Genomic DNA, 60,948 nt, shown 5'->3' with positions numbered 1-60,948 from the left:
TGGAAGTGTGCTCCTTTTCAAGGTCTCGGTTCGATTATTTCAGCGACAATTTGAGTGTGCTAATTCATGGTCTTAAGTTCTTTTATTTCCGGTATCAATTTAGATAGACTAATTTAAATTTTTAAAAAAAAATTATTAAAACCCTATCTATATGGATTGTACCACAACTTTGAGGGCAAGCAAAGCAATGAGGTTGTTCAAGTCCATAAGCAATTAAGGCTGTATTATTGTGAGAAATCAATTATGATGTTTCATATATCATTGAGAAAACATGACATACAACAATGTGACAAGTAGGTCATTGTAGTTTGGCAGTTACCAATACATAAATATGCCTACTCACTCTATGGATAGCTACCATGTCACTCATGTTAATTGTTACTAGTTTGATGAAAAATGATATATGCCCATTAAAGAAAGGGACCCCCTTATTGCATGGAAATTGAATTGTCCTTCTTGCTTTTTTCAGAACAGACAATTTAGTTCTGCATATCATGCCCCATTTTGTAGCCCATGATCAAATTATTGTCAGGAGAGGGAGAAATTAAAGATGAATATTAGACATTGTTTTCCCGCCATCACAACTGAAAAACAAAAATACTAGATTTTCAAACATCTGAATCAAATTATCGGAAATTTTATGAATGACTGAATGAACTATAGATATACAATCAAATTTTATGAATACCATTGCGTTCACCTTTACATGATTAAGAGAACAATAAGATGTATCATTTTACTAACATTAAGAGAATGTCGGAGTTTAGGTTGTGACGTGTGACTGTTGATCCTTTCAATCGTTTTTTAATAATTTTTTATATGACTCTTTTAAAGTTTTCAATTATATTGATTATTTCTTTACGGACACGTATAATTAAGATACATTTTTTTCTTCTAAAACCAACAATAAATATTATCATAAGAACATAAACTAATTTACTCAATTGAAGGATAAGTACAAAAAAAGTATCAATTGTAGCATACTTTTTTAATACTATAAACTTTTCTAACTCTAGTGATTAAAACAACAAGATCATATATTTATGGAAGAAAGTATTAATAATTTGATAAAGAGACCAACGATAAATTGATTTAAATTGTAAGTAAATCGGATTTTTGATCTATGCGTATGGAGAAAGTTTAGTCGAGAGTGGAGAACTCAGTCCCCACACGTTTTTCGAAGAATAACTATTATTTTTAACAGTAATGAAAAATTTACCAATGGTAAAAAAAAATTGCAAAGAGGATAAGGGAAGGAGATGTGATTGGCTGCATCAAAAGAAACCAAAGAAGAAATGCTTTGACTTGAGGAAGCAAAGCAATGAAGGGCCATGTTTCTAACATGTGAGGATTGTCCCTCTTCCATGTGCATTTATTGTGTTCTTTTTCATTGAGGGTTACTCTAACGGATCATATCATGATATATCATGTCTTTATTTTTCTAATATATATAAAGTACTTTTGATGTATTGTACCAAAAAAATATATACTTTTAATATGTGAAGACTAATTATTTCTCCAGTATTGTGCATTATTGTAGGTACAGTTTCTGAACATGATTGCAATTCTGTTGATGTAGATGAAATAGGAAATATGTATAAGTTCTTGACAAAAAAGGAAATATGTATAAGTTAATATGTTAGTTAAAAAATGTAACCAAACAATTGAATTCAAGCGGTAAATGAGTTTCATCAAAGATGAGGCATTCAAAGAACTCGAGTTTGATTTATGGGTAAAATAATTTTTGGTCAGACTATCCTTACATCACAGTCGAACTCCGAATTATTATAGGCTCTTTTCCCTGGACCTATTATGAATCCTAACTCAAAGGTAAAATCATTTGTAAAAAAATAAATAAAATCAAATCAAAGGTAAATTACATCATATATCAAATAAGATAGTTTTATCTTTGTTGCAAATTAGAGTAGTATTATCTATTTTAATTTTGCTTTGAATTCATAACATTGTTGAGAATTGTTTCATACTACTCTGATCCAATTGGTTTCCATTATTTACTAAATTTTAGAGATAGGATTTTGCTTTGAGAATAGTGTTGGAGATTTGGAGCTTGTTTGTTGGTCTTGTTCTTCATTCAATGTATCCATGATGCAAGTGGGAAAATAAAATATTACTCCCTCTATCCAAAGCTACATACTAAGTCATTCTAACAAAAATAATGTGTGTTTACATTATGCTATATCATTTGACAATACCAAGGAATTATTGATTTATTTTTGCTATTACTACATAGAAAAAATAATGTGTTTTACTATTACTCCATTGAATCATTGATTTATTTTGCTTTTAAACTCATTGATTTGTTTTATTTAAGTAAGATCAATTTTTGCAAGAGATTCCACCAGTAGTTAACTGCCCCTACTATTCAAGTAAAATCTCTTGCAACAGTAGTGGTATTTCATCAATTTATGATGCGTGAGAGCAAATAGTGGACTAAAGAGCAAAGATAAATTGATCATTCTAGAGTTTTAGCGGAGGCAGAATGGCAGATAATTCAAGAAAAGTGGAGGGGTATTGATAATAAGATAAGGGAGGCATAGATAGCACTCCCATAATATTTTAGTATTTTATATGTAATGTAAGTGAGTTGTGTAATGATTTTCTTTTTGGGTCATGTGGGTTGTGTCAAATAAAAACTCACCCCATCCTACATAATTGTACCCCTTTTTGACCAAATAAGAGAGCTGTTTTTATCCCTCAATAATTTTAGAAAAAACTGGTCCGAATGCACCGTCTTGGATTGAAAAAGTATATTGTTTTCTTCAGATGCACCATTGCTGTGGTGAAAAATGATGTTTATTTTTCAATTCCGCACACGGAAACACACGATTCTAGAAATATATCTTTCGAGGAATTTTGTCTAGAGGTGTACTTCTGGACAAAAAATCCTCCCATATAGAGATAATTTAAGTGAACCTTGCCTATTCCCTCAAGACAATTTCTATACAAACGACTGGAATTGAACCGAGGAAAACATACCTCGGACCAACCAATTGTGTCGAATCTTGTTAGTACTAATTTTGCATTTTCGTACATTTTTTGTTGCTAATAAATAGCACGACTCTTAATAATATCTTTCTCGAAATATGGAATACAAACAAGATACCAAATAAGTTGGCAAACCAACAGATAATAAAGTCTCATCCTTGGCCAGTTATCAGAAATCGTCGAATTTGTCCTGCTTAGATCTTACAATGGCCTAAAGCTATGACTTGGATTTAGAAGGATACACTTTGTTCCAAATCCAATCTCTTTTTAACAAATCCTAACCAGTACTAAGGACCATTTCATTTGCGGAGAAATAATTTGAACCACAATGCAGACCTTTTACGGTATCTTCGGAGTCCATTCTTGTAATCGACATACACAAGTCCAAAGCGGAGTGTGTAGCCAGCATTCCATTCAAAATTGTCCAACAGTGACCACGCAAAGTATCCCTTCACCCTCACTCCATTCCTGCCGAATTCAAAGATTTAATTAGTATTCTCATTGTTGAGTCCAAAACACAGAGATTGTTCAAATTATCCTACGCTACAATGCTATAGCATCTGCTACGCTTTAGTGTCATTATATCTGCTATTTGACAACACTGGCTAAGTGCAAAAACTTTACACTTAAAAAAATTGTTCATTTTAAACTCACATTATGGCCCTTTGAAGATACAATAGGTGGTGACTAATATAGTCTATCCTTGGTTTGTCATCAAGTGACCTTTTGCCATCATCAACCTCATCGACTCCTACATATATTTGAATGATTAGATTCAAACAAACTAAGTATTGTAACAAGGTAAAGATATAGGAGATCATTATAAATATTCTTACCATTTTCTGTTATGTAAATGATTGGATTGCTAAATTTTTCCTTGGTGTATTCTAGTAGGCCTTGAATTCCTGGTGGATAGATATAGAGCCAGTCCGAAGCAGCCTGCAAACATCACTAACTTCTTAACTCCTATTAAAAAAAAAATTATTGAGGATGGAAGTATGGTGAGAAATGATTCAGCTCCTCTAAAGAGAGTTGATCACTTTGAACTTTGAAGAGTAAAGTATTGGTCTCAATTGCCGATAAAAAAAAATTAATGAATAAAATATTAACATTTGTTTTTTCTCATCAGAAACTGAGATATCTTACTTTGCTCTTTAATTCTCAGAAGCGATAAATAATTTTAGAGGAGCCAAATCAAATCGGAGAGGAATGACATCAGTCATTCGTAGGTAAGAGTGAATCCCTAGTCAACTTAGTTTTAGTGATAACTTTTCATTGTCATGCACTAAAAGAATCTAAACCAAGGGCCTATTCGAATTCACTTATTTGAACTTACCTACTGACACAAGCACTTGTAAGACTGTTTAGGAGTTATGGAAACAACTTATGAAAACAGTTTAACTTTATTTAGTCTTTTATTATAGAAATAGCTTATACACAAACACTTATTCAAACAAGGCCCAAGTAAAATGTAATAACTTATCTCCATATGCACATACCTTTGGACCAATGAGAACTCCATTTCTTAGAGCTGATGCAAGTGAAACAAAACGCATCATGAGTATCAAAAGTATGATGAAAAATCAATAAGAAGTTAAACAAGGTTTATGCATAGACTTACTAGTAAATCTAACACAATTGTCTGTAAAAACATTTGGCTTTCCACGCGAGCAAGGAATATTGGCTGCATAAGTTGAAGTGTAATAGTTTAAACCAACAAAATCGTAGGACCCTTTGACCATCACGGACTGACTTCTTGAAAACCTTGGCAAACGTTCCTTGACTTTGTCAACTATTACTGCGGGATATGTACCCGAGTGCAGGGGTTCCATGAACCTTGACAAACACAAAATGATTAGTTAGACATGACTGTGTACCGGAAATTACTAGAAACCAATGAATTATTCATTTTTCGGGAGTGAGAATTTGTTAGCAGCAATGATCAAACCCTGGACCTCTTTCACAATATTCCTTTTGAATCCAAACTCATATCATGTTTCACTAGGTAATCTTTTTAAAAACCTACACTCTCCTATGTATTCCACATTAATATAATTTACATTAAACCAACCTTCTAATTTTTTAATCAATTTCTACGAACTGGAAGATTTTAAAAATTAAAATGAAGTTATAAATACACATTTCATTGAAGCTTCTAGCTTAATCTCAAAATAAAACCACACATAAATTTTATGAAAACTAACAGAACGATAAACAAGAGCATTTTGAGCGGAAAAGAAAAAGACACTTACCAGTCATACATAAAAGCAAGACCCCGAGACGTTGCTTCTCTGTCCTCTTTTGATTGGGATAGTGGCACAAGCCATGCAGAATTTAGTGTTACCCCAATTTGACCCTTTTGAGTATTCTGTCAGACACACTCACAGTTAGTTACTGCTTGTTTGGATCGACTTATTTGAGCTATCTAATGACATAAACACGCGTGAGACTATTTTGGAGAGCTTAAGGAAACAACTTATGACATGTCCATAAGCTCTCCAGGATAGCTTATGAAAACAATTTCTAGTTAATATAAAAACACTTTTGCTTTATTTTATCTTATTTTAAAAAAATTATAAAAATAACTTGTAGATAAACATTTATATAATAAGTGCTTAATTAAGTTGTTTATCCAAATAGAGCCTTAGTCTTTTACTAACAACATATTCCATGATTTGAGTCCTAAATTGTAATTAATTTGTATTTCTATATTGTTGGATTTGACGAAAATGATAATAATTATACAGCAACCTGAAACTTCTGCCTGTAGACTTTTACTGCTGCAGCGTGAGAAAGAATCAGGTGGTGTGTAACTACATAGGGCTCAGTACTAGAATCACCAGCATTGCAGTTAGCTACCGACTTAGAGCATCTCATGGGTGGAGATGATCCACTTCCATAACCTTGAGTGCTATAAAGCAATGGCTCATTCAATGTAATCCAATGCTTAACTCTGTCACCAAATTCTCTGAAGCATACTTCTGCATAATCAGCAAAATCTTGCCTGTTTGCATAATCAAAATGTCAATTTTCAATTATTAGCACGGAAGAACGGTGCTAGCAACATTCTTTGTTGTATTTTCCTAACATTCTATCTATTATTGATCGAAATTCATGCGGGTCCAACTAATTTATGTCGGTTTCATTTCCTTTCAGTGGGACCCATATGAGTTCCAACTAATTACCGAGAAACTGTTGAAAAGATTGTTAGAGTGTGTTGCTGACAAGAACAAGTCTGTCTCTTTGTTAGACAACGTTGTAAAGTTTTACAATTACTTACTCAATTTTAGGACTCAAAAAACCACCATATTCATCTTCAAGAGCTTGAGGGAGATCAGAGTGAAATAGAGTTATAAATGGTGTTTGTCCTGTAGACAAAAATGTGCATCAAAATCAAATATACTAGTTATTTTAAGGTATCATTAGGAAAAAATAAAAAGAGAAAGTGAGAGTGAAGTTATACTTACCATTTGAAATCAATTCATTTATGAGATTGTTGTAATATATAACGCCTTCTTGATTAATTCCACCCTTTAGGTTTCCACCTAAATAACAATTTAGTTCAAGTTTAATTTCATATGAAACACCAATATCTAAGTTCAATTCAATGAAGTGTTAATACTTAATAGTTGATCCAAATTAGCAACTTATGATACCTAAAACTATAAATAGCTACTTATCAAACAGTTAATCTGAGGATAAGTAAAGGATGATTAGAGAGTTACTCACGAGGTAGTAATCTGGACCAAGAGATCGAAAACCTATAAGCATTAAATCCAATATCCTTCATCATGGCCACATCTTCCTGAGGAGTGAACAATATCATCCATTTTGATGTAATCAAATCTCGACAGTAGTGAAATTTATCAAAAGCTATAAACTTGAATTAAGAAAATGAAAGTACCTTGTAGCGGTGGTATGAATCAATGGCAACATCCCCATTACTGCGGCCAACTATTCTATCTGAAGAACCAAGAAAATGTCACAATATTTATAAGTTTGTTTTATTAAACTATAAGCACAGTTGTACAGAGACTTTGTGCAAAATGTGAAAGAACAAAGAAACTCGCTTTTAGTTGGTAGTGAATTATCAGGAAGCTGATACACAGCTTTTCTTTTCTATTAGTTATTAACTGACTTAATTCAAATCCTGTATTCTTTGCCTAGTAGCAGCATGTCTTATATTGTTGACATATATAATATTTGTATTACCTTCCCACATATTAGTCCCCCAAATTGACAAAACGGGGAATCATTGAAGTTAATCCGAATTTGGATTCCATGCATTCGCACAATCGTGCAATAGCCAATATAGACCATCATATAAAAATTGGACTATACACATCCCAACCCGATTTAAAGTCAGAATATAGATCGTTTAGATCATGTAATTGTGTTAAATACTTGATTCCCTCGGTGCAGGGAATTCAGATTCAGTCTCTTCAAGGCCAACCCAATAAAAATCTTATCAGTATCCTTATTTTTTAAAGGAAGGTTCCTAACCCCAAAAGGAAGAAAACTACACAGAAATAAGTCTGAGAGTCGTAACTCCTATTACATCAAAGAGTAGATCCTGGGCCAAAGAAGGCGGAGGCTGCTCATAAACAATCAAGTGATTTCCTTGATGACAATCCATATTAGCAAGTCTGCACAAGAATTGGATTCCAAGTGTAACTAACTTTAATATTCCAATTCAGGGACATTAACCATCGAATCTAACGTAGTAAACCCCTACCAGCAACCGACTCCATCTAATCGGAACAAATTGTCTCAACAACCACCACAGAGTCCACATTGATCTCAACCACATGATCACCTTATTATTTTAATATACCCATTATAGCCCTATTCTAAATTTGTAGGTGTTGTAAGAAGGTTCAATAGTAGTAACTAGTAACAATTAGCAAAACATATCCTCTAAAACATGAATCTCACTTAAAACTATTACTTCAATAGAAGCTAAGTAAGAACCGCTATGTAGCATCAACACTTCAGATTAAAGGTGTGCACGGTGTTCAATCAGACACCCGACACACGTAGTTACAAACTATTTTTCATTTATTAAATTATTATCGATGTCAATGTTGTCCAATATCTACGTAACACAGACATGGACACCGGACACGACACAGACACCGATAATAAGTTGAGAAAATGACATGATTCAGTATAATTATAGGTGTCGGTGTTATGTCACTATCGAACACCAACGCGTGTCCGTGCTTCATAGAGAAGCATGCTAAATGACTACTTAAACATAAACACAAAAAACATTAAAAAAAAAAGGTATAGTTAGAAGCAAAAAAAGAAATTAGAAAAAAAAGAAAAGATTCAAACCTGGGTGGTTATGAGTGAAGGTATCCCATATACTTGGCCCTTTGCCACCTTCATGTGCTGCACCTTCATACTTCATATAACAAAAAAACAAGTAAGATCCAACCAAACACTTTACATAAGTAGATGCAAAAAAAATATAAACAACATAAGACAGAACAAAAACCTGGTAAGCTGAAGAAGCTGTTCCAAACAGGAAATCATGTGGAAAACTGCTACGGTTAAGAGAAACTGCCGAGTTAAAAAGAGCAAAGAAAATTGTTGCAAGTAGAAGAAGAGAAACCTTAACCGACATTGTTCAAAGTTTTGATTTTGATTCTTAAACTTTTCACCCCATTAAAGGAACTTGTTAAAAGAAGGTTTTTTCTTTGTCTTTTAGTAAAAGTGAACCCAAAGAAATTATAAAAAATACAAAGGAAAAAGGACTAGTTTTTATTATTTTATTGCTTTTCTTGAAAATTGAAAAGATGCTATGATTATTGATGAGGGTTAAATAAAGGTTCCATGCTTAAATTAGTCAAGTTTCACACTTGCTTCTTTGCTTCATTCGAGTTGTGTATGAGAAAGTTCAAAAAATGGGATAACTTTATGGGAAGTTAGTGCAACTTTTGAAGGGAGAAATTAACTTAAGGAAATTGCTTATGTTTGCCTTAGAAATTGGTCAATAATCTAATCCCTTAAGCAAATATTTACTTCAAATATTCTATTTAATGTCATTATTTTAATTTTATTCGAAAATGAATTATGATTTATTTTCTAAATTTAATATTAAATGTAGTATTTTACTTTTTTTAAGAAGTAGTTTGTAACTCGACACACGTTGGAGTATATAATTGGAATTGATATGTTTTTTTTCATCAATTAATGCACTTAACCCATTTTCTTTATTTTTTTTTACATACAAGACCAAAGAAAATATAAAAATGTTGTTGATAGATGGTGTATTCAATTTTTTAATAACTAAAACAAATCTATTAATTTTTTATTGGTTTAATTGCGTTCTTGACCTTTTATTTTGTCAATTTTTGGATTTGAATACTCACATTTTTTATTTGTGAAATTAGTAGACACACATCAATAATTATTATTTAATTAAAATGTTGATGTTATGTCCACATCAACAATTAATATTCGACTAAAAAAATGTCACATCACTCTTAAATTAAGGGTTTGGCCTAATTTCATATATTTTAAAATAAACTTTGTACCAAAAAAAAAAATAATAAACTATCAAAATTACGAAATTAGAAATGTGTGGATCAAAATCTTTAAAGTGAAAAAAAAAAAGATTAAAACTACAATGAAGTCATTTTTATTATTATTTTCCTTAACTAGTGTCCTAAATACATATGTTAGCTTAAAAATACATATGTACTTCTGTAACCGTCATTTCTTGCATTTGGTGTTCTATCTCGAAGGCAGTGAATATCTTGGGATCGGGTTTCATTTGAAGAGTTAGAAGAGGCCAAGTATCCTTTTGGCATGATAAATGGATATATAATGTTTATCTTTGCAATGTTGTGCCTTATGTTCATATAAGTGATACAAATATTCGTCTCCGTGATTCGCATGAAAATGGAGATTGAAACTTCAAAAAACTCTACACTCATCTTCCATCCTTTTGCCAAGATTGTATTTGTAGCATCACTATTAATCATGACACTAATGATAAACTCATTTGGAGTGGTTCACCTAATGGTATATACTCGGCTAGACATGGGTACAGGTGGTTGGATAGGGATCCAACTCAACATTTGGCAACCACTGGTTGGAGTTGGATTTGGCGTTTATTAATTTCAGAAAATCTAAGGCATTTTTGTTGGTTGGTGATGCACGGTAGTCTTCCTACTAATGCCTTCGGAAATTTACACCATCTTACCACCAATACCTCATGTCATAGATGTGCTGCTACTGTTGAGAATTATATGCATACTCTTTGTGATTGCCCAAGCGCAATGGCAATATGGAGATACTTTCATCATACTTATCCTAGCGATTTTTACATGCAAAACTGTCAAATTTGGTTTAAACACCATGCTACTAGTGAAGCGTGCACTCTTTTCATTGTAACATGCTTTGAAATTTGACAAAATAGAAATGAATACATATTTCAAAATATGAATAAAGATACTTGAGTATCAGTTAACACAATACTCCTTTATCATTATTCCACGGTTCATGCGCTCGGTCCCACTAACAAGCATCATGTTACTCGTCAAGTTCGCTTGAATCCCCTTCATGAAGGGTATATTAGAGTAAATGTAGACGAATATTCTTTTGGTAATCCTGCGTTTTGAGAAACGATATAGGAATTTAGGTTCACAGTTTTTCTGGATCTTGCGGTAGAGCTTCAAATTTATTGGTTGAACTTTCAACTGTTTGGAGAGGCCTTCAATTGGCATGAGATCTTGGGTACCGATCTATCACCATGGAATCTGATTCCCAGTCAGCTTTGGATCTGATTGCTGATACTAAGGAGAATGATTTTCATCCTCATGAAAACTTACTTTCCCTTATTAGGAAGCTCTCTTCTCTCCCATGGATAGTCTCTTTTACTCACACTTTGAGAGAATGCAACAAATGTGCAAATTGGTTGATTCAATTTGGTGCTACTAATGTCGATTCTTTGAAGTTGTGGATATCTCCTCCCCTCTCAACTAGAATTTATTCTGTTTGCAGATACCTCCGGGTTGTTTAGACAAAGGATTTCTTAGTTTGCTTTTCTTTTCCCTTATTTCCTTTTAATAAAAAAAAAGTAGTGATGTCGCAACTTTGTTGTCATTTGATAAGTTCAACGATCTCACCCAAAATTCATTACCAAATAGAGAAAATATATGGATCATCAACCAACATGACACTAATTAAGAGAGTTAACAACATTATTCTCCCCAAGAAAAGAACTAAGGTTTAATTTGTGGAATCACCCATGTGGGAGGTAGCCAACTCTGGTAAAAAAATCATATGTTTCATTATCGACTTGAGGATAGTCTCAAAGCAGGCCGAAACGACTTAAGTTGTGGGGATAACTTGGGATACCTATCTGGGATCAAAGATCCTAATTATGTTATGTTGGAAAGAAAGACAAAAAAAAGCTGATTCATTATCAGGATTTTGTTGTTGAAGATGAATGGGAGCAGCTAACAGAGTAAAGATTCTATAAGCATTGGACCAAATGATTACACCTTTCCTAAGCATTGTGATTCAGATCCTGAAGATCAAGAACATGAATACTGTCACTGATGAAATCTAATTTGCTATTCGTTCCCAAACCACGCTGCATAGATCTATTCCATTGAGCTTAGGAGTAGCCGTAACAGCATAGAAACCATCATTGGGATGAACAAAGAAAGTTGATTCATTATTAGGATTTTGTTGTTGAAGATGAACGGGAGCAGCTCTTGGAAGCTTAGTGATGAAGATTCAGAAAAATATTTGAATAATCTGGAAGTAAAAGTGAAGAATTAATTCAAAACAAAGAAACAGTGAAGATAAAGAAACGAACGAATTATCAATAATCAAAACTGAATTCGAACCAACAATGAGAAAAAGCAACGATACAAACAAAATTGCAACGAACAATGAGAAAAATCAACAATTTGAAACAAACCTTATTTTCAAAGAGTTTTCTCAATTTCTGGTGGATTCCGGAACCCTATTTTCAGTTTGTCGCTCGCAAACTTGCTTCTTTTCAATATAGGTTTAGCACTTGCTAGCATACGTTTCTGTACTGTGTCAGTTGATATAGCAAGTTTCTCCTGTTCTTTTTCTAACGTGATTCAACCATGGTTGATCAACCAGTTACGAGGGCAGATTTTGACGGTTTAGATGCGACTATCAAAGCTCTGTGAGATCAAATGGCGGCTCAGATGGCGGCTGGCGGCGTTAACCACAACAACGGCGTTGACAGCTAAGATTGACGACATCATCATCAATAGAAACAATCAAAACATGAGATGTGGATCAATTAGAGTTCCACGTGGTGGAGTGTGACAAAATTCTTATGCCGTTGCAAGAGGAGATCGACGTTGCTCAGACGACCGAAGCGTTTCCGACGTCTGTGGAACCCTATTTTCACAAGTTTGTAGCTTGCAAACTTGTTCTTTTCAATCTAGTTTAGCGCTTGCTAGCCTACGCTTCTGTACTGCGTCGTTAAGGATCGTAACAACCTTCCCCCGAGGGAGAAGGTGATTAAATAGTTTGTGGTAAGAGGTTTGGAATGCTTGGTTGCTTGACATTGAATTGGAACGAAATTAAAATTATGGATATTTACCTTGCCTAGAGTGGATAGCATCAACCTTTTCTGAATCACTCAAAGACATAGATCTGATTGAGTTACATAATCTTAAAGGATAGTGTAGCAAAGAAGAAATTTCAAAGGGTTGTTGTAATCAGTTTAACAGTCTTGAAAACTTAAGGATTCAAGATTGTTATAATCTAATTTCAATTGATGGTTATTTGCTAAGCATTATTCTAATTCCAATTAACAGTATATGCTTTTTGCATAGGGTCTCACATCTTTTGTTAGCTCACTTTTGTATTGAATTTGTGACCTCATGACTCAGTACTTTTTTTTAGGGATGTCATATTCTGCACATACATTATCTATCCATTATTGCTATTGCTTTTGATAGTGCTTGCTAGTACGTTGTTTCTTTTTGGGCATCAATTATTGCTCCTTTAAATTTTGCTATGGTTATTATTTATCAAAAAAAAAATAAAAAATACACAAAGTATGATTGATTTCTTGAATATCACTTTTGCTTCAAAAAAATCAGAAGCTTTGTAAACTATATCATATCTCTTTAACTTTTGCAACGACACCCTCACAAATTGTACTGTGTGAATTCAATCTATCAAAAGCCATTGCTCCTTATCCACTTGAGAGAAAAATGGCTGAAGGACTTCTGTTTAACATGATTGATAAGCTGATCGGGAAGCTGGGCTCCACGGTTGTTGAAGGGTGGAACATGAGAGATGATCTTCAAAAGCTGGTGGAGAATATGTCTGAGATCAAGGCTGTGGTTTTGGATGCAGAGGAGCAGCAGGGAACCAACAACCATCAAGTTCAACTCTGGCTTGAAAATCTCAAAGATGCTCTTGATGATGCCGATGACGTGCTTGATGACTTTAACACTGAAGACTTGAGGCGACAAGTGATGACCAGTAACAAGAAGGCTAAAAAGTTTTGCATCTTCTTCTCATCATCCAACCAACTTCTCTTTTCATACAAAATGGTTCAGAAAATTAAGGAACTTAGTAAGAGAATTGAGGCCCTTAATATTGATAAGAGAAGTTTTAATTTTACAAATCGCACACCTGAGCAACGAGTTTTGAGACAAAGAGAAACTCATTCTTTTATTCGCGAGGAAGAAGTTATTGGAAGAGATAAGGAGAAGAAAGAGCTGATAGAGTTGTTGTTTAACACCGGCAACAATTTGAAAGAGAATGTTTCAGTTATTTCTATAATTGGAATTGGAGGACTCGGAAAGACTGCGCTTGCTCAACTTGTATACGGCGACAAAGAAGTGCAACAACATTTTGAGTTGAAAAAATGGGTTTGTGTTTCTGATGATTTTGATGTAAAAGGTATTGCTTCAAAGATCATAGAATCTAAAACTAGTGTTGAGATCGATAAAGTGCAATCTATACTCCGTGAAAAAGTTGAAGGGATAAGATATTTGCTTGTCTTGGATGACAATTGGAATGAGGATCGTGATCTTTGGCTTCAATTGATGACACTGCTGAAAGACGGCACGGAAGGAAGTAAAATAATTATCACCGCAAGAAGTGAGAAGGTTGCCAAGGCAAGTGGTCCATCTTCTATCTTCAATTTAAAGGGACTCGATGAAAAAGAATCTTGGAGATTATATAGTCAGTTAACTTTTGAGAATTTCAGAGAACTAGAGAATGAGGAATTGGTGTCAATTGGCAAGGAAATTGTGAAAAAATGTTCAGGGGTTCCGCTCGCCATTAGAAGCATTGGAAGCTTGATGTATTCCATGCCGAAGAAGGATTGGTCAACATTCAAGAACAAAGATCTTATGAAAATTGATGAACAAGGTGATAATAAAATTTTACAGCTTATCAAACTAAGTTATGATCATCTACCATTTCATTTGAAAAAGTGCTTTGCTTTTTGTTCTTTGTTTCCAAAAGACTATTTAATTCCAAAACAACATTGATTCGACTTTGGATTGCACAAGGGTTTGTTCAGTCATCAGATGAAAGTACAAGTTTAGAAGATATTGGTGATAAGTACTTCATGGATTTAGTTCATAAATCTTTCTTTCAAAATATCACCGAATATTCTTTCATTCACGACTTCGTGACTTTCCAAATGCATGATATTGTGCATGATCTGGCAAGTTTTATTTCAAGAAATGACTATCTTTTAGTTAATAAAAAGGGGCAGCATATTGATAAACAACCCCGTCATGTCTCTTTTGGCTTTGAATTGGATTCTTCCTGGCAAGTTCCAACTTCTCTTCTCAATGCTTACAATTTAAGGACATTTCTATTACCACTACATTGGAGTAGTCCAATATTATATAGTGAAAGTCTATTGGAATTGTCTGCTTGTAATTCCATTCTGTCAAGTTCTAGGCGATTTCGTGTGATGAATCTTACCAACACAAAGTCAACGAAGATTCCATCTAGTATTGGAAGGATGAAACATCTAAGATATCTTGACCTTTCTTGTTGTGATATGGTTGAGGAGCTCCCAAGGTCTATAACTGAATTAATTAACTTGGAGACTCTTTTACTCAATTTTTGTTCTAAATTGAGAGAGTTGCCCAAAGATCTTTAGAAGTTGGTAAGTCTTCGACATCTTGAGTTGGATTATTGCCATGACTTAACTTCTATGCCAATTGGAATAGGAAAGATGACTAATCTTCAAACACTGACACAGTTTGTGTTAGATACGACTTCTAGAGACAAATCTAAAACAAGTGAGCTAGGAGGATTAAATAATTTGAGGGGACAACTCGAGATAAATGGCTTGGAACATCTGAGGCATTGTCCAACAGAAGCTAAGCATATGAATTTAATAGGGAAGTCACATCTTCGTCGATTGACATTGAATTGGAAACAACACATTGTTAGTGATGACAATGAGTTTGAAAAAGATGATATAATTCTAAATCACATAGTTCTGCACTCCAATATCAAGGCCTTAGAAATAAGTGGATTCGGTGGTGTGACATTGTCTAGTTCGGCCAATTTATATACAAATTTGGTTGAATTGGAGTTATCCGGTTGCACAAGATTACAATATTTCAAACTCTCAATGTTGCATGTTAGACACCTCTACATGTTTGATTTGCCATGCCTAGAGTACATTGTTAATGATAACAATAGTGATAACTCATCATCATTTTGTGCGTCACTTAAAGATATATTTCTTTTTGGGTTAACAAATCTAAAAGGATGGTGTAACTGTAGCGAAGAAGAAATCTCAAGGGGTTGTTGTCATCAGTTTAACAGTCTTGAAAGCTTATGTATTTCTGTTTGTTGTAATCTAGTTTCAATTCCACAACACACATATATCAGGGAAGTAATTCTTAGAGAGGTCAGAGAGACGATGTTACCGCCAGCAGTCAATCATTCCAAACTAGAGTCTCTTGAGATAGAATCCATACTCAATTTGAAATCTCTTAGTGGAGTCTTTCAACATCTAGGTACACTCTGTGAATTGCGTATCCTCAATTGCGAGGAGTTTGATCCGTGCAATGATGAAGACGGTTGTTACAGCATGAAATGGAAAGAACTCACGAACCTCAAAGTGTTGCAATTCATAGGAATCCCAAAAATGAAATATTTGCCTGAGGGGCTTCAGCACATTACCACTTTACAAACTCTAAGAATCAGAAATTTTGAGAATCTTACATCTATACCTGAATGGGTAAAATCACTGCAAGTATTTGATATCAAAGATTGCCCGAAGGTGGAAGATCAATAAGGTAAATAATATGTTTTGAAGTACTATCATATCAAGACTTGATTTTTAGCTTTTGACACTTGTTTTTTCATGTCTTTCTTAGGCTGTTGAGATGTCCTTTGAATCAAGAATGATAGAAGGATTATAACTACTCAAGTCAAAGCCCCTACACAAGCATAATAAGTGTCAGATCTCTTAAATTTCTCCTATTTGTTTTATTAATTATAAAGAATTTTATGTTGTTGTTTATCATCCATAATAATCTACTATGTTCTTTTTTGTTGGCAGATTGAAACTTATGTTGATTCCAAGTCTCATTTCAAGTGTCTTTCTCAGGAACCAGAAAGTGTCTTTACATTTTAATTTGATTATAGTTTGTTAAAATAGTTTGGTATTTTTAAGATGATAATTTGTGATATTGTATTGTTCTGAAACTGCTTATAGTAAATGTAATAAAGTCTTCTTTCTTTTGTCCGTCATTTACAATTATAAAACTTCTTTGCCCACGAGTTATAGCTCAATCGACAAATATGCTGAAATTGTAATTAGGGTTCAAACCCTAAACATCCACCTGTGTGTATGAGTTTCCAATGACTATTGTCATTTCGTTTATAAAAAAAAAAAGGTTAATTTTATTTTTCCTTTCCAAAAGACTAAATTTAGTTCCACAGTTTGTGTAAGAGATAAAAAAAACGAGACTTCACGAACCAAACAATTGGAATCAAGTGCTTAATAATCTCCACCAAAGCATGAATTGTTTAGGAGAACCTGAGTTTTATTTTCAGTATTTTTGGGGTAATTAGCTGCCTAAGTAATTGAGTATATTGTGATCAATCAAAAACCATTTTGTTTTGAAAAAACCCAATGACTATAGCAACTATTTGATATTTCTTTTGCTACATAGCATATTACAGAACAATGGCTTGTATTTTCTGTATGTTCACTCATCCTCTTGTGCGTCTAATCTCATCAACTGCCCCACATTCTCCAAACCAAATCCTATTCTTTATGTATGCAAGTATTGGATGACCTGAATTGATGAAATGCTTAGCAACTACTTGAATTGATAAGGTTCTGTTTGGTTTTAGTTTTCAATTTTTGCTGTCACTCTTCTAATACCTAAAAGAATGAATGACAGTTCCTTCCAGAAATATGAAGGGCTGTTAAACCATTTCCATCAAAGTTGGGAAGTTGATCAGGTTTCTAAAACTCCTCAAACTCCATCAAAATGTCCTTGATCACGCGTTTGATTATTTCTAATATGGTTCGAACTTCCTGCAAGGCAGCCTCCATTAAACAAATCTTTTTGCAAAAAGAAATCCTTCTACAATCATTTGTCAAAACTATCAACTTTCTCTCTCATTTGTCCAAATTATTTCTAATATTGTTGGAACCTTGTCAAGTAATCTTAACATTCATGTCTTTAATGTATCTCCAATCCTTCCATTTGAGTCCAGTCCAACCTTGTCAAGTAAGAGCAACTGGTGGTTCAAACAAAATTGTTTGACTCTAGAACTAAAAACATATGTTTCTTGATTTATTACTAATAGAATCTGTGTATTGGTCAGATTTTTATAACAAAACTAACAAAGAGGGTTTCCCCCTAACAAGGAGTCTTCTCCTTCCACTAAGTTGACGAAAAACCCAGATGATAAAGTATACAGCTTATGCAGCAACTATTAGATCAGCCCTTTATTTTAGTTACCTCTATTATAAACAATGAATATAAGAAAAAACTCTACAGAAGTTGTACTTTCAATATATCCGAGCACTCTATATTATAAAAAACAGAACTTGTATTTTCTTTTGAACTCACACTACAAGAAATTTGCTTATTGGCGGAAATAAACCCTCAATAATGCACAAAATCTGTCAGTAATGGATATATGGATATTACTGAGGGATTGGTGTCCCTCAGTAATACTGGCGTCTATAATATTACCGGCGGAATATTCCCTCAATAGTGTTGGTGATGATTTGAGGAAGCGATACTGAGGGATTTTTCCTTCAGTAATTACTGGCGGAATAATCTGCCAATAACGTAATATAGGAAATGTAATTAAATAATACTGACCGTTTTATTCCACCAGTAATGTTACGACCAATAATACTATCCAATAAAATCCGCCAGTAATTTTGCTTCGAATTAATATTAAATGTAAAATCCACCAGTAATACTCTTTTATTTTATTTTATTTTATTTTAAAAACGATTTAATTAATTAATTAAAAAGATAAATTAAATTTCCACTGGCATGTTTTATTTCAAGAAATGACTATCTTTTAGTTAATAAAAAGGGGCAGCATATTGACAAACAACCTCATCATGTCTCTTTTGGCTTTCAATTGAATCATTCCTGGCAAGTTCCAACTTCTCTTCTCAATGCTTACAAATTAAGGACATTTCTATTACCACAACATAGGGATTTAATACCTTGTGATGTTATCTCTTCAGTGGAACTGTCTGCGTGTAATTCCATCCTGTCAAGTTCGAGACGATTTCGTTGATGAATCTTACCAACACAAAGTCAACGAAGATTCCATCTAGTATTGGAAGGATGAAACATCTAAGATATTGTGATCTTTCTCATTGTTATAAGGTTGAAGAGCTCCAAGGTCTATAACTCAATTATTTAACTTGGAGACTCTTTTGCTCAATTCGTGTAGTCACTTGAGAGAGTTGCCCAAAGATATTTGGAAGTTGGTAAGTCTTAGACATCTTGAGTTGGATGATTGTAATAACTTAACTTCTATGCCACTTGGAATAGGAAAGATGACTAAGCTTCAAACACTGACACAGTTTGTGTTCGATACGACCTCCAGAGACAGTGCTAAAACTAGTGAACTAGGAGGATTACATAACTTGAGGGGACGACTCGTGATAAATGGCTTGGAAAATTTGAGGCATTGTCCAACAGAAGCTAAGCACATGAATTTAATAGGGAAGTCACATCTTCGTGAATTGACATTGAATTGGAATGTACACACTGTTGGTGATGCCAGTGACTTGGAAAAAGATGATATAATTCTACTTGACATGGTTCTGCACTCCAATATAAAGGGCTTACAAATAAATGGATTTGGTGGTGTGAAATTTTCTAGTTCAGCCAATTTATTAACAAATTTGGTTCAATTGAACTTATTGATTGGTTCAAGATTGCAATTTTTTGAACTCTCACTGTTGCATGTCAAGTGCCTCCGGATGGATAATTTGGCTCGCCTAGAGTTCATAGTCAATGATAACAATAGTGATAACTCATCATCATTTTGTACGTCACTTACAGATATATTTCTTTCCGAGTTAAATAATCTTAAAGGATGGTGTAACTGTAGCGAAGAAGAAATCTCAAGGGGCTGTTGTCATCAGTTTGAAAGACTTGAAAACTTATGTATTCAAGATTGTTATAATCTAGTTTCAATTCCACAACACAAACATGTCAGGAAAGTAATGCTTGAAAATGTCACAGAGAAGATATTACAGCTAGCAGTCAATCATTCCAAAGTAGAGTATCTTCAGATAGGTTTCATACTCAATTATAAATCTCTCTGTGGAGTCTTTCAACATCTAAGTACACTGTCTGAATTGTGTATCGATAATTGCGAGGAGTTTGATCCGTGCGATGATGAAGATGGTTGTTACAGCGTGAAATGGAAAGAACTTACGAACCTCAAATTGTTGCAGTTCTATGAAATCCCAAAAATGAAATATTTACCTGAGGGGCTTCAGCACATTACCACTTTACAGATTCTAAGAATCACAGACTGTGTGAATCTTACATCTATACCTGAATGGGCAACATCACTGCAAGTATTTGATATCAAAGGTTGCCCGAATGTGACATCTCGGCATGTAGGGGTGGAAGATCAATAGGTTCTCGGTAGTGGACAAGGTTAGCCTTGGTCGTCAACTGAGGTAAGGTTGAAACTATCCATTTCTATTAATCTAAATTAATGACACTTACCTTCTTAAATAATTTTAAAAATGTTATCTTCAATATGAATTAATTGGTTTGTATTTGATGGTTATTCCATTCCTAATCTTAATTATGGGTTATTGTTTTGCCATAAGAAGTTATATTGGAAGCTTGCTACGGGAGGAATAGAAAGACAACATGTATCAGCAATTTGTGTGACCAAATAGTATTGTTTGCATTGTGCACTGCAGATTTACTCTTTTAGAAGGTGATAATTTAGATAAATAGTTACAGTGAAAACTTTTATTGTATAGTCTTGGTGATAGGAAAAGTGAACTAATAGGAAGGGAGAACATACAATTAATAAACATCCATTGTTTTAAGCTATGATTGTAATTGTAACTAGTAAAAGACTCGTGCATTCGCACATATCCATAATTTGCCATGGCGTGTCTTTCTTTGGCTTCTGCGTTGTCCATTTTCAAGAATGATGGCAGCTTTTCAAGTTAAAGCCCTTACACAAGCATAAGAAGGCAGGCTCTCTTAAACTTCTTCGCTTATTTTTACAATGATAAAGTATTTTCTGCTATTTTTCATCATTATAACATGTACTATGGTTAATTATGGTAGTTTTTTTTTTTTTTTTTTACCAATTACATTTAAGTTTAACATTTGTATGGGATTAGTCATTTTAAATTATACAGTGCAGTAGGTAATCACACAATGTGAACTGAGTTGGTTTATGCGCGGTTGATAATTTTTCTTGTACAACTTTAGATAGTGCCGTGAAACGTCTTAAAGAGAGTGACATGATCGTGACTCAACCCGGCAATCACTTCGGTGGTAAAATTTCATTTTCAAAGTTTTTTTCGAATTTCAAAACCAACAAGTTCTCGTGAAAAATAATATCAAAATTCAAGTACGGCTAACTTAGACATAAATCCAAATAAAATTTGTGTGAGAATACACATAAATCAAAAAAGTTAAAAGAGAAATAATTTAATCACATCATTTTTTTTTTGTACAAGAATTTAATCACATCACTTAATCATTTTTTTTCTTTTAATTATTTTTATTTGTGAGTTTATGCCCAAATGAATTCTATTGCTTTAATAAGATGCTTTTGATTATTGTTCCTTGCTTTTGTTAGGAAGATGCTTTCAACTATTGTTCCTTGCTGACATCTTTACAAACCATCAACTATTGTTCCTTGATGCCATCTTTATAAACCATATCATATATCTTTTAAGGACACAATCCCCTCTGAAAACTTGCACTGTGTAAATTCAATCTCTCAATAGCTTGTGCACCCTATCAACTTGTGAGAAAAATGGCTGAAAGTCTTTTGTTCAACATGATTGAGAAGCTGATCGGGAGGCTGGGTTCAATGGGTGTTGAATGCTGGAACATGAGAGATGATCTTGACAAGATGGTGGATAATATGTATGAGATCAAGGCTGTGATTTTGGATAGCAGCAGGGAGCCAACAACCATGAAGTTCAACTATGGCTGGAAAATCTCAAAGATGCTCTTTATGATGCCGATGACTTTCTCAATTACTTCAACACGGAAGACCTGAGGTGACAAGTGATGACCAATCACAAGAAAGCTAAAAAGGTTTGCATCTTCTTCTCATCATCCAACCAACTTCTCTTTTCTTTCAAAATGGTTCAGAAAATTAAGGAACTAAGTAAGAGAATTGAGGACCTTAATGCTAATAAGAGAAGTTTTAATTTTACAAATCGCACTCCTGAGCAACGAGTTTTGAAACAAAGAGAAACTCACTCCTTTATTCTTGAGGAAGAAGTTATTGGAAGAGATGAGGAGAAGAAAGAGTTGATAGAGTTGTTGTTTAACACCGGCAACGATGTGAAGGAGAATGTTTCAGTTATTTCTATAATTGGAATCGGAGGACTTGGAAAGACGTGCACTTGCTCAACTTTTATATGGTGACAAAGAAGTGAAACAACATTTTGAGTTGAAAAAATGGGTTTGTGTTTCTGATGATTTTGATGTAAAAGATATTGCTGCAAAGATCATTGAGCAGGAACCCCCCTAATATTTTTGTTTTAATTAATTTTCTCTCTGCATTAATTAAATTCTCATGAGTAGGAACCTTGTCATGCATCAATCTCCACAGAAACATGGATTTTGATGGGGGAATGTCTAAGCTCCAGATCATTTTGGACCAATGGAGGTCTTGATATTGCTTCAGTTTGAAAGAGTAAGCTGTCTTGAGCTGCAAGTCACCATCAGGAGAATGCTTTCAATGTTTGGAAACATATAAAGAAGCTGAGAAGGGATTTTCCATTGATTGTTGAAGATGTAATCCTTAAATGTTGAAGATAGTAAACTGATAATGTTGAAGAATCATTCCAGAAGTTAATTCTTTGACCATCTCCAAATAGCATTGAATTCATCCCTTGTACTCCCTTGTGTCTACGTGTCAAGTAGTTTTAACCCACATTGCTCTATGTAGTCTTGACTTGTGTGAGCTATTATGCTTTGCTAAACAAATATCCATTTGATTCTCCACTAATATCATTACAGAATGTAGCATTGTTCAACATAGCTTCAAGTTACTGGCCTGATTAAGACTGCTTAAAGACCTAATATTTAATCCTCCTTCATCAACTAGACTGTGACATATCAGAGTCCAAGAGTAAATATAATAGTATTATGCCACACTAACGAAAAGATAGGCGTTAATGTGTCCGTCTTTTCGCTTTTTTATTGCATTAACGTGTGTAGATTATAAATGATATTTTATAGAAATTTGTGTGCAAATTACAAACGATATTTTATATATAAAAAAAATTATATAGGTTAAAATTATAAGTATAGATATTCTTTTTTTTTTTTTAAATAAGTACAGATATTCATGAATTTCAAACTCAACAAATCATGTTTATATTTTTCAACGACGACAACAATAATATAACAAATATAATAAAAATCATTATCTTTTTTAATAACATCAACAATATAGCATTATTATAAAAAAATTAGTTTAAGGATATAATTGAAACAACAAAAAAGTCAGCTCAAAATTCTCCCAAAATCCCTTATTCTCATTATATATCTGCTAGCGAAAAGACGGGCACTCAAGTGCCCGTCTTTCTTCCTTCAAAACTAAAAATATGTTTTTTTATGAAAATTATGAACGGTGTTTTTTTATGAAATTTTGATTTTGATTAAAACTAAAAATATAAATGTTTGTAGCTTTCAAGTTATAACAAACCAAACTAATCATGATTATCTATTTCAATGACACCAACAATATAACAAAAAAAAATATCATGTCACTTTTCTGTAATAAAAAAATTACCACATACATTAAAAATATCATGTCACATAATTCAAATTTTAAATACATAATTCAATCAAATATGATTTAATATATTACGGAAAAAGTTTTTTTTAAAAAGATGAAAAAGGTTTTTTTTTTTAAGGTTAGGAGCCTAATTATTTAAAAAAAGAAAATATAGATAAAAGGAAAAAAGTTGGAGCCAGCATATTTAGAAATTTTTTTTATTTATATTTATAAATAAAGAAAGAGAAAATTTCAAATAAAAATCATTTTAATTTATTGATTACGATTTGATTAGCATATCTAAAGAAGATTTTATAAGAAAAGTCAAATAGCAGAAAATTTTCTAAATTCATAAATTAAACTTGAACTTTTTTTTTTTTTTTGATCTTATACTATATTAATGATTTGTGATTCAAATGGAAATACGTGTGCTGGATAGATTGAACTAGCAATTTTGCACGGGCTAGGGATCGAAACATAGTTTTTTTTTTTTTTTTGAATAAATCGAAACGTAGGTTTTACGTCAAAACGTATTTGTAATGTTATACGTATTGAAAAATAAGAAAAAAATTAATGATAAATGTGACGTTAATGATAAAAATATTGAAATAGTTGTTATTAAATATTATAAAGTGGTAGACTAAAAATATGTCAAATCATCAAAAATAGTAAAGATCTCACGAATGATAAAGATAGTGTTAATGAGTCTCGTGTTTTTTATATATCATTTACAAACATTTGTATTTTGAAAATAAGAAAAAAAATTAATGATAAAGGTGACATTAATGATAAAAATATTGAAATAGTTGTTATTAAACATTTGTATTTTTTATTTATACATTTATAAATAATGAATATGTATCACATTCATGATTTTTAAATTAAATTATAATCATATATTATAATCACTCTTATCCTTACATTAAATATTATTAAAAATAAAATCCATATTCTTATCATTTATTATTAAAAATAATATTATTATAATCACTCTTATCATATATTATATTAAAAAACCATATTCTTATCCTTACATTAAATATTATTTCAAAATAAAATCTTTACATTAAAAATGAAATAAAATAAAATACTAAATATAGATATTTAATAAATTATTTCAAAATATATATATATATTTAATTTTTGAAAGGAATATATATATATATTTAATTAATAGCATATATTTTTCCTATCATTATAAACTTTCCTTTTTTAATTGATTATTAACTATGGGCTGTAAACCAGTGAAACCAGAGTTCATCTGGACACTTAACCTTGTATATAAATAGAGTCTTGTGATGTATAATTTTAATACACATTTTCTCTCTACTTGTAGCCAAATCAAAAATGGCCAAGAGACCCTTTTTTGAGTTCATTTTGAAGGTGATCAATTTAGTCTTCTTTGTGTGGGGTTTAGGTACCTTAGGCTATGGATTAGCTTGCTTCTTCAAGTGGAAACAAACCCTTCCAAATGGATCTCATCGCTTGTTGCTTGCTCAACAATCTCAGGAAACTCTTCCTAAGGCTTTGTATGTTTCCTTACCTTATAATATTTTTTGAAGAAACTTAATTTATAACATTTTTTTTAGGGTTTGTAATATATTTGTTCATCTTATATTAAGTTGTTTAATGAGATTATATTAACTTGATTCACCTTATGCTATGTTTATGGAGAATTATATTTTGATTATTTGAATCAAAGTTTGGATTTAAGTGTCTGTTAAAAGATGAAAAGGAAAAAAAAATGATATGATGAATAAAATTTCAATATATGTGAGAAAAATTCATTTAAAATTAAGCAGAAATATATATTCATCACATCAAATATGATCATTTAAAGTGATTTATGGTGCAGGAAAATTATACTTGTGTTCTTATACTTTTTCACTGTTTGACAAATTTTGCAGGTTTATTTACGTTATGATTGGAATTGGTGCAATCCTTTTAATTATCTCTTGTGTGGGCTATATTGGAACAGCATTAAGGAGTCCATGTTGTTTGCTTACTGTATCCTAAATTAAATATGAAGTGAAAATAATTGATAACCACTATTGAATTATAGGTGCAAAAAGTTGTTAAAAGTAAATTATTTTAAAATTAAAAAATTATTATATTTGTAGTTTACTTTTAAAATATTTTACACAATTTTTTTTCTTCATCTTTGTTCATTTTCCTTAATTCAGATATTTCAGTATTGTGTGTTCTTGGTACCACTTATCATAGTTGAGTTGGGAATTGCACTTTTCATATTCTTTGATCACAGGAAACAGGTGAGAACCATTTAAAGAGATTTAGTAATTTGGTCACTTAAATTGTTCTAGAATTTTCAATGTTACTCTTAATTCTCTATTATCATGGTTTAAATTAATTTGCAAAATAATTATTAATTTTCTATAACATTGCAAAATCTTCTTAGGTTATACCAAAAGATGTAAATGAAGACATAATCTATAATTTTTTCAATGACCATTGGAAAATCTTCAGATGGATAGCTCTTGGAGAATTTATATTACAGGTAACATTAGATACACAATCTATTGAATAGAGAAAGCAAACATATACAAATTTTGGTACATTTCTTTATATTGAAATCTCAAATCATTCAAATTTTTCTTGATTATTTTCTTGTTTTCATTCTCAGATTATTGCTTTGATTCTGGCGATATATTTGCGATCTGTGTTCAGTTGCGCATGTTATGACAGTGATGACGAGCGTGTACAGGATTTCCTGCGTTCTAGAAAACAAAGTTACAATAGGCTGGGCGCGGCAACTCACGCCGCCACTCGATCAAGGAGTTCTATTCGTCTCGGTGTTCATGCCAATGCTAGAGATTCAACACAGCCTGCTAGCCCGTCAAATACCGCTGTCAATGTCAATGCTAGAGATTCAACAAATCTCGCTAGCTCGTCAACTACCGTTGTCAATGTCAATGCTAGAGATGCAACAAAGCCCGCTAGCTCGTCAAATACCGCTGCCAATGTCAATGTTAAAGATGCAACAACCTCTACCAATAATGTTGTATAATTTGATGTAGAATCATTAATATTTACATGGTTTTGCTTCGAAAGTATTAATGGTATAATTTTATAAACAAACACATTATTATTTATCAATTACATTCAAATAGAGGTTTGGATATAAAATTATTGTACTTGACAAAAATTGAACACCAATGTGAAATTATGACGTTAATGAAACATTAATGTGTGTGAACAATGCAAAACTATATTAGATCTTCCTCTTGTTATGATGACTTAAAGAAAAATAATAGTATTACGTTAATGAAAATTTAATGTGTTTGAAGAATGTGTGAATAAATGAAGCAATATATAGAAGATAGTATAGATTATGAAGATTCACATAAATTAATGATTAACACAGGTTCATTCAATTTGGACTAATCTTGTCTTTACAACTTGTGATTTTTTTTTTTACTAGGGCTTGAAATTCGTCATCTGATCTGTGCTCTTACAACTATGTGATGTGATAGAGTATATAGTTGAGGTATATGCCACTTTCTAAAGTTCTCTATCACTTTTTGTAAACAAGTAAAAATATTAGAACCTAACTGACCAAATAACTCATTAAATTGAGTTCATGTCTAATTAGATCCAACATGTAACTCTCAATATATATCAAATCATAACTTTAATAAACAGATAAATTAGTTCAATAATTCTCAAACAAAGATACGAAAATAACAATAATAAAAAAGGGCAAGAAAAATTAATAAATTTTAGGCTTATTAGATCGTTTGGTCCCTTATTTAATTTTATGTGTTTTCATTTTGGTTCTACAATTAATAAAAGTGGCGTTTTAGTCCCTCACCTTTTTCTCTGTTTGCCAAATAAATCCCAAGTGTTAACTTTAACTCTAAATATCTATGGTGGACCAACCTTAAAAGTGGTACATCATAGACCTTATTAATTTTGTTAATTCTAACCATCCGATCTATTTATCTTAAAATGGACCATTAGATCTTCATCCAATAATGCTGAAGATGTGAAATACCTAAAATACCCCTAATGCCAAATTAAAAATCACAATTTCTTTTCTTTTCTCTTCTTCTTCTCCAGCGAGCCATCTTCTTTACCTTTCATGTATGTGCCTTCATCAACACAAACACACAATATCAATTAGAAACTAGATCAATTTTTTTTAGAAACAGTTTGAAGGTGATTGTATGAAATCATCTTCTTTCCATTAGATATGTACAATAATGACAATAGGGCGAGATTTCCACCTTCTGGAATCAGTCATGGAAGTGGTGGTTCAAATTCGAACCAAAACACGAACCTAAATCCAACTTCGAACACAAATTTGAACAATGAGTTTCAGCTTAACCAACAACAGCAGAACCAGCAGCGGTAACAGTGGCTGAGAAGGGCGCAATTGGGTGGTTCGGAATCGAATGCTATTGATGTTTTTGATGGATTCGTTGTGTATTGGGTCAAGATTTTATCTGTTGTTGGGTGTCTTTTTGGTTTCGATGGCTTGATGATTATTAGGTTTGAAATTTCAATTAGTGTAGTAGGTTCGATGTTTAGTTTTCTTGTTGTTGGTTATCATAACTTTTGTTTGGTATGTGTTTCATTGTTAGGAATAGGAGGTTAATTGATTTGAGAGAGAAAAAAAATTGTACAGATCTAAGATGAAGATATGAACAATGAATTTGAGTGTTTGATTTTTTATTTTTTATTTTTCTGGGTTTCATTTGTATGAATGTATGAATATGATTGATGAAGATGAAAATATAGAAGATGAAGAAAAGAAAAAAAATAATGTGTTGATGGTACATCGTAAGATAAAATAGACCTGCCTAATCCAATGGTTCTCTTTTAAAGAAAAAATCAAACGGTTGAAATTAAAATAATTAATAGGATCTATGGTGGACCACTCTTAAGGTTGGTCTACCAAAGACATCATTTGGTGTTAAAGCTAACCGTCAGGATTTATTTGGCAAACAGAGGAAAATGTGATGGACTAAAACGTCATTTTTATTAATTGTGGGACCAAAATGAAAACATGAAATTAAATAAGGGACTAAAAGATCTAATAAACCTAAATTTTAGCATGTGACCTTGTAAACTAATAAATTTTGTCAAAACTTTGCTCAATCACAAAAGGAAAGAAAAATTATTCATTGAATTACTTTTTCTTATTACCACCAGTTTCCTCTTCGGCTGAAACTGATTTGGTACATATTTGTACAACATAATTTTCCATAGCATCTGAATCTGTCGACATTAAAGAAAGCAAAATGCAGAGAAAAAATGAAGCAATGTTAAAATAAAGGGAAATATGAGCAATCAATGTATCGGAAAATGAGCATGAAGTTTGTCTCTTAATTCTTTTTCTTGAAAATGGTTGATTATATAAGAGAAAATTTGAGAGATTTGATTGTAGAATATGCAGGATTAATTGTCTAAATCTCATTGTTATTATGTATATATGAATAATTTAGGCTCTGTTTGGTAAAAATAGCGGATAGCTGATAAGCTAGCTGATAGCTTTTAGCTGATAAGCTAATTGAAGTGTTTGGTAAAAATAGCGGTTCAACTAGCTGATAAATGTAAAATGACATAAAGGGTATTCTTAATTCATAATAAAAAATTATATCATTAATTTAAGTATTTGTAATTTTGTAAACTAATTTTTCTTTAAAAAAATATTTTAAATTTATTAATTTAATATATCCTATGTATTATAAATTAAATTAAATTTTATTCACTAAAATTTTATCTTATATTTATTATCATTTAAGTGTTTCTACTTTATAAAGAAAATACCATTTACCTCAAAAACAAAAAAAATATGTAGCACTAATAGAGTAATACTAATAACAGAGAATAATAGTAACACTTAAATAAATAAAAAATAACACTTACCTAAAAAAATAAAAATAAAAGTAACACTAATAGAATAATAGTATTTTGTTTCGTAAAAAAAAAAAAAAAAACAAAGTTATATATTTTTTCAAAAAAAAAAAAAAAAAGGCCAGCTGATATATATATACAAAAATTAGAATAAAGGGATAGTAGTCTTTATTACGTAGCTTATTATAAAAATTATAATGGATAAAAATACAATTTAAATGAATTAATAAGGGTAAAATTGGAAGAAAAAGTGAGAAGCTATAAGCTATAAGCTCAAACGCTACTTGGAATAGCTTCTGAAAAATAGCTTATAAGCTCGTGAAATAAGCTATAAACTCATGGTGAAAAAGTGTTACCAAACAGAGCTTTTTTTGTCAAACGAGCTTATAAGCTATAAGCTAAAAGCTAAAAGCTCTTTTCTTGGTTTTCCCAAACAGACCCTTAATTTACTACCATTTTTATGCTGTTGTTTAAGTTAGCATTACGTGATATGACCAGGTTGGGAAGGACATGTTAGAAAATAATAATAATAGGACTTTAACTTTTCTAAAAAAATTAAAAGATACGAATGTATAAAATAATTGCATATCACCCTCCAAACAATTACAAAATATTAGTCGTTGATCGCCTCAAATGGTTTGTTTTAGCTTCATCCTAATGATGAATGCGAGGATTTGAATCATTGGAATGAAAATAATGTAGTTTTTTTTATAGGTCAAGAGATGGATGAGGTATCAAGGTTAATCTCAAGGACATATACTGATATTCTATGCCGCCTACTCATAATATATTGTTAAAAATTGGTAAAAATATATATACAAGAGGGTGGGTCAAACCAAAACGCTAAAAAAAGAAGAAAAACAATAAAAATAAGGCTTAATTGCACTTTTGGATCCCTATCTTTCCAAAAGTTGCGGTTATGGACCCCTAACTAATTTAAATACAAAACAGCCCCCTATGTTTTGATTCTTTAACAGTTTTAGACCCCAAGGCAAAAAAATAAAAAAAATTGACACGTGGCACCTCACTTAGGGTGCCATGTCAGCGTTGATCGAGTCAACAATGGACTGGGGGTCCAAAACTGCCAAAGAATCAAAACATAGGGGGCTATTTTGTATTTAAATTAGTTAAGGGTCCATAACCGCAACTTTTGGAAAGATAGGGGTCCAAAAGTGCAATTAAGCCTAAAAATAAATAAATAAGAAAAGCAAAGAAAAATGGCCCTAGAAGAATGATGATAAACCGCCCTTGGATTCACCCTTAGAACACGTGTTGTAGGCATTGAGTTTACTAAATTATTTCTTCTGCTTCTTCGTCGGATAAGGTGTAAAGGGGACATCAACATAGTTACCTTGAATAGGATATTCTCTAACTAGATCAAGTTCCTTCTGAAGTTGCGGATTATGCACAGCTACATCATGACCAACAATAATATTCTACGCCTTTTTGATTTGTCAGTTGATAAGGAGTGTTCCATGGAGAGGATGAGGAGGAGTTTAGGGGCGGTAGAAGGGAGGGAGAGGTTGTGGCGGCGACGTTTATTGGCGTGGGAGGAGGAGGGAGTGAGGGAGTGTTTTGAGTTACTACATAACATTGTTTTGAAGGAATATGTCGAAGACAACTGGAGATGGCTTTTAGATCATTCTCATGGTTACTCGGTGCGAGGGGCTTATCGCTTCCTCACCACCTCAGGCGAGATGGGGGATAGGTCCCAACCTATCGATATTTGGCATCAAAACATTCCTTCAAAGGTGTCTGTGTTCGTTTGGCGCCTTCTTCGCAACAGACTCCCAACAAAGGATAATCTGGTTCGGCGTAGAATTCTTTCGGCTGCTGAAGCGATGTGCGTGTCTGGTTGTGGGAGTTTAGAGACTGCATCACATCTTTTTTTGGGTTGTGACGTTATCATAGCTCTTTGGTCTCATGTTTGGCTTTGGTTAGGTATCTCCTCGGTCTCGTCTAGTGATCTTCATCAACATTTCACACAATTTGTTATTATGGCGGGATTGCCTAGATTCACTCATATATTTTTTTAAATCATTTGGTTTACATCTGTGTGGGTTCTTTGGAAGGAAAGAAATGACCGTGTGTTTAACAACAAGGCATCTACATCCTCCACTCTCATCGAAAAGGTTAAACTGACTTCTTTTTTATGGTTGAAATCAAAACATGCATCTTTTTCTTATAGTTATCATGACTGATGGAAAAAACTCTTCTCTGTATGGGTGTTCGCTTGTAATTTTTGTTTATGTTGTGTTGTTTTGAAGGTGCTTTGTTCTAATTAGCACCTAATTTGTTGTAAATACTCTTGTGTGTTTCCCTTTTGTACGCATTGTGCGGGGGAAAACACCGTTGTTATTATATATCATTTTTGTTTGTTAAAAAAAAAAAACAATAATATTCTAAACTGTCGGCACAATATATATATATATCCAAAGTGAGAACCAGTTGCTGCAGTTCAACCACATGTTCACAATATTAATATAATTAATAATTTTCATGTATGGTTGGATGAATATCACAATATTTACAAATATTTAAATCAACAAATGGTAGTCAGAGCACATTCCCAAAATGTGAGTCTTAGGATCTTACTCCACTGTCTCTAATTTATTTGAATGTATGATTTTCTTATTTCACCATACCCTAATGGACATTCATGCTTTTATCTACGGGACGTGAAAGTAATTTTAGCGATGACCATTTAAATTGGGTTGGTTTTCCTAACTAAGATACGTGTGTGGGGAAGCTTTGAAGGATTTCTCAATTACAACTTGTAGCCAAAAAAAATTGGCATGAAACTATAATGTTCTTGGAGATCGATCTAAAGATAAATATTATGGAAGCTTCTACGGTGCAGTCATGAAACTGACTTTTTTGAAAAAGTTAATTTTAATCTTAATGTTTGATTCATTTTTAAATTGTTGATTACTGATTAATGATAAATAGTAATTCATCTAGTAATGCTTGCAACATCTTCGACTTACAGGTACTATTTTATCGTTGGCATCTTTAACGTGCAAACAGAGTTGCTGATATCATGTGATAGTCTTAAGTGTGACACTTTGTGGAGTGTTACACTTAAAACAAGGTAGAATAAAATTAGATTAAGTGTATTCTTGTTAATCTGATGATACTATGGGGACTGAACTTTTGATGTCACCGTACAAACAGTGGGGTGTTACTGACAACACTTTTGATGTTATAGTGTTAACTTCACCAGAAAAGTCATTCTCATGACTTTAACATAGAATTTTCCAAATATTATACGATTTAATTAATAGTCATCTTGTATTCATTTGATATTGATGTGATGTTTCCCAAAACACTATAAGTATTTTAAGGTGGACAGACTCAGTGCAAGTATACACTGTCCAAGTTATAGTATAAAAAATATTGATTTCACATGGAATGTGGAGCTATAGCTTCGTGTAGCTTTTCAGGAGAAAGCTTGTTTGTACGAAAATAAAATAAGTCATTTGTCACAACAGTAAATATAAAAAGGTTAAGTTTGGGAAACCAGTAAAAGGTTTTAGAAAATCTCAAGATGGAAATTGTGTTTTAAACTAGGTTGTGTTATGATAAAACATTACTACAATTTACAGAGCTATATCTTGGTATAGCTCTTATGGCTCTCATCGCTATAACTTTTTTTTTAATCGGCAAATATTATTAAACGTCATCCCCGCAAGACACAAGGTATGGATGAAAAAGATACAAATGGTGCCGCATATAGACGGTACACCATAACCACCTAACCACGTCACCTTGAAACAAACGACAACACAAACATCAATCTAGCAAGACGAAATCCAACAACAAAACACAGGCAGCGACGCTAGTCTGAGGCGGAAAACTCAACCCAGATTATTGCAAAGCAACCACCGGTGACAAAGAGAAGGCGTCCGTCGTTAGAGTAAAACAACAACCAAGCCAAAAAGCTGCTACAACCTGCCACGAAGCCCAAGGGTGGAGTGAAACGGTATATAAAGGACGCGCAGAGATGCTGTCGGAAACAAATGGTCTCTGGAATCCAAAAAGGCAACGAATCTGAAAACGGAACTAAAGGAAGGAGGTTAACCACCGCAGATCTGAACAACAGCCGCCGCAAAACGGCCACCAAGCAAATCCGGATTTGGATCCGGATGCAGATCCACCACCACAAAACCACCACTTCCTCCTTGAAAACCTCCACCAACACCCACAAAAAACCTCCCTGGAAGCCAACACCACAATACCACCACCAGCCAGCAAAACACCACCGAGAAGCTTTCCTCTAAAGCCAGTTTTTGTAACAACAGGTTCAACATGATTGTGGACACATGTTTCTGCTTCTCACAATTGTATCAGGTGCCACATTTGTTCTCACAAGAGAACTCGATCCAAAACCAGATCTAGCACAGCAAAACAACCAGCAACCTCCCAAAACCACCAAACCAAATCATAAGTGATGTCACCGAAGGGACTTGTTCTTACGTGACTTGTAAAGTGTAGATCTAGCTTCCATGAATAATTTTTTGAAAAAACCATGACCGGATTTGGATTTAGAATGAGAAGAGGTTTCGAATACATTAAAAAAATGAGGAAAAAGAGGAGTTTAAAAGCTCCGGCACGGTGGCTCCGCCACCGGAAACCGGTCGGCCACCGTGCCGGAAGACGGGTTACGTCGGGGAAGAAGAAGGTGTTTCAGACCTTCTCTCTCTAAACTAGTTTTAGAGAGAGAAGTTACGACTTTTTATGATTATTTCATCGCTATAACTGTTTATTAACTTCTTAAGCTAACTGAGATCCACATGGCTATATCTCTATATAGCGATAATATGAGTACTTGTTATGTTATTTGCTGATGATCGAAGAATTTTATGTTTGTCGATTAAATAAGTATGCATGAAATGATAGTATTTGAGAAAATGATTAGGTATATCCATGTGTGATGTTTTAATTCCTAAATGTTATGCTTTCAGTTCATTTAATTTTTACGTTGAATGTATATCTTACCCTCCAGTGATTGTTTGATCGCCTACATCACTATGTGATGTAGACGTGCAGGTTGATAACGCTTGATTGAAGTGAGTACCCGAGGATGGCTTGATGCCTATCCTTCTTTGCTTTTGCTTTTTTTTTTTTAGTCTTAGTGGTTGAGGAACCCATGAGTTCTCAAAGATTATGTGTTTTGAGATGTTGAGACGATGATTTTTATGTTGTTTACTTTATGAATCCGCTGCGACTGTTTTATGATTATGATGATTTATGACTATTTTGGATTATTGATGGAGTAACATCTCGAACCTTTGTAATTATCTGTTAAATTTATTATAAAATATTGTATTGGAGTTTGAGGGTGTTACACAAACCAATATCAAAATTGAAGTCTAGAGTCATCCACATATTTACCGCTAATACAATCATGTGTCAATTCTCTAAAAACAATTAAACAAATATAGATCAATTTTTGAGCAATTATATTTGTTTTCTTAAAAAATAGGAGTGTGCTTGTTTCTAAATCTCATATTCAAATCTTTTATGTGCTAACATTTTTTGGTTGGTTCATTCCATGCAAAACCTTATTTTGCTTTCTTGGTTGGTTTAGTCTATGCAAAATCTTATTTTGCATTGAACTTTGTCCGTGGATGTTGAAATTGATCTCCAGAATATTAAATTCTAAATTCGAAGGGGATGAGAGTGTAATTTACTCAATAATTAATGATTTATACCAAATAACAACTCGTTCAGGAGAACTTAGTTCAATTTTTTGGTAGAATAATTTTTTGATAAATTTTACTTATTTTTTTATTGAACTTCAGATGATAAGAATTTTTTCTCTTAGAATCGAGGGTTAACACTAAAAAAAATTAACAATATGAAAAACTTTTTACCTAAAAATAATCAAACCAAATATCAAATCCAAGACACCTAGGTCATGGTTAAATGTCCTAAACCACTCAAACCAAGGCAAAAACCACAATCAACTAGGGGTCTTTGCGGTCCGATTTGGATTGGTTTTGAGGTAAAAAGTCAACCGATCCAAAATAAAAATCATGTGCGGTTTGGATGATTATGTTAAAAAAATTCGAATCAATCCGATCCAAATATATGCGGTTTAATTTGGATCGATTTTTGGATATCCAAAGTGTAACATGTAATTTTTTTTTATTAATATTAATATTACTCATACACAATAAAATAATATGTTTGATACAAAATATGACACAAATTTATTAGAAAAGTTAACATTTCACAATGAAAATGAATGATTATATTTGAAATAGATGAAGTAGTAATAATATAGATTAAATTAATGCAATATATAAGATTAAATACCAATAAGCAATATATTAGTGCAATATATAATACTAATAAAATAATAAATAAGTATAAAAATTTACTTTTGTGGTTTGGTTTGGTTCGGTTCAGTTTTGAAAACGCAATCTGAAATTCGATCCGATCATAGCGGTTTTTCTAAAACAACATCCAAAATTATTCGATTTTTTGCGATTTTCGGTTTTTTTGAATCGGTTTACGATTTTATTTTGGATCGGTTTGGATTTGAACACCCCTAGTATCAACTACCAAAATAACCAAACCGTTGTCAATCCGGTTCAATTTTCAACTGGTTGAACCGTTTGGTTTGGTTTTCAAATCAGATAAACTTAAACCCGGTTCGGTTTTTAAATGAGAGAGGCTAAACCCAAACAAAACCCACTGTATTTCACATCCTCTTTCCTCCAAACCCTTCCTTCTTCATTCTCTCACGCAGAAAAGAAGTTTCTTCAGCTTCAACAAGAACCCTCAGGTTTGTTTCTTATCCCCTTTCACTATTTCTTCTATGTATTTTCAATTTCTTCAAATGCTTCTTCAATTTACCGAATGAATCTACTGTTAGAATCACGATTTGTATGCTTTTTCATTTATTTTTTACTTTTTTTTTTTGTTGAAATCATTGATTTCCTTGCTATCCAATTGTTTTACTCTCGCTGGATTAGCGAACTTTCTGCCACCTATTACCGACACGGATACCGGATACGACCCTGACATGTTAACACGGATAATAATTTTAAAAAATAAATAAATATGACCTGATTGAGTGTAACTAGATGTGTTGGTGTCGCGTCGGTGTCGGAAACTGACATGTGTCGGACACTGAACATACTTTTCAGAAGTGTTAGCAGTTTAGATATGCTGACACTGGATATAATTTGCCTAATCCCTTTAATCAATGTTACATATGTAGTACTGATACTTCATGTTGAACTTGAAGGCGTGTCTGACACGACACGACAAATGTGGTTACATTCGATCACTTTCAATTTCTCAAACTATTGCATGTGTTTATATGCCAGTATCGCGTCTAGTGTACTTGTTTATGTCTGTGCTTTATTGATTATAACTGTATAATTGGTTGGTGATTCTAAAATAGAGAGTCAGAATTTCTGATTATGGTTGCTATGTTATAGAATCAATTGATGAAAAAAATTATGACAAATTATTGGGTAGGAAGAGTTTGGAGTTTGGACAATTTATTAATATTTATTATGTCATAGTTACTAGTGAATCAACCATTAGGGTCTAGCGCAATTGGTTGGTGCGAAGGGTGGGTGAGTGTTGTAAATCCTGAGGTACCAAGTTCGGTTTCTACTGATAAAACAAAAGTTAGTAGTGAATCAATATTTTAGTAAAATTGTAGGAGTCGGTTAAGTTGGTCTCTTTATTTTAATTAAACTTCAAAATGATTTGTGAAAAACTACGATTTAGAGATTAAATAAGTGATTTTCTGTCATTGTTATTGTTTTATTGAGTAAGGTTTATTTTATTTGCAAATGAAGTGACAAAATATCATCTGGGTAGGGTAAGTTATTCCGCTAATACCATAAGGATGGTTGGTGCATCATTCATTGTTATTGTTTTATTGAATAAAGAAATTGTTGAATTAATTATAAGCTTGGCTGCTTGGCTCCAGTGATCTGACTAGAAAACCTGAATGAAAATAAATTTCAATTAGTATTAGGCTTCGCCGTTGTTGAGTCATTTTTGCGTTGGCTAGGGACGATTGAGTCCATCATATTGGAATATTATCTTCCAAATTAATATTCAGACGTCATTGTAGCATAACACGATCTTCTTCGCTATTTACCAGTGTCGTCAATCGCGGATCTCAAAAAGTTGCAGTTCATTCCAATTTGGCCACACTACAACATTATAGTGCCACAATAGCCGCTATTTCACAACACTTTGTTGTAATGAATAGCATACTGCAGAACAACAAATTACTACCTCCGTCCCTAATTATAAGACCCTTTTGAAAAAAATAATTTGTCCCTTTTTATAAGACCCTTTTGAAAAAATAATTTGTCCCATTTTATAAGACCCCTTTGATGTTTCCAAGTACATTAATTAAATTCTGCTACTCTATAGTACCATAACACCGCTATAGCCGCTATTTGACAAAACTGTTATTTATGCCATATTAAAGTATTTAGTATTCATTCTCTGATATTTGTGGAGGTTGGCTCTCTTGCTTCTTTTTTAGTTTTCACTTGGCATTGAATTTTGATAATACTGCGCTGAAGTGTATTAAACAAATGAGAAAGAGAGAGAGTCCAGAAGGGTGAGTACGGTGCTACATTTTATCATTATTCCAAATTTTATTTTTATCAATTTTTATAGAGATATGTTTGACTTAAAATTCATGCCTTCGTAATTGAAATTAATTTGTTATAAATGCGTGTTGCATTTTTTTTTGGGCTCATGGTACAAAAACCACTACTGCATGAAGGGTAGAGAATATATTTATATAAATACACAGTTCTTGAAGATATAGCATGCTAGAAAAGACAGATTTTGGTAGGAGGCAGCAGTAGTATCTGACTATGTGAGGTACCTATGGCATTAGGACTATGTTATCAAATAGAGGCTATATTGGTTGCAGTGCTATAGTGTACTGAAATTTGAACAAACCGGTACTGTTCCGCCATACACCCTTTCATACAAAATGTTGTCAAACAATGATTGACAATTTACAACAATTGATTGCGGTATGCCTTATATCTCAAACAATAAAACATGTGGAAGATTAATGTCACTGATGACTAGTGATCTACATTCTACACATTTTAAGTTCAAGTTGTAGTAATCAACTTGTAAATGTTGTATACATCATCAGACAAACTCTATGTGAGTGTTTTTTATAGGCTTTATCCTCTACCTCTGGGTGTGAGGTATATATGGTATATACTATAATAGCTTTAACCATGCTACTGCTATGAAGCGAAGCTTAAAAACAGGTTCTAAGGCTGGTTAAAGTTTCTGAGCTTGGTAGGATTAATACCCCCTTTACCTTTGGTTTTTATATATTCATCTTAGGAAAAATGTTAATAAAAATGAATTCTGGGGCATATGGTTGTTGTGGTACATTTGTTACTTTTGGTTAGCCTTATTGTGCAACTTAGTAAGAACATTATTGAATATATGCAGTGTGTTTGTTATTATCCAGTGTCTAGTCCATTGAAAAATTGCAAGTTTTGTAATGTTTTCGAGGTAGTCAATTGTCTGTTATCAAGGTTGTCAGGATTGAGATCTTGACTAAGGTTAGGAGGGGGTACCAAGTTCGTAACCTGTAAGATGACCACCTTCCTGCACTTGACTGAGAGAGAAAGACTGAGAGGCTGTGCGTGACTGAGATGGTGGTTGTGGTTGATGATCTGTGCGAGTGAGGGAAATGTATAGAAGGTGAGACTCAAAAAAGAGTGGGTCGAAGGTGTCTACCGTTTGAGGAAGGAAAGGATTGCGATTGCACTTAAAAATTTAGGATTTTCTGCACTTTTTATCCAACCCAGTCATGTAAACCTGACCCAACTGCGCTTAAAAACTTAGGTTTTTCTGTGTTTTTTTAATCAATTGGGTCGTGCAAACCTGACCCTGATTTTGAGCCCAGAAACAGGCAAAATTGTGCGATTTTACAATCTAAAATGTGATTTAACTCAACACAATTTTGTTCCCTATTCATATCAAAGAGGGCAAGCTAGATCCTGAAATTGCACGATCTTGTGATTTAACTTGCAATTTTGATAACCTTGTCTTTTGTGATTATTGGCTTGTGATTTTCAATGGAAAGATGAAGACCACATTGTAGCTAATTTGGTGACTATCTGATCCTATGATTAAAATTGATTCAACTTCCATCTACATTTTGTGTATTTTACTTGGGAATATTAGTTACCAAGATTGCAATGAAGTTGTCCTAATATTTTGTTGCAAAATTTTAAATTTTAAACTCTAGTTTTGCTATGTCTATAGTATTTTAGTGAGTTACTTTATATTTTGTTCAACTCTCAATTGTAGACAGAGCTTAACGTTGTATCTTTATGCAGCCTCTAGCAGTTTGTTGAAAGTATGGCCAAGCATCATCCTGATTTGATCATGTGCCGTAAGACCCCAGGAATAGCCATTGGACGATTATGTGAGAAATGTGATGGTAAGTGTGTGATATGCGACTCTTACGTGCGTCCATGTACCCTCGTCCGGGTATGTGATGAATGCAACTACGGATCATTTCAGGGTCGATGTGTTATATGCGGAGGAGTAGGAATATCTGATGCTTACTACTGCAAGGAATGCACACAGCAGGAGAAAGATAGGGATGGTTGCCCCAAAATTGTTAATTTAGGAAGTGCCAAGACTGATTTGTTCTATGAACGCAAAAAATATGGTTTTAAGAAAAGGTGATGAGAAGAGATTCAACATTTTGTATTTCTGTCAAACTTTTGTACTAAATGTATGTTTTGCTCGGTTATTAGAACAATGAGCACTTGTGCATCGAAACTTTTATTTGATACAATTTGTTGTCAATTTAAGTGATCATAGCATATGAATGGCAATGAAGTACCAACTTGAACTACAACTGAACCATTACTCTTTGTTTGAATTTTTTTGGTGAACACATGGTTCCTCCTACCAATGGAAATCAATAATTGTTGGTGTTTGTTTGGTTTTTTTAAAATGATTTGTGACTTCATGTTTGTTTGATAACTATTCATTAATCCTCTCCCCTGTCATTTTAACGAGCATGTATCACCTTCATTTCTCTAAACAAATGGATTAGTCCACTACTATAGTTTTTAAGCAAGTGAATAATATATTCCGTCTCCTCCTATATTTTTCAAAAAAAAAGAGAAAGTTTTAGTCCCATATTTTAAATATTGGTTTTTTTGTCTCTAATTTAATTATTATTATTTTTTTGGATTTTGATCACCTATCTAATTTTTTGGTCATTTTTTATGACGTGTACCACACGCGCCTGCTTCAGTCAGCAAAAACTTGCCACGTCCCCCCGCGTCAGAATTCAACATGTTTAATTCTTTCATCTACTCTCACCTCCACATCATTCTTTTTTCCACTTTCAACACCCACATGCAATTGTTTCAACATGTTGAAGGTTGGATTCAACAACCCTTGCACTTGGTCTTAAACCACATTGCATATGCATGTCAACAAACATATACTCCCTCCGTTTCAAAATATAAGCAAAATTTACTTTTTAGGTTCATTCATTTAATGATGTATGTGGTTCATAATATGGACCACATACATCATTAAATGAATGAACATAAAAAGTGAATTTTGCTTATATTTTGAAACGGATGGAGTATTAATAAGTGTGTTAACACATCATAAATGAATACGTGACATGATAACTAAATGACTAAAAAACAAAAGATGAAACACCAAAATTCAGAAGAAAAAAAAAGTAAAAAAAATGCTTAGCTATAGTTTTGCTTCATCTGCTTTCACTAACTCACACAACTGATCAATGATCATACTATTTAAAATCCCCCAATTTTACTTCCTCTTTTAAATTTTTAAATTGAAAAGTTATTTTTAATATTTTATTTTAATAATAATAATAATATGAAAAATCGACCAAAATGAAATAATTTTAAAATAAAGGGCATAAAAAAAAAAAAAGCCAACAAAAAAGAGTTATAATACACGTACTGTCTAAAACCCTAATTCCCATCTCCTTCCTTCCTCCTTCTTCTTCTATCAGCCGCTTCCTCCTTCTTCCAGTCCTTTCTCCGACGCGGCAACAACAACCACCACCACCACCGCAACCTATCAAACCGCCACAAAATGGGTGGAAAGAAGAAATTCATCGACAAAAAAAACTCCGTCACCTTCCATCTCATGGCACGTGACTCAACCGACCCAGTATACACAGAATCCGACCGTGTTTTCGTCCGCGTCGACAACAATCCACTCTCTGCGGACTCCATCTTCGCCGATTCACCCGATGACCCCGACGCCGAATTCGACACCGAATACGCCCAAGACAGTGGAATTTTATCAGATGAAGTGAGGAAGGAGATACTTGAATTAGGGTTTCCTGACGATGGTTATAATTACTTGACTCATTTGAGGGAAATTAAGAATTCTGGTGGTGGTTCTAATTTCTTTACTAATCCTAAGTTTAAGCTTGAGCATGTTAATGATGTTAAGGTACTCATTCTCTTCTCTTTTGATTTGTTAAATTTTGTTTTAGTTGTTTTGATGTGATGTTTTTGTTTAAAGCTTTGGTTTTTGAAACTGGTTTTGTTTAGAAGAGCTTATTTTGAGCAAGTGTTGTTACATAGAGGCTATAGCATTGTTGAATTTAGATGAAGATGAAATGAAGTCAAACTGTTTTTGTATAAGCTATAAGCTGTTTTCATAAGTTATCCTGGAGAGTTTATGGAAATAAGCTGAAAACAACTTATGAACATGTCATTAACTATTTCATAAGTTTTCACAAACAATCTTAGAAGTGCTTATGCCTGTTGATAATCTTATATAAGCCAATCAAAACAGGCCCTTACTTTTGCGAGTGTTTAATTATCTTATGAAAATAGCTTATGAATGATACAGGCAATTGCTAGGGTGGTGAAGTTAAAGTATCACATGTGCTATATGATGGATTGATGCTTAAAAATTGCTCAAAATGCTAATGACGACCGTTATAGTCACATTTAAGTAGAAGTTTAGGTCCTCTACATCGTTAGGGTTGTGACAGTGATCTGATCGGTGTTGGTTAAATAACAAAAAAATGGAAATAGATTGAGTTTTAAGACACTAATATTTGTTTTCCTTGTTTTTTGTCGAATCTACATTGATTGGATTGTTGTTTCTGTGAATACGAGTAATACTATGAGCTTTTACTCATGGGGAGTGGCACTAATGGTCCTTAGATTTGTGAACCCTGCAGACCATATGAGACCTTTTTCCATAGTAGAAGCCGCCTATTATGTATCCATGAGCAGTTTTCATCTTATTTCTATAGGCTCATTATGTGGCGTTGTGGCTTATAAAATCAGCTTACAAATGATATGAGAAGAGTTTAATGCTATCCTTCCTTTTGATTATCATAAGGGCTCATACACAAGAGTTTACATTATTAACTGATTGCTCTCACCCTAAGAAGTTATATGTTAGCTTGATTAGAATTTAGATTGGTAACTAACTGATTGTTAGGTCTGTTGGATAAGATTTTTTCCTCTAAATATTGTCACTCAATGTATCTTAATATAATTTGATTTAAGATATTCTCTCTTTTGAGCTTTTTCATTTATTTGCTATCTCTTTCTTTTTAAAATTCTTTGATGTGATTCACGAATCCTGACAGGTTCTGATCCCTTAGATAATTCCCTCTTTTATTACGTTACCGTGTTTTGTTTTTGTCGATCGGTTCCTTTCTTGGGATTTTCGGTTATGTTTTTGTAGTTTGTCCTCTGTATTTGAGTCTATTTGAAGATTTTAACTTTTATCAACTATTTATTGTTTATGAATTGATATCAAAATTATGAATGGGCATATGATGAAATCTGAATTTGTGTGAATGGGTAATTTGCATCTGAATTTCATTGATGTTAAATCACCTTGGAGAACTGATGCCCTCAATTTATATTTAAATTTATCTGTTGTGTTATCAAAGCTGAAACTTTTCAGTGTATTGTTTTCGGATTGTCTTGGAATTTTCCAAAGTGAATATGATATGCATGTAGCATGTTTTTTGACAAGTTTTTTTGGCAAGAGATGAAATTCCACAATGAAAGTTTACTGATGTGGGAGCAGGGTGGGAGCTATATTGATATTAATTAAGAACCTATACTGTAAACAACAATCTTATTGTATGTAGACCATGGTTGGATTAGTTTTTGGCTTATTTTTGAGTCACTTATTTAAAATAAGTTGATGTTTTCACTTAAGAAAGCCTTTGTAAGCTTGTAGTTGTTCTTTATTTACATTTAGATGAGATTGAGAAGCCAAATCGAAGTGTTTTTTGAATAAATTGAAATGTATAAGTTAATTTCAACTTGTACTGGCAACTATATAATCTTATCCAAACTATTTTTCTGTAAGTTAGAATCCTTTCCAAATTGGCACTTAAGATCTGGTTTTTTTATGAATTTAGGCTTATGATGCTTCGAGAGTGCGAGTTAAAGAGGTGGATGAAGAGCCTGAAGAAAACATTTTGTACAATGTTGCATCCAGTACTGCCAATGTCAGGGTTCAGAAAGCTGTTGATCCTGAGGTGGCTGCATTGCTAGATGACAGTGATGCGTCACGGTTTGGCTCTGATGTTGAAGATTTGGAGGAAGACTTTGTTGTCAAAGCTAACCTCTGTGAAGACGTAGATGATGAAGAGGAGGTACACGTGCGTAATGGAATGAACTTCACTGAGGAGTCTATGAATAGGACCTTAAACAATGCGCACATATTGCAAGGTTCTGCTTATGCCACTGTTGCCGATGATTGTGGACCTTCAGATGGGGGTTCAAATGGTGCAACAGGTGTGTACTCTGCTGGTGAGAAGCCAAGACCTCGTCGTCTGTTAGACGAACAATTTGATTTGGTAAGTTTTGGTATTCATAATTATATTCATACACTGTACGATTCTTTCTATTTTGAAATTGATAAAGATCTATAAGCATGTTTCTTCGCGTAGTATGTCATTGATTAGCTTGTATTGCTGTGCTAAGTTTATGTTAGTATCTAAAATATTTTTAGGTTTTCTTCAGAATAGAAAACAAAATTGCATGCACAGTTAGCTTTCTCCCAACTTTTATCTTTGCACATCAGTTTCTATCACAAACTATCTTATTAAATGTATTTCTTTGTTTCTTATATGGTTTCTGAGTTTACTCTTCAAATTATATCCTTTATTGCTATTACAAGTAAAAATAGCCTTTATTGACTACATCTATACTTTTTACTTAAGATCCTCATTCTCAGTACATTTTCTGTGTAGCTTGAACGTCAAGAGTATGGAACTGATGATAACAGTGATTATGGTGATGATTATTATGGTGATTATGAAGAAAATTATCAAGCTGAAGATGAATCACTTGCCGAGAAGCTCAAACTCTCTCTTGGAACCCGTAAGGTGGAAGACCTAGAACATGAACAGAAGGGCCAGTACAAGGTTCCTGCAGAAGGTGAAGAGGAGAAGGATTCTGCTGCCGATGTGATTCGCCGTTGCAAGGAATATGGTGAGAAGTATGAAGTTGAAGTTGAAGACAAAGATGCTGTAATTTTTGAAGAAAGTAGCGATGAATCAGAAGTTTGGGATTGTGAGACTATTGTTTCAACTTACACAAATTTAGATAACCACCCTGGAAAGATTGAAACACCTTGGGCAACTAGGAAAAAGAAATTGACTGAAACTGTGACTGCAGCCTTTAGTTCCGCAAGTCCAATAATTTCCCTAAGTGGAAAAGCAAAACTTCCTGTAGACTTGCCTGGTGGTAGAAAACCTGCTGCTGATAAGGTTAAAGACGCGACCACTGAAAAAACTGAACAGTACAAGAGAAAACAACATGGTCTAGAGTCGAAGGAGGAGAAGAAAGAGAGAAAGGTAAATGCATTACTTGGTCTGTCCACTTGCTTCATTTATGCATGCTATAATTGTCAATTTCTTTTTAAGAACACACCAGTCGCTGTCTCCCTAAGGACGATGGTTTTATGAGTATTCTAATTTACAACTCTATTGTTTTGAAGGCTGCTGTGAAAGAGGAACGCCGTGAAGCACGTCGCACTAAAAAAGAAATGAAGGAGCTTTATAAATGTGAAGCAAGTCGGGCACAAAGAGTTGCAGCTGGATCTGGTGCTTCATCCTATCATCTTATGTAAGTTTTCTAAATATAAAATTTTGTTTCGATCCATACGCCAATCTTAAAACCCTCTTTTATTCTACCGACCCTCTCTCATCATCTTTTTTGTAACTTGGTTTCGAATCCGTACGCTGGTTCGTTGGGTTGCGCCCGTGGTGAGAGTTCGTTTGTTAGGATTGATTAGGGTAGTTTCATTTTTCTGTTTTACACGTTGTATCTCCGTTTGGGTTATTTCTGGGTCAGGTCCAATGTCCCCCCAGCTCTGTACCTTTGTTCTTTTATGTTATTTTATTTCTTTTTTTGCTAAAAAAAAATAAAATTACTATTGTTAAGATGTTTAGTTGTCTCAGGGAATGCTATGATCTTAAATTGAGTTTAGAAATAAATTGAGTTTAGAAATAATGATAGTTATGGCTTACAGTTGCAAACGTCTCTAATGTAATGGCTTGGTGAAATACCGCAGGCCATACTAAGGAGTAATACCATTTCTTTGGGGGGTAAATCAGGGTATCTCTGAGTGCTGACTAGTATTAATATCTTTTTTTGGGCTTTCAATCTATTCTAATATTTATGCATGTAAACTGACCTGGTAAGTGCTCAGTGCACACAATTGAAGTTGACTAAGATTGGAATGATTGTGTTAGAATAGTACTGTCCCTAATTCTACCACAAATGAAGAGAAACTTTGAATTTCAATTAACACCTGTCTTGAACTTTCCTTGTAAATGAGTGTGAAAATGCTTTGCTTAGTATGATTTCTTTTTTGCTTTGTTCTCATTTCCCTGATCTATCTTTATAGGTAAGTTAACATTCACAAGCACCAGCTATACTCGTTACTCATGTGTCTGCCATAGCACTACAATGAAGCTTGCAAGGTTCTATGATGTTTTCATACATCAGTACGAAGTTTTGTCACATAATACACATGACTTTTGTGTGTCTTCTGTCCATCCTAGAAAGTAGACAAATGTTTTGATGTCATTATTTATTGGTTATATGTAAGGATAAACAAATAACATTATTCTGTTTTCTCAGAATGAAGTTTTGAGTGACCTTTTTTTGTAGAAGTACGGCAATCATATTAATTATGCACTATGATGCACATTATACAGTTGTATTTTTTATATATTTTTGGGCTCAGTATTTTGCTAGTTAGTAGTTACATTTACTGAATAAAGTTAATGATTATGTTTTATGCATATTGCCCTGTACACCTGTACGATGAAATTATATTACGATGGATTGCATTTTGAACAATGGGGATGATGTATAATTTTTAATTTCAGTTGTCCATTATCTTTTATTTTATGTTCCTATTTGTTAAATTAAACCAATAACGTCATTAATTATTTGAAATAGTTTTTAGTTTATAAAAGTACATCAATGTGATCATTTTGAAAGTTGGAACTTGTTATGATTCTCCCCTTGTAAGAGATGAACTTGAATACGAAATTATAAATGGATAATCTTCGCTTTACAAACCGGTTTTGGCGTTGAGTTAATCAACTCAAATTTTAAGACAATGTCATAGTTTATTTCAGATTTGTATATTCCTAGATAAAGAAGGAGATAAAGGACAATAAAGAAAAATAATAGTTTTATGGCTTTACCACTTATCATGATTTTTTTAATAAATAAAAACGATGGAACCCGTTGGCATTCCCTTTTACATTTCCTTTTTCACACAATAATAACTGACAACACTCTCAGGCAGCTCCACCGATAATGGCGGAAGATTGGTCACAACATTCCCTTTTATAGGTGTGTTTAAGGGAGATAAATCATTCTTAGTGGAATGTGATGGTGATTTGTTGCTAGTTGTTCAGTATTTGTCTAAACTTTATGTTTCAAATGTTGATGGTGAAGAAATTTACAACGGGGCTGTCAGATTTAAAGTGTTTAAGCTTGATGAGAAAATGAAGATGTGGGTGGAGATGAGAAATTTGGGGGATAGAGTTTTGTTTTTAGGGGAAGATTCGGCTTTTCCTGTTTTGGCTTCGAATTTGTGTATTGCCAATGGGAACTGTGTGATATTTAGGGATGATATTCTTCGCAATGTTCGTCCCACTGACCTTGGTATCAGTTTTTTTCACTTGGATCAATGTCGGACTTTGCCTTTGTCTGATTTTCCTTCTTATGCTAAATTGTTCTGGCCACCTCCAGAATGGGTTGGGATGTGTATCGACAACAGCAGAGTATGCGTATTGGATTGAAAGGTATATTGGAAATAATCAACACTTAATTGTTACTACTCCACACATCAGCTTTTTTTCAATAGGAGCTAAATGCATAACTTGCTTAAGAAGTTCCTATAAGATAGAAACTAACCCAAACTGAGCTATATTACTCATAAGTAAGGGATATTTTTGTATGCAAAGACAGATGCTAGTAAATTATCAGATTTGTAAGATGTTGGTGGAGAGTGGGATTTGAACACTAGCTCCTATATCCAGCTTAAATAGTTAAGTTGTATCTACTATGATGCAATATTTCTTCATTTCATGATAGTTTTATATAATAAAAGGAGTTTCATACTCATGTGAAAATCCATTTTGTGGTTGCTGAGTATTATATGGTCTCTTGCAATTGGTGTTTTCCATTCATTACTATCTACTCATATGGTACAACTAAAAGTACAAGTCTTTTGTGTTAATATATTGCTTTTATTTTTTCTCCATCACGCCTTAAGTCCAACTGAAAGATGCCGAATCCCCTCCTACAATTTTGCCCTTAAAAAATAATAGATATGTTTCCTTGAGTTTGGTGACTTCTCTAAATTTCTATATAAGGTAATTAGGAATATTCTTGTTTAGAGTTTGGTGCTATTGTTAAAATGGCTTTGCAACCAATGCTCGTAAATACTTAAGGGTAAGGCAAGTAAAGGTTAAGATGCTTGGTAGTGGCCAAAAGACAACAGGCGATTTGCCTCAGTTGCCTAGCTAAATACATTCTCTTGAGATTCATCACGCTGCTACTGCATATTTACATACAAATTTAAAGCTCGTGATAAGGGTGGGTTCTTTGATTCTTGAAAGGGAAGTTTTGCCCTTCATATCAATAGTGGGAAAATTGTGTTTTAATCCTAATTGAGTTACTGTAAAGAACATCCTTCCGAGGCGTTTTTAATCCTAATTAAGTAGTAAACCAATTTCCGTTCCTCTTAATGCCACATTTTTCTATGACTGTATAGATAGTAATATGATAACATTCAAGTTAAATATAAAATGGTAACAAAATGATGTGTATAGGATGTGTTTAATTTGAGGGTTTATGGACTTAAACCTGAATTGTTTAAGAGACAGTCTATGTTTCTACCTTCCTTATAGTTCAATATTGATAATTTATAGAGTTCTTAAAGTTATGTTGATGGAATATTGTGGTTTAAATTTTATGCTTATCACAATATAGTATGATTTTGTCCATGGCAGGTAAAAGTTCTGCTAATGTGATAGTGATAGTACACTATTATGCTTAGTTTGTGTTGTTAGATTAGGCAAACCTTGCAAATATTGCTTATATAGAAAAGGAAAAATTGAAATGTTCTTACATTGACAGATCACTTATAAGTTTTTTTAAGTTATAGTCTTGTATCTGCACTTCAAAATTGTTGAGAATCTCCTTCATTTAACTTTTTCATGTAAGTAAGGGATTGACAGGTGCAGCATAACCTTTAATGTAAGTAATATAGGTTTTTGGACATGGTTCATTCATTAGAATGTAGTAGGGCTATACTAGCTAATATTATACCCATGAAGTGTGGAAGATTCTGCTATCTAAAGTTGAAGTTTTATAATCTCCACATGTTGTAGTCCATACTCCATATTGTTAGCATTTTAATCAATCAAACATATATTTGTTTTCAGTTAATAGTTTGATTTCATTTCTATGTAAACAACAAAAATAGACATAAGGAGCACCATGTAGTTGCACTGTGGGATAGAGATCAATTCAAATTATATGTTGGTGACTTGATGGAGACTTAAATTTATGGGGAGATCTATGCACTTGCACCGAGTATAATTCGAATTATCAATAAAACGTATGGTAAGATAAAAATATTATTTGATTACTATGTGAATATTGTTTCTAAGGTGATCTACTGCAAGTGTTATCACTCTATTTGCAATCCCAGGTATATTCCCACATTAGTCTATCTCACATGTCTTGCTTATGCCTGTGCCACTAGGCATCTTCTGCTCTTTGATATTTAAACCTTATACTTATACCTGTTTTCGCATTACTTGTATTACCATATTGATGATCTCTTCTACTTCATAAAAGATATGCTATTTATCCCCGTGAGCTTAGCTCAGTTGGTAGAGATATTGCATTTTATATGCAGGGGCCGGGGTTCGAACCCTGGACACTCCACTTCTCCACAATTAAATTGTGTGAGCTCTAGCCATTAGGCTACTTGACCAAAAAAAAAAAAAAAGATATGCTATTTGGGTAATCGGGTTAAAGTTTTATGCTTATCACAAGATAGTAGTATGAAGAAGAAGAATTTCTCTTGATTATTTCATAATTTCTTAATATTGCATTTGAATTTATTTTGATTGTAGATCGTGAAGGAGCCCTTTGGTGCAACTTTTGGAAATACTGCAGATCATTGTGCCCATGGACATCGGGGAATGCTTCTGTTTTCTTGTATCGTTTTGATGTATATCTGGTTTCATCACTGTAACTTAATTCCTACAAAGGAAGTTGTCTTGCGGTTATTTATTACTCGAAGTAGTTGTAATGTTCCAACTTTTCCGGTATGTCCAAACATAACATTTGAAGTTTTCAAGGTTGGAGTTAATAAACTGGTTTTATAAAACGGCAGTTCTTAAAACAGGTTTTTGAAGCTTGGAATTAGTTTTTGACTTTTTGTAGTGTAGGTTCAGCTTTTATTTTTATTTTTAGTCTGTTCACGAAAATAGCAGTTAATGAAACTGGTTTTGAAAAATTAGTTCAAAACTGAGTTTGCATAATCAGAGATTCCCCACCTCCTCGTTTCATTTGTTCCATTTGGTGTTTCTTTGCTTGCAACCATCTCCCTTTAACAAAATGAGAACCTTATTTTCCAAAATGAGAACAATTAGCAAATTAATGTGGATGTGTAGAGCATAGAAGATGGAAACGTACATATTTTTTTAACATAATCTGTTTGTCTGCAACATGTTTGAGTACAATTTATTATGCTATGAATCACTTGATTTGATCAATCCCCCAACTTTGTTCGAACTAGATGAAATGATTCTGAAAGCAGCATGGTTCAAAAATTTGCTAACTTGTTTTATATCTGTATATACTACACACGATTTCTCGTTTGGAATAGCTTTTGACAAATGGAAGAAATTATTATAATTCAGAGATGAACAAAATACACGAAGGACAAAAAAAAAAGGCGGTGAAATTCTAGAGTTTTTTATATTGATTGTATTCCAAGTGAATGTACAAGGCTCTTAATTAGACCTAATCAAAGATATGTTGCAAAACTCAGTGAAGCTGCAAGAATGAAAATGGAGAAGAGCCCCTCGAAGTCATTTAAATGGGTTTCAAAAACCAAACTTCACGCCCAGATATATGCTCAAATTGGTGGTATAGAACTTTGGTTATAGTCCAGCTTCTTCAGGTGTTTGGTACGCTACATGTCAATGGCTTGGGATTTCTATGGCTTTTCAAAAGGAAGTTATGTCCCATCTAGAGCAGTTTGAAGGTATAATTGGTTGTGCCAGAGTATTCTCAAAGCGTGTTAGTGTGGTTTGGTTTGCATGTATGTGGAGTCATTGGAAGGCAAGAAATGAGAAACTTTTTAACAGCAAGGAGATTCGCCTAGAAAAGATGGTGGAGGATGTGAAAATTCATTCTTGGAACTGGTTGAACATTAAGTCGAATTGTATTGACTATAACATTGTGCATTGGTGTCTGAATCCTAGGGCGTGTCTTGGCGTTATTAATGTTTGAATAAAAATGGTGCAGTCTCTTATTATCATCGTTGGTGCTTTTCGCTTAAGGGAGGTTGTTGGAGTCCTGGATATCAATATGTGGCTGGTGTTAAACTGCGTTGCTTTGGTGTCTTGCGATCGTGGTTTTGTTGTGGTTGCAGCGGCTGGTGATGGTCAAGTTCAGATGTTCTCGGCTAAATACAAAGTTGGGCTATGTTTGGAAGCAGAGGGAGTGTTGTGTGTATTAAGGAGCTATATGTGGTTAATTTTAAATTATTTCAAGCTGGCAGCAACAGGAGGCAATGGCTTTAGCAGGAGCCTGCAATCTAGGCAATCCATGGGGAAAAGCTTTAGTTTCAATAGTTGAATTTTGGTAGCAAGTGCTTTGATTTGAGATCCTATTCGAGCTGATTTAAGGAGCACAATTGATTAAGAAATTCAAGTAGCGGTGTTATTCCTTTCATGCATCGAGGAATAGGGTGCTCATTAGTTGCGTGGTATCGGATTGTGTATTTAGAGATTCCTTGGTCGTATCCCAAGATCCTAGCCCGTTTGGTTCCGGGTAGTTGATGTTCCTTGCATTTTCTACGGTCTTCCGGTAGCTCGTTAGTGGCTTGGAGCGAGATCCTAAGGCACCTCTTTTGTTTCTTTCTTCCGATCTTTGGAGTTCCCTCTCTACGGCGTTAAAGCTTTTGTCTTGGTTTTATCTAGATGGCTTTAGTTGATTTCTTGGTGCCTAGAGGATTTGTCCTCTGCAGTGTTTGATCTGACCCTGTATTTTTAACATTCTTATGGCATATCTTGTGCTTTGAGATGTTTTTGATTTAGTTAATAAAAGTTATTTTTGCTTTTTTTATTTAAAAAAAAAGCTAAAATCATTACCGTCTATTACATATGAATAAATTTCTCATGAATGCTTCCATTAATTTATTTAGATGTAAAGTTTTCATTTTTAATGGTTTATATATATATATATATATATATATATATATATATATATATATAATTTTACTAGAATAACGCCCACTTAATTTTAGGAATGTGTATTTTCGAAACATGCAAGGTGTATTTACCAACTTTATCCATCACATGCTAAAATACTCCTAAAAAATAACCAGGTATATTCTAACAAATGATTGTAGGAGTTGCTAATTTCCACCAACTTATAAAATAATAAAATTTACACTGAAATAAAATGAAAATAAATACTGAAATGTAAAATGAAAAATATACTAAATAATATATATAAAAATATATATTAAAGTAATAAATTTAAATTGTAAATATTTAAATACTAATCGATGTTAATTTTATTATGAAATAAAAATGTTCTTTTGTATCATTTTATATTTATCATTTAATTGAACCAGTAATTTTACAAGTCATCTATCATCAACTATCAACTAACTTATCTGTTTTCCATTATTTTTACCAAACATACCCAATGTCTAATTCATGAAAGAAAAGACTTTAAGATTAAAGAAAGAACACTTTAAATGTATTTATATATTTGTTTTCCTAGAAGAACTTGCATTAAATGAAAGTACAAATTTGCATTCTTTTAATTGCGAAAGTACAATAATCAAAATATGGAATATTTGATCTAAGAGAACCAATAATCCAAAGTGTAAAATATTTTCGTGGGATAATTATTTACACTTTGGATCATCAAATTACAAGGTTAAAAGATGTGTTTTTTATTTTACAAAGCTATATTGTCCAATCTCAACAATTAAAAAAAAAAAAAATACTTTATTTAAAAAATAAATAAATTTGGAATTGGTAATTCGCGGAAGTGTGAAAGTGAATTGAATTGGCGTCGAACGACGAAACTCTTTCAACTGTACTTTGATTTTCTCACGGTGTCCGAGTTGACTCATCCTTCTTCTTCCTGGGTTTGTAAATTCTTCTTCCTGCACCTCCCCACACCCAATTCCAATCCCCTCGATCTGGCTATGGATTACGAACCCTACGACAGCAGCGGTTAGTTCTTCTTCCTCTTCACATTTCCCCCTTTTTTTAGGGTTAGGGTTTCTATTTCATTCTCTTTCTTTTAATTTTAATGGCCAATTATCAAAATTTGATTTTTTTTACCTTTTTTTTTCTTCAAAGTTTTAAGCTTCAATAGTGTGAGATTTTTAGACAATTTTAATGGGTTTTCTATTTTTTTTTACTGGGCAATTATCAAAATATGATTTTTTTTTTGTTGAAGTTTGAAGTACATTTAGAGAATGATGAGTTTATGCATGCATTTGATTTGTTAGATTAAGTTATTAGAGTCAAGAGTGTATACTATTGTTTAGATATTAATTGCACATGATTTTGGTTTGGAAATGTTTTTACTTCTGCTAGAATTTATTTAATTTTTCGGTATTAGGTGGTTTGAGTATGCAGAGAGAAGACCGTAGATTATGTAGTAAGGAAAGTAGATAAGATGAAGAGTATTCACATTACTAGAGGCAGAGGAAGACCTAGAAAAACAATAGAAGAAAATATTAAGGAAGACCTGTAGATTCTACGACAATTTATTTTAGTTTTCAGTATTAGGTGGTTTGAGTACGTAGAAAGAAGACCTGAAGATTGTGGAGTAAGGAAAGTAGATTAGATGGAGGGTAGTCACATCACTAGAGGCAGAGGAAGACCTGGAAAAACTATAAGAGAAACTATCAAGAAAAATCTATAGATTAATGAGTTAGATAGAAATATGGTATATGATAGGACATTATTGCATCGTTTGATCCATGTAGCTGAACCCCACTTAGTAATGAGGTAGGGCTTTGTTGTTGTTGTTGTAGAAAAGGCGTTTAAGCTTTTGCTTCTTATTGTTACTTCCTCCATTCCTATATACTTGTTTTTAAGGTTGGTTTGTACAAATTAAGAATAGCTTTGATTAATATGCGATTTTTAAATATTCGCTTACCTTTTATTGTTTTAATTACTCATTTGATTTTTCTTTTCATTAATCTAAGTTTAAAGTAGTTTATAAGGTAATTGTATAGTTGCCGAAAAAGTAGTTGACGTAAGCTTCAAATTTGAAAACAACGGATAAATACCTTAAAAAATGAGGAAGGGTGGTAATGTTCGGGAGGGCCTTAAAAGTAGGGGGAGGATAGGGGATTAGCAATGAGTTTTTAAGGTTCCATTTGGATTAGTTTCTACTTAATGAGACCTAGTGAGCTGCTTAGTAACGGGTCTTTGCAAGCGCTTAGGTAAAATAAGTCTACGTTTCTTCACACACAAAGAAAGTCTTTATATGTGGTTATAGATGTTTCTAGAGAATTTATATGACAGCTTTTAGAAAAAAGGAGTTGCGCAATCTAATTATATGTTTCTTCTCTTATGAAAAAGTCTTTATGAGCTTATAGATGTTTATATAATCATATTTTTTTTTTAGCAAAAAGGGGAACAACATAAGAGAGGGTTTTGAAAAATTCAGGTGCAGATGTTAGTTCCAATTTATACAATAAGTTATTACTGTTTAAAAACATTTATTGCAAGATTCTTTTAATATTTCTTTGTCATAAGTGATGCTTGAGATTTTAATCCGTGTTGGCTGTAAATTTTTATGCTTTGCAAGACTGACTAGCTTTTAATTTCAGTTCAGAATGCTACACTATATATGAATACATTCTTTCATTGGTGAAATACTTGATTTGTTGCTTCGTAACAATTTTCATGTGGTGAGAAGTTGGTATTTGAAATACCATTTCCTTACCAAACAAACTGATCACACCTAGTTGACTGGTTTGCCATGTGCATGTCATCATGCTGCTGTAGAATTAATGATACTTCTCCTTTTGCCTAGAAGTATTATCCCTTGACTTGATTTTTCTAATCGCAGGTACCGATGATGATCTTCCGCCAACCCATCAAAATAGAATTCCCAGGGGAGGACGTGTTTCTGGGAATGGAAGATCTGCTGTTGGTTCAACTCCATACCCCAGGGTGTATGGTGAAATTGATATGGAAACCCAAATTCATCAATTTGAGCAGGAAGCATACAGTTCAGTTCTGAGAGCCTTTAAAGCTCAAGCAGATGCCATTACTTGGGTATATTTTATTATTTTAATTCTTCATACCTAATGTTTGTGATCAGGTTTCAATGACTGCTAAATGACATGTATTTTCTTCAGGAGAAAGAAAGTTTGATTACAGAGCTGAGAAAAGAGCTGAGATTATCTAATGAGGAACACCGAGAACTTCTAGGTCGGGTTAATGCGGATGACACAATACGGAGGATAAGGTCTGATAAAAATATGAAACAAGGTTTCTTGTTGGTCTGTCTATCTATGCTTTAAAATTGAGATTGTCGTCAATTTACACGTGTGCTGATATTTTGTTTTGTTTTGTTTTTTTGATATCTATGCTTTAAAATTGAGATTGTCGTGAATTTACACGTGTGCTGATATTTTGTTTTCTTTTGTTTTTTTGATATCTATGCTTTAAAATTGAGATTGTCGTGAATTTACACGTGTGCTGATATTTTGTTTTGTTTTGTTTTTTTGAAACAGTGTGCTGATATTTTGCTAATCAATGCTTTGTTGGATAATGACATAGGGAATGGAGACAGACAGGTGGCCATCAGACTGGCATGCTGAGTACTGGTCAAGCTCTACATGATTCAATTCCCAGTCCGACGGTTTCTGCATCTCGCAAAAAGCAGAAGATTACGCCACCCGTACCATCACGTTCTTTTGGTGGGCCTTCTCCTTCATTTCACCCCAAACGGTGACTGCACCCCACCAGCCATCTTCTTCTGCAAAACGAGGATCTGGTCCTGGATCAAAGGGGAAGAAGCAAAAACCTGTGAGTAGGGAGCATATATACACTGATCTTTTTTATTTTTGTTTTATTTGTATAAATTCTCTTAGCTTTGGTTTTGCGACATTAATATGTATATATTTTTTATTTGCAGGGTCAAATATTACCTGGTGTATCTTCAGTGAAGCAGTTTCCTCCTTCAGGACCAGGTGGAAGGAATCAAGTACCTAATAGAGCTGTCATGGGTGAACGTGCCGGAGGTGGATCATTTGATGCACCACTGATCGGTAGAAAAGTGCGGACGAGATGGCCTGACGACAATAACTTCTATGAAGCTGTTATCTGTGATTACAATCCCAATGATGTATTTACAACCCTGGAATATTTGGTTATCTGTTTTCCACTAATATGTAGTTGAAATGTTTACTTATATTCCTTTAACTTTTCAGGGACGGCACAGTTTGGTCTATGACATGGGGACTGCAAATGAAACATGGGAATGGGTTAAACTGTCAGAGGTACATTTGATGCATTATCCTGTTGTGGTGAAATCCTGCCATATTTTTCTTTTCATTCAGCGAGTTTCCAATCATAACGCATAACTATTTCAAAGTTATTTTTGGTATCAAATGGTATTCAAAGATACAAAAATAGTCCATAATGATATTCGGGAATGCAGTAATTAAACGAAAACAAAAGCACATCTAAGGTTGTTACTATCTAGATTCTAGATTTAGAATATATTTTAAATGTTTAGTATTTAACATGTTTGACAGACTCAAGTATCGAAAAAGTTTTATCGCTTTGGGTATGCACTATGTTTGACAGCCTGCCAATCGATTAGCATTTATAAGTACTTGATATGTCATACTGCAGTTGTCACATTAGTACACCTGCATATCTTAGCTAATCTTTTTCATTAAGACTTAAATAACCAAGGAAAATACTAAGTATAGGTTGTGAAATAAAGGCTGGACCTTGCAAAATATAGGCTGTTATGCTAGTTCGAGACCGGAGTCATCAATAGAGATTGATTGCGTTGTGGTCATTTCAGTGTGTAGCGATGGTATTTGTTTATGAAAGCTCATCGTGTTGTTTTTGAGTATAACTGATTTTTAGGTTTTTATTGAGCTTAACTCATCTTTGCTAAACCAACTTATATGGTGAGTGTAACACCCAAGGCTGACGAGGGATCTTGAGGCCTTGTAGGTATGGGGCTACATGGTTGAAGGAAGGCTTATAAGAATTGTTGGGTACTACCTATATCAACAAGATGCATCTTCTTTTCGGTAGCTTATTCCATAAGAACTCCACAGTTAAGTGTGCTTGACTTGGAGCAATTTTGGGATGGGTGACCTACCGGGAAGTTTCCCGGTAAGTGTGCGAGTGAGGACAAAACACGCTGAAAAGACTCGTGTAGGTTTGTGGGGTCAGTCGACAATGCTGAAAGCAGTCTGGGATGTTACAGTGAGGGGTGCCACTCTTTGTAATCTCTTTTAAGACAATATCTCTTATCAGTGCTAGACTTGGGTTTTTCCCAATACCCTTCTCATGCTCAGCTCAATTGGCCTGATTTGATTGGCTCTAATGTTTTTCTATTGGGACAAATTACAAAACCACCTTACAATTCCATTGCATTTTGCTTTGTTTTATCCCTTTCCACCAATCCAAACATGCATTAGGACAAAGACATATAAAGAAAATACTTACTTGGACACAAGGGTTTGGACACTAAATTTAGGCACACATACATAATTGAGAAAAGATAGAAAGAGAAGATAATTAAGTTTGTTTTTTAAATAATAAAATAAAATGTATTTTTATGTGTGTGTGCCCCTAAATGGTGTGCCCAAAAGCTTGTGACCATGCAAGACTTTCTCGACGTATAATGCTTAATTTAGAGCTTTTAGGTGCAGTTTAGCCTCAAGTGAATTTATTTTAGTGGTTTCTTTCATAGAAAGGGCAGCCTTGCTCTATAAAGTTCTATCAACTCCAAACTTCGGATGTTAGGAATTCCTTACTTTCAAAAACAAAAATTAGCGTTTAAACCTGCTTTGCTGTGATGGCCACCACACTGAAATGGTACATGCCAGCCATTTGGCTGTTCAAGAGTTCTACTCCACCTTACTTTAAAGCTATATCAGCCACTTTCGATAAATCTGCTTTTGGAAGTTCCTGTGTTAGACAAAACTGAAAATTTCAGTGCCTATTCATGGCTGAATTCTATTGTGAAACCAAAATTAAGCACTAAATCTGTAGTCTTAGAAAAACTCCTTTTGAAATCTGAAATGGTATTAAAGGAAACTAAGAGCAATGAATATAATGAGTAGGAACTAGAGATGTACTAAAGGAGATTTTCAGTTTGTGATTTAGACAACGATATGGTTGATGCTGGATGCTGACACTAACCTCAAGTGCTGAGTATTTTAAGCTCTTACTTGAATTTACATATATTAATTCAGGATCAGGACCACTATTTTGACTTCAATCTACACATTTTAATATTAAGTGCTGAATTAAGTAGGCAAACGGGCTTGTAGCCTACATTTTTTTTTTCCACTGCATTAATGAAGGAGTCACTATTCCATATTATAATTTGTTTTCAGCTTAACGTTTGTGGCCATTGATATTGTATGATAGGAATCACAAAGTGAAACAAATAAATCTTTGATTTGTTTAAAGCTTTAATTTGATTTTGCCAAGATTGCAGATATGCTCTTTCCTTGTATCTGGAATGTTCGATAATATAATATCTATAAGATGGTTTTTGAAATGATTCTCTTCTGACCAAAAAAAAATGATTCTCTTGCTGTTGATATATTCTGTACATGTTGATATTGTATTGTTTTTGCTAATTCGGATGCAGTATTTTAACTGCAGATATCTCCTGAAGATATTCAGTTGGTAGAAGAGGAGGATCCTGAAAGTAATCATCGCGGGGGTTTTGGGGGTCCTGGTCATGGGATGAATAGGTCTGTAGGGCGTGAGAGTGGTCCAGGAGTTGGAAGAGGTAGAGGGGTTCCAAAGGGTCAATCTAGAAAAGATTTTTTGTCATCACAAAATGGCATAGGAAAGGCTCCCGGTGATATTCAGATACTACACACAGACACACTAATAAAGGAGGTGGCTGAAAACGAAGTTTGATTTAATTAATCTTTCATTGAGATTGTTTGATCTTATATTCCTTATATTTAAGTTTCTGTTGAATTTCACAGGTGGAGAGGGTATTTAGTGCAAATCATCCTGATCCCCTTGAAATTGAGAAAGCAAAGAAAGTATTAAAGGTACTTTCCTATTCCATTTTGAAAGTGAAAAGGTGCTGACTATTTGATTTTCTTGCAAAAAATGGTGTGTATATATGCCTGATCTATCTATATATAATTCGATGCAGGATCATGAGCAGGCTCTTGTTGATGCGCTTGCAAGACTTACTGATCTCTCTGATGGTGAAAGTGGTACTTCTCGGTTTTCATTCCTTATAGAATACTCACGGGCTTTGTCATGTACTGTTTAGTCTTCTTAGTTGCATTAATTAGTTTTGGTACTGGTACAGTTTGGAGTAGTCAACCCCAAAAGTGCTGCAGTGGTATTCCGGCTTACAGTGTGGTTGCTCCACCAAAGATAATGACTAGAATGAAATACTTAAAAAGTTTCGCAAAACATACAATCTTAATAATTGGTCAGGTTTACTTTTTTAACTATAAACATAAAGTGGCTAAAATGCAAAAAATAGTGGCCGGACCAGCTGCTACAGTGATGATGCAGTGAAAACCCAGAAATTCCCTTAGCTTCTTTTAATAAACTTTTTGGCTTTTTCGTACCCAAAAAAGACTAAAACTGATTGGAGTGTGAAAAAGCCAAAAAGGTGCTTGTATACCATTAATTGCTTGAGCACTTGTATGTGTATACCATAAATAAATAGGAGTTACTTGTATTGTACCTAAACTTTGGTGTAGCGTCCATATTTACACTGCAGCAGCATTTTGGGGACATCTTCTATCCGGCACTGACCTACATCGGTTAGTTTGACTGTTAGAGATGTTGGTATGGATAGAAGTAGAACCAACTTGTTAACACGTGTCTATTGGCCATCGAGTTTCAGCAGATGAAAATTCAAACAGCAGCTAAAGTAGCATTGTTATTTAGTGGATGGTTTCAAACTAGCATCTAACGAGCCATGGGATTTGTCAAAAACAAAAAAAAAAGCTTTAGGAGTGACCAACAGTTGTAGTAGGATTTTAAATGAGTTGTACTTCACCTTCAATTGTTCCTTGTTTTATGAGTGAATGAATCACCACTTAAGTTCATGAAATTCTAGGGGCTGGGTAAATCTAGTGCCTAGTATAAGGAAATTAAAAAAATGATTCTTGAATTTGAAAATTTTCGATCACATTAGTCCATGCAGGAGAATTCAAGGGACTAAATTGATCGTCCCAAATAGACTTATGATCATGAATTTTCAATTTTGAAAATCATTTTGGAATTTCGTTAGTTAAGACCTTGATTACCCAACTTCAAGAATTTCAAAAACTAAAACCGACAAGTTACTATACTTTTGTTGTATCAAAATGTATGAAGTGGTTTTCATTTCGAAATATTCTCCTTCGAGGTGATTGTAATAGCTATGAAACATTAATACAAAATGAACTGTGATACAAGAGTATGATGCAGCACAAATAAGAGTATATAGCATTATTACTGATTATGCAGCTGGATTGTAATTACCTTACTGTTAG

At 33.4% G+C, this 60,948-nt stretch overlaps 7 protein-coding genes and 1 non-coding gene across 9 annotated transcripts in view; 7 read left to right on the top strand and 1 right to left on the bottom strand.

The window, feature by feature from the left end:
- Window positions 1–2,956: 2,956 nt before the first annotated feature.
- On the bottom strand, window positions 2,957–8,900 carry LOC11422509 (beta-glucosidase 15). The gene is made up of 13 exons (XM_003604976.4): window positions 8,507–8,900; window positions 8,344–8,413; window positions 6,911–6,969; window positions 6,736–6,811; window positions 6,474–6,551; window positions 6,287–6,374; window positions 5,758–6,010; window positions 5,259–5,374; window positions 4,628–4,842; window positions 4,506–4,537; window positions 3,843–3,945; window positions 3,661–3,757; window positions 2,957–3,474 (listed from the first exon to the last, which is right to left on the bottom strand). The coding sequence occupies exons 1-13, from the start codon at window positions 8,633–8,635 to the stop codon at window positions 3,306–3,308; spliced, it is 1,485 nt and encodes a 494-aa protein (XP_003605024.1). The 5' UTR covers window positions 8,636–8,900; the 3' UTR covers window positions 2,957–3,305.
- A 4,176-nt stretch (window positions 8,901–13,076) lies between these two features.
- LOC120575800 (disease resistance protein RGA2) lies at window positions 13,077–20,149 on the top strand. Its single transcript, XM_039832589.1, has 4 exons — window positions 13,077–14,514; window positions 15,219–16,285; window positions 16,383–16,393; window positions 18,886–20,149. Exons 1-4 carry the CDS (start codon window positions 13,230–13,232, stop codon window positions 20,147–20,149), a joined length of 3,627 nt encoding a protein of 1,208 aa, XP_039688523.1. The 5' UTR covers window positions 13,077–13,229.
- LOC11414315 (putative disease resistance protein RGA1) lies at window positions 14,524–16,711 on the top strand. The gene is made up of 2 exons (XM_039833272.1): window positions 14,524–16,301; window positions 16,383–16,711. The coding sequence occupies exon 1, from the start codon at window positions 15,203–15,205 to the stop codon at window positions 16,298–16,300; it is 1,098 nt and encodes a 365-aa protein (XP_039689206.1). The 5' UTR covers window positions 14,524–15,202; the 3' UTR covers window position 16,301; window positions 16,383–16,711.
- A 15,914-nt stretch (window positions 20,150–36,063) lies between the features above and the next one.
- LOC11414620 (PHD finger-like domain-containing protein 5A) lies at window positions 36,064–40,360 on the top strand. Its single transcript, XM_003604969.4, has 2 exons — window positions 36,064–36,175; window positions 39,750–40,360. The coding sequence occupies exon 2, from the start codon at window positions 39,772–39,774 to the stop codon at window positions 40,102–40,104; it is 333 nt and encodes a 110-aa protein (XP_003605017.1). The 5' UTR covers window positions 36,064–36,175; window positions 39,750–39,771; the 3' UTR covers window positions 40,105–40,360.
- A 1,002-nt stretch (window positions 40,361–41,362) lies between these two features.
- Window positions 41,363–46,778, top strand: LOC11414619 (protein LTV1 homolog). Of its 2 annotated transcripts, none has more exons than XM_003604968.4 (5): window positions 41,363–41,874; window positions 43,823–44,263; window positions 44,660–45,265; window positions 45,409–45,536; window positions 46,321–46,778. In XM_003604968.4, the coding sequence occupies exons 1-5, from the start codon at window positions 41,509–41,511 to the stop codon at window positions 46,322–46,324; spliced, it is 1,545 nt and encodes a 514-aa protein (XP_003605016.1). In that variant the 5' UTR covers window positions 41,363–41,508; the 3' UTR covers window positions 46,325–46,778. The 2 variants fall into 2 exon arrangements, with proteins under 2 accessions (XP_003605016.1, XP_039689205.1); XM_039833271.1 differs by having other exon boundaries at window positions 45,409–45,541; window positions 46,326–46,778.
- LOC112421518 (small nucleolar RNA Z101) lies at window positions 43,214–43,307 on the top strand. The gene has a single exon (XR_003011844.1). It is a non-coding gene; the product is annotated as a small nucleolar RNA Z101 (small nucleolar RNA).
- LOC11441087 (F-box protein SKIP23) lies at window positions 46,383–47,734 on the top strand. The gene is made up of 2 exons (XM_024780401.1): window positions 46,383–46,396; window positions 47,236–47,734. Exons 1-2 carry the CDS (start codon window positions 46,383–46,385, stop codon window positions 47,732–47,734), a joined length of 513 nt encoding a protein of 170 aa, XP_024636169.1.
- Window positions 47,735–53,230: 5,496 nt separating this feature from the next.
- LOC11414313 (protein EMSY-LIKE 3) overlaps window positions 53,231–60,948 on the top strand; it is an 8,167-nt gene continuing 449 nt past the window's right edge. Inside the window, 10 exon segments of the mRNA XM_003604965.4 lie at window positions 53,231–53,434; window positions 55,293–55,501; window positions 55,585–55,694; window positions 56,009–56,175; window positions 56,178–56,257; window positions 56,367–56,576; window positions 56,662–56,730; window positions 59,093–59,335; window positions 59,428–59,496; window positions 59,604–59,667. Coding sequence (XP_003605013.3) covers window positions 53,407–53,434; window positions 55,293–55,501; window positions 55,585–55,694; window positions 56,009–56,175; window positions 56,178–56,257; window positions 56,367–56,576; window positions 56,662–56,730; window positions 59,093–59,335; window positions 59,428–59,496; window positions 59,604–59,667 — 1,249 coding nt within the window. The 5' untranslated portion in view covers window positions 53,231–53,406.

This window comes from Medicago truncatula, chromosome 4 (assembly GCF_003473485.1).
Source record: "Medicago truncatula cultivar Jemalong A17 chromosome 4, MtrunA17r5.0-ANR, whole genome shotgun sequence".
Taxonomy (NCBI): domain Eukaryota; kingdom Viridiplantae; phylum Streptophyta; class Magnoliopsida; order Fabales; family Fabaceae; genus Medicago; species Medicago truncatula.
The sequence above is the reverse complement of the archived record's forward strand: the minus strand, read 5'-3'. Positions and strand labels throughout refer to the sequence as shown.

Coding starts and splice junctions, on each gene's coding strand:
- LOC11422509 (XM_003604976.4), bottom strand. CDS start 8,635: ATGTCGGTTAAGGTTTCTCTTCTTCTACTTGCAACAATTTTCTTTGCT. Junction 6,552..6,735: donor TTGGTCCAGATTACTACCTC/GTGAGTAACTCT, acceptor ATTGTTATTTAG/GTGGAAACCTAAAGGGTGGA. Junction 6,375..6,473: donor AAATGAATTGATTTCAAATG/GTAAGTATAACT, acceptor TTTTGTCTACAG/GACAAACACCATTTATAACT.
- LOC120575800 (XM_039832589.1), top strand. CDS start 13,230: ATGGCTGAAGGACTTCTGTTTAACATGATTGATAAGCTGATCGGGAAG. Junction 14,515..15,218: donor AGACTATTTAATTCCAAAAC/AACATTGATTCG, acceptor CAATTGGAATAG/GAAAGATGACTAATCTTCAA.
- LOC11414315 (XM_039833272.1), top strand. CDS start 15,203: ATGCCAATTGGAATAGGAAAGATGACTAATCTTCAAACACTGACACAG.
- LOC11414620 (XM_003604969.4), top strand. CDS start 39,772: ATGGCCAAGCATCATCCTGATTTGATCATGTGCCGTAAGACCCCAGGA.
- LOC11414619 (XM_003604968.4), top strand. CDS start 41,509: ATGGGTGGAAAGAAGAAATTCATCGACAAAAAAAACTCCGTCACCTTC. Junction 44,264..44,659: donor TAGACGAACAATTTGATTTG/GTAAGTTTTGGT, acceptor TTTTCTGTGTAG/CTTGAACGTCAAGAGTATGG. Junction 45,266..45,408: donor AGGAGAAGAAAGAGAGAAAG/GTAAATGCATTA, acceptor ATTGTTTTGAAG/GCTGCTGTGAAAGAGGAACG.